The following is a 65932-nucleotide window of genomic DNA, read 5'->3' as shown; positions in this document are numbered from 1 at the left end:
GTGAAAGAATTGCGCACGAGTCAGGTTGACTCCCAGTATTGTCTAATATATGAAGTAGACGCCATAAATTGTCTGAGGCAAGCCTGCCCTTCATAAAGCCTGTCTGATCATGACAGATTAAAGAGCCTATATACGGTTCAAGCCTCAAGACCAGAGCCTTTGCATACAATTTAATGTCTGAATTAATTAACGAGACCGGTCTATAGCTTGAGCAATCAAGGGGGTCTTTTCCTTTTTTCAGTAATAAAGAGATTAAGGATATCTTTTGGTCTCTATGAAAAGAACCCATGTCCATAGCATAATTAATAGATTTTAGTATTAATGGCCCCACCAAATCCCATATATAATAGTTCTGGAGGCAAACCATCTAAACCAGGAGACTTCCCTTTTTGCATAGAGCGTACAGCACGTTCCAGCTCCTCTAAAGTTAGTGGAGCCTCCAGCTGTTCACGCTGTTCCTTACTGAGTCTAGGTAACTTGAGATTATCCAGAAACTCTTTAACCCTGTCTGTGTTGGATTGATTATCAGACATATACAAAGCAGAATAAAAGTCCTTAAAAACACCATTAGTCTCTTCAGGATCAGATGTCAAGACACCATCAGAAGTACTTATTGCGCTTATGCACGCTAAACGTTCATTATTCTTAAGTCTCAAGGCTAAAAGCCTACTGGGCCGATCTGCATTTTCATAGTATAATTGTTTGTTTTTGTGTAATAAGAATTCTGCTCTAACTGAGGTCAAATCATTGAATTTATTTTTCAAAATTATTAGTTGTCTAGCTCTCTGTCAAATATTTACTTTTCTGCTCTTTTTCAGTATTTAGTATTTCTTTCTCTAACTGAACTATTTGTCTATTGAGAGAAGAATTTAAGTGAGAAGCAAATGCTGTACAGTTGCCTCTTAAAAAACATTTAGTTACTTCCCACAATATTTGTGGATTGTCAGTCGAGTTGGAGTTCAACTGGATAAATTCAATCAGACCAGAACGCAGCTGTTTAAGGAACTCCTCATTCTGTAGTAAATAAGTATTAAATCTCCATCTATTAGCGTGAGACGATTTGGGTACAAGGCTGAAAGAATATAATATAGGGGCATGGTCTGAGATTAAAATCGGTAAAATATCAGTACCCAGCACAAACTGAAATATATCTGGAGAAACAAAGACGTAATCAATACGTGAATATGTTTTATGCCTGGCTGAGAAAAAAGTATAATCCCTAGTATTGGGGTTCCTCATCCGCCAGGCATCCCATAAATTAACCTCCTCTTTGAAATGCGATAATGCTTTAGAAGTAGATATGCATGTTTCTGAGATAGATTTATCTAGATTAGGATTAACCACAGCATTGAAATCACCACCAAGAATAACATGATAATCTGTGAATTCTGACAATTTAGCAGAGATATGATTTAAAAATTGGGGGTCAAAAGAATTGGGTGCATATACTGATACAAAGCAGAACTTAGAGTTATTAAATTCACACCGAACATAAGTAAAGCGTCCCTCCTCATCAGCACCTGTTCCATGAATATTAATATTTAACTTCCTATTAACCAGAATTAAAACTCCCTTAGACTTGGTAGATGCACATGAGTTAGCCAACACTCTATAATGCTTATTTTGAATTCTGTTAACATCAGAGGACCTAAAATGTGATTCTTGTAAAAGTGCTATGTCGACTTTCCTGCGGTGTAAGAAATCAAGACATTTAGTTCTTTTTGCAGGAATATTCAGGCCACGCAGATTCCAAGACACAACTACTAGGTCATACATTAAGGTGGTTTTAATACCAAGGCAGGCCACCCATCTCTCCCCAGTGAGAAAAGCACTTTTCTTAATAATATAAGAGACATTAAGGATACACAAAATGTTCCAAAATATAAACTTGTCCAGCATCGTCACTGTATAAAATCCCAGCACAGAAAAAAAGAACGACGGAACTGTGATCATTAACGACAATAGCAAAAAAACAACTAAGATTGCCAGCTGCTAAGGAGAAGTGTCCAAACTTGCTGACTAAAAAACAAAAAGTTTACAAGACTTTGTGGGCAATAACGCCAAGATGTAAGTCCATCCCCGAGAGCAGGTCTCCTCTAAGAATAGCAAGGTTTACAAAAAAAAAATAAAAAATTGAATGGTCTATACAAAATGCACACATATACACACACATATATATATCTATATACACATACATATACATATACATACACATACCTACATACATTCACATATACACACATACATATACATACACATACATACTGCATATAAAATAAAGGAGATTTATATATCTAATAGTAAATAAATAAAAATACTAGCCTACATATCCAGGTATGTGCACGGATACGCAAGCATATACACCTACATTCGTATCAGCGTGATATTTTGAGTAACACTTAACACTGTATATATAACTTTACACTATACATGCGATGCAGGCACACCCAGCTGCACAGAGCCATATATAATTACAGACGTCTTGAAATGTGGTGTAGCAGGGAATTAAATATTAGGAAAAAAATATATAATAATAATAATAAGAGTCATTGAAACCATAATCTAAACCATCGACTGACCAAACTGGTAAAATCCAATTCAGCATTTAACTCAGAGAAAGATCCATTTCACTTGATTTCTGACAAAAAGTGATCAGCTTCATCAGGAGAATTACAGTAGGATACTCGACCGTTTCTCACAATTTTCAATTTGGCAGGGTAGATTAGGTAACTCGGGATTGATCTCTCTCTTAATCTTCTGCGAACCGCTGCAAAGGCTTTCCGTTGGAGAGTTGTGGCAGTTGAATAATCCTGGTAAAACTGTAGCCTATCCCTACCATGTTCAATGGCAGCACCCCGCTCCTTTGCAGCCTGGAGAATAGCCTGTCTGTCATTATATCTTAGTAGCTTGAAAATCAGAGTGCGCGGTTTGCTCCTTTTTTCCCGTACCATCTGTACCATCATAGACCCAATGGGCCCTTTCGATTTCAATTGAGCGATTGGCCAGCGAGGGAAACCATTTCTGAATTTGTTCTTGCAAAAAAATGACAGCGTCTGAGCCCTCGGATCCTTCTTTCAGCCCGGTGAGTCTAATATTTGATCGGCGATTCCGATCTTCCATGGCTATCAATTTGCTTTGCAGTTCAGATAACTTGTCTTTGTACTCACGGAACTCCTGTCTGTCCGTTCTCTGAACCTGCTGCACGTTATCGACTCTCGCTTGTACGGCCTTCAGATTAGCAAACTGCTTGTCTACTTTCTCTTCCAATTGTAGTATCCGTTTATTAATATCATTCAGGTAATCTCATATGCCCCTTACTTCTTGCAGTACTTCATTTAGGCTCTCCTGCATGCATTCTTTAATGGCTTTTTTTAATTTCGGGATCTAGCCTCACAGGTGCAGCCTGGAGCTCGAGTTTATCACGTATGCCAGATGAGGTGGCGACTGAGTTAAACACACCAGCTAAGGATTTCCCTTTTTATTTCACGATAGGAGATGGTATATTAGCATTTATAACCGCAGCCGATCTCTTCACTGGGGTCTCCATGATCCCAAAATAAACAAAAAATGCCTTTTATAAAATATTGAAGTGAAAAACTGGGAAACAAACGCTATCGGGGGTGGAGGTTGGTGTTTAAGCGTCCATCTTGGCGGCTTGCTCACCGGAAGTCTCCAATGTTTACATTTTTAATAGGAAAAATAAACATTTTCCACTGACATTATAAGTATGAGTGTAGCAATTTACTAGTTCTATGTTTTAAAACGGTTGAAGTGAAGCCCACATGTGTGGACCTAATTAGGTTGTGTAGTACTAGTAATGTTTAATTGTAACAGCTATTGTGTAACTACAGTTAATGTTCTTATTCGTAACAAACTGTCTTTTATTTCAGTTACCTATCACTGTGTTGAAGGCAGGGGGGATGCCAATTTTTACGTCCTGCTGCCGACCTGACCTAACATTGTCTTCTTCTACGTGACCCGACCCGACCCGCTTTAATGGACCTGCAACCCGATCTGAACCCAAAGTGTTTGTCCTTTACCTACTGCCTGTGTGTGCAGTAGGTATATCTAACATTCTTAACGGATTGAGTTTATACAATTGAGAGGATCTATACAGCATGGATAGTTTACATGTTTTCAGGGTACTGGAGCAGCAAAAGTAAATCAGCCAAAAGCACCATTCCATATTTAATTTGTGGTTCCCAACACTCTTACATGAAATGTAGAAAAAAAAAGTAAATACCTGTTATACAGTAAGAGAAATAAGTCGCCAAAGGAAGGTAAAAATCTCCACCTCCTTGTTCTTTTTCTCCAGACGTATTTTTTTGCAGACTCCAGGCACATTTATCCATGCATTGGTATATTACAGGACATCCAAGTTTAATGACAATGAACATATTCTGTCAACATTGAAATATACTGGGGAACACGTCTTTATCATGTATATTAAACTATATTTATTGATATCCTTCTATATGTATGGCAGCGAGACTCTTGGTTAAGGCTAGTGAAAACCTTCTTGAAACTTTGCATCTCCATTACGGATGATGTAAGTCAGTCGTAAAGCAATTTTCTCGATACATGTAGAGTGCCATAATAAATATAAAACACGCAATTTACTATCAATAACTCCATACCATGCCAAAGAGCATGTTTAGATAGGATTCTTCAGTGCGATGCCAGTTACCATGGTGCTAAACGTCACAGGAGCGGTGCTTCGCACACAATGCAGATTCCTTGCTTTCATTTTCATTGTTTTGCTGCCCCCCTAAACTTGCTGTCCTCGGCAGCTACCTAGTTTGCCTTGGGCTTGCTCCAGGCCTGGATGTACAAGATACTTTCAAGGTGCAGGTGGAATATGTCAATAGGTGTGATTGTGACAGAAACCGACATGCTAAAGGAGTCTATGAGAAAGCTCTGTTATGTAACTAATCTGTGATTGTGCAATGACAGCAGGGATTTATAGAGGAAATAAAACACAAAAATGCATCAAAATGTTATTTGCATGTTGTGCAGTACTTGGAAATGGTTTGGGCAATAAATGTTGATGTATTATTATTTATTTCTTAGCAGACACCCTTATCCAGGGCGACTTACAATTGTTATAAGATACCACATTATTTTTACATACAATTACATTATTTTTTTTACACATTATTTTTACATACAATTACCCATTTATACAGTTGGGTTTTTACTGGAGCAATCTAGGTAAAGTACCTTGCTCAAGGGTATAGCAGCAGTGTCCCCCACCTGGGATTGAACCCACAACCCTCTGGTCAAGAGTCCAGAGCCCTAACCACTACTCTACACTGCTGTACCCTTTATTACTCTACACATTATTAAGATTCATTTTAAATCTCGGAGGCTTTATAGACAGTGGTAATGTGTCTCTCTTTAACTAAAGAAATACATTTTTTAAGGGCTTGGTTAGAATGGAAAGCAAGCAGGAAAAGCTCCTGTCAGATTTTCATATTTTGTTCACAATTACTTCAGTCTTCTTGCACAGCAATACTTTTAACACCCAGTAGAGGCCTCTGAACTTCATTGCCACTTTAACATACCAAGCATGAAAGGGTTATCCTTACTAGTTTGTTATCACAACTACAGACTGTTTTGAAATGTACTGTATACTGTCCCTTATAGTAAAACCTTAATGTATGCTTCTTTAATTACCCATGACATATTATACATTTACTTTAATTTGCCACAATTTATGTGTTTTTTTTTCATGCTATCATTCAAAAGGTTTTATTGTGGCTACTACTCCTAATCCAAACAATGACATGCATGTTGATAGCAGCTGTTAAAATTGAATTTCCATAACATGATTTTAAAGTAACTTTAAAAAAAAAAAAAAGACTAGGAGACTATGAAAGCATTGCAATAGCAAGCTGATTACGCAATATGAGAATAAAATAAGACTTTGAAATGGCCCCTCTAAAGCTTCTGATGAAATCACAGGTCATGAATATTCATTGACCAAGCCCTCCACATGTTTTGTTCAGTTTTCACAAACATGCACAGTGCCTTGTTCATGGCAGGTCAGGGGAAAGAAATATATAACAGCGTCAGCTTCCAATTCCTTGTTCACCCCCTTCAAAGAAAAAAGACAGAACAGCATAATAACATAATAAGAGAAAGGAAGAAACATGACAGTAATTCTAGGAAAACATCAGAAACTCACTGCGATGGGAATTCTATATACTGCACAGTGGTGTCAACTTTATTAGATAATAAAATAGGCACGCCTTGAAACAATTTCAGAAGTTGAATCAATTCTGCAATATAAGAAGGAAAATAATCTCATGGTAGGAAGCAATAATGTTAGCAGGGCTGCAATGGCGAGGGAGCAGCCTTGTGAGAATTTTTTGTAAAATGTTAGAATAAACAGGTGTGTGTATTCAGACATCTATTTTGTGATGTAAATGAGAACTGTCCTGAAAACTGGAACAGTGTCTTAGCACTATACAAAAAAAATATTTTTCCAGAAGTGCACTGGATGAACAATCAACCAATTAGAATCTGGTTCAACCTTAAAATGGTAGAATTTGTATGTGGCTCTAGCCTGAAGACTTTTGGAAGAGTGTAATAACACAAGACAAGACAAGAGCATGACAGCAGTTCAGGTGGACCATGATGATGGATGTCTCTTGTGTCATTTGAGATGAGTTGCATGTTCTATGTCTTACAGTACCTGGTGATAGCAGTCTGCGGTTGCTTGTGTTGTCTGGTTCCTTGTGCTGCTTGTGTGGGGGTGGGAATGTTAAAAACCATTAACATAGTTTTTCAATGAATTTTCTTGCTTTTTGAGGAGACTTTTTATTTTCAGTATAAACTACACCACTTCTGTGGAGGTGTTCCATACATGACTGCTGCATTTTACCACATTTTATTAGACATGTTAATGCAAGGAGTGCAAACTCAGTAATTCTAGCAACATAGTAAAACAATGTTGATCGTTTGTATCTACATAGTTTTTTAAATCTATGATGCATAATTGTAAGGTAAGAAATGAAGTGTCTCAAGGTGGGTTCACACAAGACCACATAAGTGACTTAAAGTAACGTAGTAGCCCTTTATGTAAGTTTAAACAGGTTTTAATGACCTAAGGTTCATTTCAGGTCTCAAAATGCCTCATGTTTTGTCCATAAATATCATTTAATTATCATAATTAATGAAACATTTATAATACGATCTTCATTAACAGAAAAAAAAAAAAATCATGAACATGAAACATAAATGTAAATAATTGTTTTTACAATTGAGAGAAAAGATTTAACATATTGCTTCTTTCTTTACAAAAGTTAAAAGTGATTCTATTTAATGTAATGTTATACTGTAGTTACAGTATGTATTATTGTTCCTGCAGTTTATCGTAATAAGCCTAATCAAAAGAAATATTTTTTTATTATCGATCCTCATTGAACAGAAACGAAAGCTTCACACAGATTGTTTTAAATTTGCTTGATGCATCAGAGAGCTAGCACTTAAGCAGGCTATAAATTTGGTTAAAAACTGTGTCACATCACATCAAAATTTTTTTATCTGTATAACATAATGGAATTGGAAATACTCACCCCATATTATCAGAAGAGCTTCTCGATGAGCAATCCCAAGCGAAATAATGGCAATCCAGCATTCATTGAATATCTATCTATCTATCTATCTATCTATCTATCTATCTATCTATCTATCTATCTATCTATCTATATAAATGAGGACGTAACTGGCACGTTAGGAAGCACTGAGCGAGCGTTTTGGAGAATGCACAGGTACATCCAATAGCAAGGGGTTAAATGTTTCACTAAGTTATATATGGCTGCCTTCACATTGTGGCGCTCCACAGACTCTGTGTACAGTATATATTTACATGCTCATTCACTTTGTATTACTGACTGACATGTTTTTTATTGTAATAAAACAACACTTCTCAAGCCGTTAGGTATGCATTCTGGGAGGTGTAATTCAAATGGGAGCACGTGTCTATGTGATTGTATTGTTTACAGACTCCCCCAGAACTACAGATTCCACAGTGGCCTAACGTCACTTACACACAGTTTTTCTGACCCCTTCGGGGGCAGGATTCCTTGCTGAGAGGATTTCAAAAAGTCCCAGATGACAGTGTAATGAACCCAGATGCAGTATGCTGTATTGCAATGTACATGTCTTTTCTGTATGCACTCATAGTAGCATAATTAAGCGATAGAGCCCATCGATGCAGGCTCTATAGTGTGGTAGATGACCGCGACTGAAGTTATGCATCCAGAGCCGTAGGCCAGAATCAGCAAGTCAATCAGGACATTAAGTTAAAAAGAAGCGACTTTGTTTAGTAATTAACAGTTTAATTAAGATATTGAATCAGCTCAAAACACGGTCACGTGAACAAAAATAAAAACCTAAAACTTCAAGCCCTAGTTCTTTCCATTCCAAACTCTGCAGTTTGCTTGTGAGAATGTGGTAATGATAAATGGGGTGCCTGTAAACCCTGAAATACCTTTTACCTGCCCGTATTTTGAAATGAAAAACAATTTACTGTATTGTGTGGAAAAAAAGGGGGTTGACCTGGTAGAAAAATTACTGGTTCCACGGGACTTTAGAAGGACGGTATTGGATTTAGTGCATTGAGAAAACAAAGGATAGGGTCATAGCTAGGTTTTATTGGCCAAGCCTTCATGCAGAGATTGAAAGGCACTGCACCGGGTGTCCAGTTTGCCAGGAACGAGCACCAGTGAAAAGGTTTAGAAGCCCACTAATTCCACTGCCTATTATTGAAATGCCTTTTGAGAGGATCGCGATGGACTTAGTGGGACCCCTGGACAAGTCCGCTAGAGGGCACCAACACATACTGGTGATTCTCGATTATGCCACTCGGTATCCCAAGGCTGTCCCACTCTGCAACATGGCAGCAAAACATATTGCTAAGGAGATGCAAATGTTCAGTAGGGTCGGAATTCCCAAAGAAATATTGACATACCAGGGCACCCCATTCATGTCAAGTGTTACCAAAGAGCTGTGTAAATTATTAAAAATAAAACACTTAAGAACGTTGGTGTACCATCCACAAACAGATGGACTGGTGGAACATTTTAACTGAACTCTGAAAAACATGCTAAAACAAAAAGTTGAAAAAGGATGGAAAAAATTGGGATTGTCTGATACCTTACTTAATGTTTGCTATATGCTGGGTTCCACAAGCTTCTTTGCACTGTTGTACAGGAGACATCCCAGAGGCTTGCTGGATATTGCCAAAGAGACCTGGCAACAAGAACCAACTCCCTATCAGAGCGTAATTGAGAACATTTCTCAAATGCAGGATTGGATGTTGGCGGTCATGCCCATTGTTAAACAACACATGAGGGAGGCCCAGGAAACCCAGAGAAACACATACAACAGAAATGCAAAAACTAGAGTTTTTCAACCAGGGGATCGTGTGTTGGTCCTGGTGCCCACAGTAGATAGTAAGATCCCGGCTAAGTGGCATGGGCAGTATGAGATTATGGAACAAGTAGGACCAGTAAATTACAAAGTTAGTCAGCCAGGTAGAAGGAAACTTGAGCAGATTTATCATGTAAATCATTTGAAAGCATCAAATGGACAGAGAAGTGCTGGGTGCCGTGGGAACAGCTATCATCTCTGACAGTAATTCAGCAGAGCCAGCTGTTAAAATAGGGGAAACACTGTCGGTTGAACAGCAGCGGGAGGTCCAGGAATTTATAGCGAAGAACAGAATGGTGTTTTCAGAACTACCAGGACAAACAGATGTAATCCAACATTCCATTATAACTGAGCCAGGTGAAAGAGTTAATGTAAAGCTTTATCGGGTACCTGAAGCCAGGAGAGTAGTCATTAATCACAAAACCAGATGGGCCAATGAAATGATTACAGAAAACTAAACAGTGTCTCGAAGTTTGATGCCTATCCCATGCCACGAGTTGATGAACTGGTGGATCAATTAGGTACGGCCAGGTTTTTAACCACTTTAGACTTAACCACTTCAACACCATTATTATTGTTATTATTGTTATTAGCAGCATTTTTGTTTTCATTGTTAAAAAAAAAAAAAAAAAGCGTTTTTATCTCTAGATTGAATATGGGTATGTAGTACACAGGAGCATAAAGGGTTAATGAAAAACACAGTTTAGGTCATTTATTTGAATTTTATTCATCATATGTTAACATTTTATAGCAATTACAGGTTTGGAAACATTATTATTATTATTATTTTCAAAATCTGGTACCTGGGAAGGGGTTTCATTTTTACATCTGGAGCTGAAGTGGTTAACTAAGGGATATTGGCACGTTCTCCTATCCCCGCAAGCTAGGGAGAAAACCTAAACTCCAGAGGGATTGTTTCAGTACACCGTCATGCCTTTTGGGCTACATGGGACCCCTACCACATTCCAAAGAATGATGGATAGGATCCTAAAACCACACCGTAAGTATGCGGCCGCATACCTAGATGACGTGGCAATCCACACCACAGACTGGGCCACACACTTGGTTAGGATACAGGCTATTCTGGATTGTCTGCGTGTAGCAGGGTTAACGACAAACCTGGCGAGGTGCTCAATTGGCCTAGAAGAAGCCAAATATCTCGGTTACACCATTGGTCGGGATTTAATAAAACCCCAAATAGGAAAAATAGAGGCTATTGAGAAATGGCCGAGGCCAGTAAATAAGAGACAAGTACGGGCTTTTCTTGGTTTAACGGGATATTACAGGTGGTTCCTTTCTAATTTTGCTACAGTTGCTGCCCCTCTAACTGATCTAACCAGAGCCAGAGGTTCACTCATGGTGAAATGGACCCCAGAGACAGGGGCGTTTAAACACCCATAATTAATTAAGCACAGGTGCAACCCATTCTCCTGTACTCTAGCCACTCAAAGCCCCTTGGGAAATGTAGTCTTTTAGCCCGTCACCATTATCTCACTGAACTACATTTCTTGGCCCTATGTGCCTGCCCCCCATCACTTTACCCCACAATTTATCACTAATATATATATATATATATATATATATATATATATATATATATATATATATATATATATTGTAAAAGGTTCGCACTCACTTGGGTTCGTTGCCCCTTTAAGAATCGACCCGGCACACAGAAATGGATTTTTTTTCAAGCGCGTTTGCGCTATTTTTTTAATAAACAGGAAACAAACAAAATACACAAAATCAAAATAACACCTAGCTCTTCCGGAGCACTAACTCGACTTTCAGGAAACACCCTGACTAACGCGGGACAGCTAAGCTGTTTACCCGTCTTCACAAACACACTGGTTTCACACAGCACTTACTTTTTCCCTTATTTGGCTACTCGGAGACAGCGCACCTACTGCCTCCTTCCACTCAGCAGCCCCGAGCAGACTGCTTGCTCTCCTTTTAAACTCCCGCACCTGGGCTTAATTTCTAATAACGCCCAGGTGCGGAAGACAATTAACAATAAAACAATTAAACAATTAACAAAACAATAAAGCAACACAAACAAACAAAGGAACATTCTCTCGCAGGGAGGTTTTAACCCCCTCCCTGCTGTTTCTCATAACCCGCTATTTTACATATCCCCCCCCTTGTCTTTCCAAGACACCGGCCATGAGACGGCCACCTCCTCCCCTAAAACACAACCACCCACCCTCGAGTCCATAAATGTCAATTTTCGCCCTCCTCCACGGGCGAACTCGAGGGTGGATCGGTCCACGTCCTGGGTCAGCCAGGTAGGGACCACGCACCGGCGACGAGGGACCCCACCGGTTTGTCAGGGGCGACCGGCACGACAACCGGGGCACTGGAGGCTGCAGTAGCGGGCAGAGGTCTGCAGCTGGGACCCAGTGCAGCGACGTCCGGTCAGCAAGGGGGAGCGACGTAGCGACCAGGGGGAGCGTACGCGACGTCTGGGAGCAGCACAGCGACGTCTTAATGTCCGGGAGGAACGGAGCAGGGGACCAGGTGGAGAACTGTGCCCGATCCTGCCGACTCCGGGGCTCCAGGTCAAGTGAAGGGAGGTCCAGGCTAACCGACAGGGTGTCCAGGAGCAAGGGGTAAGGGACTGGACGCAGCGACGCCGGACTGGACCGTAGGGGTGGTGGTTGGGGCTGTGGTGGAGGTACGTTTTTCACCTCCTCCCTAGGCTCCGGAAGCGGCAGCTCCTCCCCTCTGGGCTCTGGCAACGGCAGCTCCTCCCCTCTGGGCTCCGGCAGCGGCAGCTCCTCCCCTCTGGGCTCCGGCAGCGGCAGCTCCTCCCCTCTGGGCTCCGGCAGCGGCAGCTCCTCCCCTCTGGGCTCTGGCAGCGGCAGCTCCTCCCCTCTGGGCTCTGGCAGCGGCAGCTCCTCCCCTCTGGGCTCTGGCAGCGGCAGCTCCTCCCCTCTGGGCTCTGGAAGCGGCGGCTCCTCCCCTCTGGGCTCTGGCAGCGGCAGCTCCTCCCCTCTGGGCTCTGGAAGCGGCGGCTCCTCCCCTCTGGGCTCTGGCAGCGGCGGCTCCTCCCCTCTGGGCTCCGGCAGCGGCAGCTCCTCCCCCTCTGGCTCTCGGGACGGTAGCTCCACCCCCTCTGGCTCTCGGGACGGTAGCTCCACCCCCTCTGGCTCTCGGGACGGCAGCTCCCACTTTTGTAGCAGCCGCTCCAGTTCCGTTGGCTCCCGCTCTTGTATTATCAACGGGGCCCCGCCCAGCTCCTGTCTCTGCCTCTCCATCTTCTTAATCTGCTCCACCTGAGCAGCGGTGTTTTTATTGAACATCTCAATTAATTCTTTAAAATCCATTTGGGTCTCCAGGGGCGCCCACAATCGCTGCCACCAAATGTAAAAGAATCGCACTCACTTCAGTTCGTTGCCCCTTTAAAAATAGACCCGGCACACAGAAATGGATTTTTTTTCAAGCGCGTTTGCGCTATTTTTTTAATAAACAGGAAACAAACAAAATACACAAAATCAAAATAACACCTAGCTCTTCCGGAGCACTAACTCGACTTTCAGGAAACACCCTGACTAACGCGGGACAGCTAAGCTGTTTACCCGTCTTCACAAACACACTGGTTTCACACAGCACTTACTTTTTCCCTTATTTGGCTACTCGGAGACAGCGCACCTACTGCCTCCTTCCACTCAGCAGCCCCGAGCAGACTGCTTGCTCTCCTTTTAAACTCCCGCACCTGGGCTTAATTTCTAATAACGCCCAGGTGCGGAAGACAATTAACAATAAAACAATTAAACAATTAACAAAACAATAAAGCAACACAAACAAACAAAGGAACATTCTCTCGCAGGGAGGTTTTAACCCCCTCCCTGCTGTTTCTCATAACCCGCTATTTTACAATATATATATATATATATATATTTGTTACAGGGTGCTTGTCTCATGTGTATGGGTAACCGCTGATTAGGCAATACAGAGAGACATGGGAGGTGGAGTTGAAACGCCAGCAAAGACGTGCAGGATTTATTAACACAAAACAAAGCAAATAAACAGGTCATGTGATGCTACCAACGATGGTAGCGCACAGAGGACACATAGAGCAGGCTGTACAAAAGGCAAAATAAAACACAGTACAAAAACTACAAATAAAAGGTGCCACACAGGGCAAGCGCTAGCCTTAATAATGGAATGTAACCTTCGCTATACATTACTTGGGATCACTATCCCCTAAACTAACCTACTTATGAGCCGGTATCCATACGATAACTCCTGCTGCTTCATACGGCCTTTTCTGGGCATTGTCTTCACAAGAACCGCTTGCAGTCTCAGGGTTGCGTAGCTGTCGTTCCTGCAGAGCGGACCCTCTCCTCCTGAGTATACGCAGCTCCCCTCTGTAGCATGGCGTTGCAGTCGCCCTGAGCCATCTCCACCGGATGTAAACAATCAATTAATCAAACAAATAAACTCCAAAATGCACACACAATAAACCCATTTCCCCATATAAATTACACCAACATTAATTTCCACATGTGCTGGGCAATCAACCTGCTACATTTTTTTTATATATATATATATATATATATATATATATCTTGGAAAAATAACAACATCTGATTGGTTAAACAGCATCACATGACTGTGCGTATATATAGCGTATAGCATGGCTTGCATAGAAAAGCAGGTAAAGACAAGGCCAGACACCACCCCCTGAATTACCGGCCTGGATTTGAAGTGTCTGTGGGAAACCGAGTCACTATTATCCCCTGACACCACGGTTGGATTGGTGCGTAAAGTCTGGTTCGATCATCAACTTAATCTGGCACAATTTGGACAAAACATCTTTTGAGATCCAAAAGGATGAAAACGTATTAGAATATGTGTGCTTTGCATATAACGAGTTCACAAACTCACCTCAAGATCCGGCTTCAGTCTCCATCGCAGCTGCTCTTTTTCTTCTTTAATGAAAGGGAGGCTGCTCGAATCACTGATGTGACTCATCGCGACCAACAACTGGTCATAAAACAGAACGCAAATATTTATTTTATTTCTAAATGGAGTTGTATCTCCCTGTATCCTTTATGAACTTAATTAATGTGTTTTGTGATATTTGCTTTGTGGTAATATGTTTTAAAAAGTCTAAATATACAAGATTTGTCAAGCCTTCCTGCATCAATTTCCCCATCATCTTTCTTCTTTGTGGAATATATTTTGTACAATTACAAAAATAATGTTCCATGGATTCTGTTGTTTTGCACGGGTCACAATCTCCACTGTCATGTTTGCCTATTATATTAACAAATTTATTAATGGTGCAATGTTCTTATCTAATTCTACTCAAAATTATTTCCTCTCTTCTATTTTTACACCTACTGTGTACCTTCTTGTCAACCACTGGACAAATGCTAAAACAATGTCTCCCTTTTTCATCACTATTCCACTGTCCTTGCCATTTTATCAAAATCTTCCTCTTGACAATACTGTGTACCTCTGTCCTACCCAATGACATGTTCATGTTTATTGTATCCTGTCCCATTTTTTGCCATTGAATCTGCTTTCATTTCCCCTTATTCCGACATGTGCAGGAATCCAAATAAAACTCCAACACTAATTCCTTTATAAAACAACTCATTATACAGATGTCTGATTTCCCATACTAAGTCCTGTCTAGCTTTAGATACCCGATTCTATTATCGCATCTGCTCCCCTTACTTCCTTAGTGTCATTTGAAACTCCGCCCATCATCACAGCTTGTGCTCAGTCCTCTAATTTCTAGTGAGATACCACTTTCGATGCAGAAATTCACAAAAAACGAACATGTGCAATTTGTTTTTAATAAGCAAACAATAAATTAAATTAAATTAAATTAAATTAAATTTGGGACTATATTACACTGTGGATGTATACACAATAAAAGTTTCTGGTTTTGTCTTAATTTAAAATGTGTTTTATTATTTTTCATCCCCCAAATGACAGGTAGCCGTGTTATAAGCGGTATAGACCACTTCGGGCCTCGCAGTTCCGATGATATATACCACTTCTGAGAAGGCACAGGTGTCGTCCATCCATCAACAGTCCAAAACACCTTTGACCATTGTTCCATAGTCCAATGTCTGTGTTCTTGTGCATATTTTAGCCTTTTAGTCTTGTTCCCCTTTCTTAACAGAGGTATTCTTACTGCAACACATCCTTTAAGTCCTGATTTCAAGAGTGACCTTCGTACTGTTGATTTGATGGACAACAACACCTGTGCCTTCTGCCAGTTCTGTTGTCAATTCAACTTGTGTCTTCTTTCTATTCCTTAAGGATATAATCTTAAAGTATTGCTCGTCCTTGTTAGACAGCTTTTGGGGTCTTGCAGTCCTGGGTTTGTCAATTAACAATTATAGACAAGACAAACAAACACTCACGATACTCTCAATACACAGTGCACGGGTCCTTCCAGGTCTATTTCGAAACCAAAAGCAAAGGAAAAGATTTACAATTCTCTGGCCCCCTTTATGCGCTCATGCATGACCCCTTGGTAAACGATTGCAGCTGACTCTATTGCCTGCAGCTGCTACCTCGTTTACCTTCCAGGTCAATACGTTCCTGCAACGGAGTCTCGCCTTCTTCCAGGCTGATCGACTTCCCGACCCAGGAAATGAACTATCAGGCCAACCCACCCAAAGCCTTTCCCTTTCGCTACTTAGCACCCTCACACCCGTTGAGAGGGAGATTTACAACCAGAACTCATTATATTTCTGTCACAACTCCACAGAGAAGTTGTGTCATAAACCATCATTATTATTCATTGATATACAGTAGCCCTGCTCCCTCATGCTAATTAAAAGCCCTTTCAAGTAATTTATTTACAGCCCTGTGTACATGGTAGGATATTGCATGACCTTTCTTCACCTTGATTGCTAAAAAGTGTCAAAACTCAGGAGATTTTTTAGAACAAAAGATCAAGAAATACTGTAATTCAAAGAGACACAGAAAGATGAATGGGGTAAGTTTTTTTTTTTTTGTTTTTTTTTTAAATATTAATACACCAATTCATCAACATACTTGTGTTACCTGGGAGATGTGGTCAGATGTCAGATGATTCCAATAATTCACTTCAAGGATGGACACAAATAGAGCCTATGACATAACTTACTTGGGCTTCCAAAGTGCTGCATGAAAGACTATAGTCACATTTAATGCCGTGTGACTCACCTTGCGAGGTGGTTCAGAGACGGCACTGTACCGTTTTAACTGCCTGTGTCGAAATTGTAGCTGTATTAACCTAGAGATGATAGAGGAGATGTGATACCTTTTATTGGACTAACTAAACAATAATTAATCACAAGCCTTCAAGACCTCAAAGGTCTTTTCTTCAGGTGAAAGTACATCTCTTTCCTACTTTGGATTTTTATTTAATAAATCATTAAAACAAAAACAAAACAAAACAAAACAAAAAAAATGATGCCAAGGGAAATATGTAGGCTACACATACAAAAATGTTAATCGAATATGATCATGGCATAATAATAATAATAATAATAATAATAATAATAATAATAACAACAAATACTACAGTTTTAACAACAATGGATACAAAATATTGTGTGTGTTTGTTTTCATAGATGCATTTTTCTTTTTTAGAATTAAGTATTTGATTTTTATTTATTTTAAAAAAATGAACAATTAACAGGCTTATCTAATTGTTTTTTAGACATTCCAATTTTGGTGCATAGACCTCTCTATATTAAGACTTCATTCTGATTTTCAGCACTGCTGTTCCATTGATGGATAGAGTCATTAGAGGGGAGGGGGGATTTTTCTTCAATGGATTAGAAATCTTCCATTCATTAGAGAGGAGGGGGGATTTTTCTTCAATGGATTAGAAATCTCCATTCATTTTGGTTCATTGGGTGTCTGAGAAATACGTCATTTATATAATGACAACTGAACTTGCGCCTTACTTATTTCTCCGTTGGGTTTATAAAGGCTTCTGACACACTGCAGTCCGGTTTAGCAGGAATTGGGTTTTACAGAGCGTCGATGCAGAAGTGGGAAACAGAACAAACATCAATGAGCGCTCAACAACCTGAGTGATGTCTGGGATAAACGTGGATTCTGTCTCTGAGGATTGTTCACTACGGCAAGAGGTGAACACAACTGCAGAATTTGAATTTAACCCGTCTTCTGAAGACGACGATGAATTGCTGAAATATATCTGGAGGGAATATTTGCATCCCAAACAGTACGAGTGGGTTCTAATCGCCGGATATATCCTCGTGTTCATCGTTTCTCTAGTAGGGAATACACTAGGTAAGTTTTCTTTCCATACAAGTGAAGGGTTTTGGAATTAAGAGCTCAAGCTACAGCCGTTGTTTAATAAGTGTGCAAGTGAAAGCAGTCCCTAGCTAACTGCTTTCAACATGTATACAACTAATTTGTGCTGTAAAAAAGTTCAAAAAGAACTACTTATGTATTAATACTAAACGCCAGTCTAGTCTGTTGCTTTTGTATTATTTGATCTGTATAACGATTTCCCCTTGTTGGAATTTAATATATATATATATATATATATATATATATATATATATATATATATATATATATATATATATATATATATATATACACACACACACACCCTGACAACGGCAGGAATGACTTTTTTAATCGTACTAATCATCAGTCGACACTGTAAAAAGTGTAATCTAAAGACTGACAGTTTGTCTGTCTTTAGATTTGTTTGTACGGGTGAGAAAATTGTATTAACCTAATGTAAGTTTATTGCTAATCGACAGTATGGACAAATTAGTTTTAAGCGAAGGTCAAATCGCAGTACACGAATTATATATATATATAGACACATATTATTGATAAACAAAATGATAACATTAAAAAAAACATCAAGAAAACTAATACATGTGTTGAATGTTGTTACAATGCAGTTTGTTTTCCTCTAATTAAATGGTAATGAATGATTAATAAAGTGTTAATTGTCGATGGAACATGTTAATCATAGAAGCTTATGAGAGTACTGTACAGGCACCTCCTGATATTAGCGGGTGGGTCAAAGTTTTGATTTGGTCCAAGCCAAAGTTTGAATGGCATACCTCGTCTTAGCAGTCACCACTGCAGCCTTCATTTTTTGTGCATCATGAGCACATTTGTTTCTACCAGATAATAACTACATTTAGCATCCAATTGGAAGTAATCATTTCAAGTACCAAGATCAACATGCTTTCTTTGAAGTAGAAACCTCTAGGGAAATAAACTGTGTATGGGGCGTGCTAGGTACAGACAGCAGGGTTACATACTGTCACCCTATGATGTTTATTTTAAAGCAGTTTTTCAGTGTCAGTTGTACCTGCTTTGAGGATTCCTCTTTAAATATTTGTGATGAAACTCTTAAGAGGAATAAAAGTGCAATCGCCAGAACCTACTTGCTAATTGAGAACAATTTCAAGAATGGTATATCTCTCTCTCTCTCTCTCTCTCTCTCTCTCTCTCTCTCTCTCTCTCTCTCTCTCTATATATATATATATATATATATACATATATATATATATATATATATATATATATATATATATATATATATATATATACATATATATATATATATATATATATATATATATATATATATATATATATATATATATATACCACACACCCTGTTGCATGTTATTGCTTGCATAGACAGTACAGTATACACTTTTACATCGATTTCTAATATGCAAAAAAAAAAAAATCTCCACAAAATGTTCAACCATTTTTATTTTATTTGGCAGTTAATGATGGGGAAAACACCAAATAACCGACAAAACATTAAATTTTCAAAGACAACAACGTATTTTAATATAGTTGTCTAGATTATATGACAAGCAGTCATTTATTTTTCAAATGTCTTTTTTACTTCCATTTTTTGATATGACATTGAAATGCTGGACCTTGAGAACATTGTAAGACATTGAAAAATACTTGAAATTTGTTTTGATTGTTTCTTTCTAGTTTTGCCTTGTGTGTTTTACTACATCATGAACACAAATGCAACACTTACACTCTGACTGCCAATTTACATGAGGCAATAAATTGTATGCTTTATAAAATCAGAGCCTGATATCCTGATATACGATTTTCTTTTGAGACCCAGCAGTGCCATGGCTCTATCTCCCCATCAACCTTCTTACTTTTCTTACAGCATATATTGGCTAGGTGTATAGACTTTGACTGGCACAATTTACTTGACCAAATTACTGGTCTTTTATGCCTTTCAACCTGTCAATCCCAAGTAAAATAAATTTAGCCCCAAAAGGAAATTTATCCACATCCAAAATGACACAAGCAATGTCTGTTCTTGAGATCTGAAATTGTATGGTAGTCACGGGATGCTCTGGTCTGTATTATGTACTTTCCAAATCCAGCACCATTGTCCCTCACCTTCCAAGAACACGAAATTGACAAATTTGGAAAAGAAAATTTATATTAATTTATATTAGTAGCCATTCTGAATGAAACTCTGACCAAAAGTTTTGCATGACCCTATAGAATGAACTAATTTTGCTTCATAATGGTGAAATAATCTTGCTGAATAATATTACGTTGACATATTGAATTACATACCGCTTTGCAGTTCTCTGTATACTTAACAAAAAACTGACAATAATGGAAAAATATTACATTTCAAAATCTAACAATTAATGCTCTTCTATTAGTATGGCTTCCGGTAGACTTTTGTGATATCATTTTGTATTTCCAATGATGTCTCAATCCTAAAATTCTAGGTGATGCTAAACCTTTGGCCATAATGTATAGATACGGTTTATTGAAACATAGGCTAATCCAAAGGATTTTTCAATACATTACCTTTGGATGCCCTACTGTAGATAAAGAAAGACAGAGGTAATCAGTGTATCGTAGGGTATTTTTAATTACCTGGGCAAAGATCTTGTCAGGTTTGAGCCAGTTGATCCTGTGGTAAATCCCATTTGGCACATTTCATCAACTTATAATTGAATGCCTGCATTTTTCAATTCACATGCAATATCATGCATTGACCTTGCACTTTTTATTGTTATATCATAGATTCCATTATTTTGTGTAAGCTCTGTTAACCTTCAAATTCCACCTAGAGTATAACTTATTCATAAGTATGGACCACATATGTCATTATTATTTATTTTCTGCTTTTATCTGTATTATTATTTATATGTATCTGCTTTTGCTTCAGAGCAGCTGCTTGTAGGTGCTCCCAGGCAAACTGATGAGCCACATCCAGCCAGTCCTGCTGCTGGCGCACATACTCCAACCCTGGGGAGGTTTTCACTCGGCCAAACAGTAGCTCCGCCACAGTTCCCAACCCATCATGAGCAGCGCAGGGGTACAACCTGTTGACTCCTGCACTGCTGTCTAATAGGCCAGGATTATCAGTGGCAGCTGGCAGTCCCAATCCTTTTGAATGTGGCTGGTGGCAATGGCTAGCTAAGCGGAGAGCATTCTGTTGAAGCACTCTACCAAACCGTCGCTCTAGGGGTGGAGGGGGCTGGTGCGTGTTACATACCTCAGCTAGCAGCCTGCTTTCAACGTTCCTCCACTGGTCAGAGTGTAGTTCCAGAGGAATTCCAAACCTGCCAAAGAATCCCTTGATGAGCACGGTACCCACCGTGCTCGCTTCTTGGTTTGGCAGAGCGTATACTTCGGGCCACTTTGTAAAGTAGTCCATTGCCACCAGCATGAACCTGTTGCCTTCTTCGGACACAGGAAAGTGACTCAGAATGTCCATGCCCACTCATTCCATGGGGGTAGTGTTTTGGAAACCCCGAAATGCCCAGTGCCATTTGTCCCATGGATTGCGGTGAGCACAGCGGGTTGAAAGGAACGGGGGACCACCTGTTGCCATCGATCTTCGCCCATCATGGGCTCCTTCCAGCGCCGCTGTAGCACTACCTCCTTCAACACAAGGCCACCCCATTTTGCCCACAGCCCTTTTCTAACTAGCGAGCTCTCAGTAATAATCTTCCAGCGGGGGCGCTCACCTGTTGCCAACCATTGGGCTGTAAATCCGGGTCCTGTTCCTGTAGCGTTATCCACATTTGATACAGTACAGTATTATTTTAACCTGCAATGTAAAATGTTATCTTACTACACACTGATATTTGTGCATTCTGTGTTGACAGTTTTTCAGTTGGTCGTGGTATTACCTGCCTTTATCAATCTGTTTCTTTGTTGAATATTGCATAATATTTTACTTGACTCAAGGCTTGTTCAACTTTACATGTGATGCAAACAAGTACAATATTAAAGAGAAATTAAATAATTGGAACACTCTGTTAGTGCTGTAGCAGGTTGGCTGGTGCAATGAATCATGCAGTACTGAGCACAAGATCTATTTCAGACAACCAGGTGGCAATTTATTTTAGTATTCTTCAAGTTGCAAGACCACCAAGAGCTGAGTTTGCTGTGCACTGGCAGGGGGTCTGACCACTACTAACTTTACACACACACACAGCATGGGACTTTTTCCACTTTTTGACTAACTATTTATAGATATACAGTGCCTTGCATAAGTATTCACCCCCCTTGGACTTTTCCACATTTTGTAGTGTTACAGCTTGAAATTAAAATGGATTTAATTGGGATTTTTACCATTTGATTTACACAACATACTTAACACTTTGAAGGTGCAAAATATTTTTTATTGTGACACAAAAGTGAATTAAACAAAAAAAAAGACATTTGTTGGTTGCATAGGTATTCACCCCCCTGAGTCAATACTTAGTAGAAGCACCTTTGGCAGCAATTACAGCTGTGAGTCTTTTTGGGTAAGTCTCTACCAGCTTTGCACATCTGGATCCTGCAATTTTTGCCCATTCTTCTTGGCAAAATTGCTCAAGCTCTGTCAAGTTGGATGGGGACCGTTGGTGAACAGCAATTTCCAAGTCTTGCCACAGATTCTCAATCGGATTGAGGTCTGGGCTTTGACTGGGCCATTCTAAGACATTCAGGTTCTTGTTTTTAAACCACTCCAGTGTAGCTTTGGCTGTGTGTTTCGGGTCATTGTCCTGCTGGAAGGTGAACCTCCGCCCCAGTCCCAGGTCTCTTGCAGACTGAAACAGGTTTTCCTCTAGAATTTCCCTGTATTTGGCTCCATCCATCTTGCCCTCAATCTTGACCAGTTTTCCAGTCCCTGCCGATGAAAAGCATCCCCATAACATGATGCTGCCACCACCATGCTTCACCGTGGTAATGGTGTTCTCAGGGTGATGAGCAGTGTTGGCTTTGCGCCACACATAGCGTTTTGCGCTAAGGCCAAAAAGTTTAATTTTGGTCTCATCAGACCAGAGAACCTTTTTCCACATGTTTGCTGTGTCTCCCACATGCCTTTTGGCAAAATCCAAATGGGATTTGATATGGGTTTTTTTCAGCAATGGCTTTCTTCTCGCCACTCTTCCATAAAGCCCAGCTTTGTGGCGCGTCCGGGTAATAGTTGTCCCTCTCAGCTGTGGATCTCTCCAGCTCCTTCAGAGTTACCATTGGCCTCTTGGTAGCTTCTCTGACTAATGCCCTCCTTACCTGGTCACTGAGTTTTGGTGGACGGCCTTCTCTAGGCAGAGTCGCGGTTGTGCCATATTCTTTCCATTTTTTAATAATGGATTTAACGGTGATCCGGGGGATGTTCAAAGTTTGGGATATTTTTTTATAACCCAACCCTGATTGGTGCTTCTCCAGAACTTTATCCCGGACTTGTTTTGATAGCTCCTTGGTCTTCATGATGCTGTTTGTTTAGATATGCTCTCTAACAAACTCTGGGGCCTTCCAGAAACAGGTGTATTTAATCTGAGATCATGTGACACTTTAATTGCACACAGGTAGACTCCATTCAACTAATTATGTGACTTCTGAAGGCAATTGGTTGCACCAGAGCTTTTTAGGGGTGACACAGCAAAGGGGGTGAATACTTTTCAGTTTTTTATTTGTAAATAATTTTGAAAAATATGTAGATTTTTTTCCCCACTTCGACATTATGGACTATATTGTGTAGATCAGTGACAAAAAATCCTAATTAAATCCATTTTAATTCTAGGTTGTAACACTACAAAATGTGGAAAAGTCCAAGGGGGTGAATACTTATGCAAGGCACTGTAAAAATATTATTTTGTGGTGTTAGAGATGTTCAGAAACATAATTTGAATAGCGCCTTAACAACTGGGATAGCTGTGGCAATACCGTAGATTGCCCATAAAGTTCCATCCTGTAGGGCAGCAGTGTGGAGTAGTGGTTAGGGCTCTGGACTCTTGACTGGAGGGTTGTTGGTTCAATCCCAGGTGGGGGACACTGTTGCTGTACCCTTGAGCAATGTACTTTACCTAGATTGCTTCAGTAAAAACCCAACTGTATAAATGGGTAAATGTATGTAAAAAATAATGTGATATCTTATAACAATTGTAAGTCGCCCTGGATAAGGGCGTCTGCTAAAAAATAAAGGTAGTCACATTAGTTTTCCTCCGTCCTTTATTCTAACCTTGACCAATTACCTACCATGACCCCCCAATGTAGAGTTTTTGTGATTTAAATTATCTTTTTATGTGGTTTGTTTAAAATGCTTCATATTGTATGGTAAGGAGAATTGATACCCTCCTTCAAAGCAGTGTATACACAGATTAGAGTATGTACACAACATGAATGCCCTGCGATTAAATGAAATATTGGGTAAGGATTAAACAAATACCAATAAAAGGATACGTTTAACATGAAATGACTGCTACAGCTCCCAGTCAACACAGATTTCATTCCTAATTCAAACCTACATGTCTTAGATTTTGGTGGTTGGCTTTTAGGCTGACTTTTGTATTTGTAAAGACAAGTTACAGTAATTAAATGTATTATAATCCCATCAAAGTAGATACCCACCTGTGCCCTGACACTAACAAATACCTCCTTCAGTTAAGAAGCAGCAGCTATTTTATACTGCTCTGTTAGTATCTTTGAAGCAGTGACACATCAATGATAATTTTAATATTTCACATCAAAGTGTCAAATACAGCATCAGAATTAAATTAGATATGTATCAGAGAGCAGGTTGATCTTGCTATGAGGTGACTTTGACATCAGGGGCTGATTTGACCTTTAAGTGCCCTATTTTAGAGAGAAATAACTAAACTCATTTCGAAGATGTTATTGTTTTGGGCTTAATGCCTATGGGCAGGATTTTCAAAAGGTTGTAAATGATAACTCCAGTTCTAGTCAACAAATCGGTATGTAGCATTGATTTGGGCATTTTCAAGCGGTCGTTATGCCTATTTTGTTATTAAATAATCGTGCTAATGTGATTTCCAAATTTATGTTGATTTACAAAATAATGTTACATTCTTAACGAGCAGGGCTTCTTGCGACCGTTTGGTTTGCGTGGGAATTTAAAAGGAAATCCATGTTAATTGTCATAATTTATCAGGAGTTAAGCTGCACTTGGAAAAAGAGGGTTTTAATTAATGAAAGAGTATACCTCACCTTGAAACAGAAATGTAACAGACCGTGGCTGTGACACTGACAATACAGAGATAGAGTGTACAGGACCAGGGTTAATTTCTTACAGACTACCTAGATATTTGTAGTTATGAAAATATTTAAGCCTTTTCTATACTTGTGGTTACGAATTAGATGTAGTCACTTGTTTTAATCATTTGTAACCTTATGGAACGTTTGTTGTGTTGCTAAAATGATATTTTGCACCTAGTGTATTGTTACAGAAATTATCAATGCAACTGTAATCTGAACTCTGGATATGTACATTGTATGACAACTGACCTGTACTGTAGATTTTATTTGAATTATACAAATAAAAAAATATTGCAAAATGCACATTAAAAGAGTTGTATATAGTAAACTGTGGCAAAATATCCCCCCGAATGAGGGCAAATGACTAGTGGGGTTTAATTATTATATTTTTTTTGTAGTGTGCCATCTGATTTTTAACCACATGCAAGATAATCATAAATCAGCATTTTATATGTAACGTGTTCTAAATAAATGTACATTCTGAATGACAAAATGCACAATTTTAAATTAAGTTTACAAATTTTACACAAAATAGATATTCCCATTATTTTTTATTTCCATTTGGCTGCTACTCGCTGGTGGGAGAGACATCTCCCTGTATGCTAGTATAACTCGTTTCCATGGACAGCCAATTTGAGTCGACTCGAGTGGGCTGCAATTGGCATATATTCTCCCAGAACTCGAGCTGATGGACAACTCGAGTTGGTGAAAAATGTGATGTTTCTGTGCTTTTCCGAGTTACCTGAGTTATCACGGTGGTTGGGCAGGAAATACTACCAATTTCCGCCCAAAATACTTAGTTAAATGTTAAGACGTGAATTCGCTGCAGAATTAGTCAAATTGTCTACGATTTAAAAGATAAATCCATCTAGATATTCTTTCACATTTGTTTCATGCAGTACATATGCATAGCTATACATAATCATCTATATATATATATATATATATGATTATAAGAAAAAGCATCTGACAAAGAAAAGCCTTATACTTATATTAATGTTTTCAAATATGTTACTGGACTGTTCTGTTTTATGTTAAGCATTTTTGTGTTTTATTTTTTTATTTTTCATTAAATAACAGCCAAAATGTCTGTAACAAAATGGTTGATTGTTATTGTCTATCGTTGTAGATACTGCTATTATTACTGAAGACACCCACCGTGCAGGTATCGCAAGTCCATAAACAAAACAAAACGTTAAAATAAATTAGTTCTGCACCGTATCAAACGGAGCTAATTTTACCAGTGCTTGCAAGTCTATTAACCAGTCTGAAATTATTTCAAAGCGAATTAAAGCATTTTCATTTTGACTTTATATTGTTAAAGTTTTCACATGTGACAATACTGTCCTACAAATACATGATACTGTGATCATTCCACTGTGTTATGTTGTGAACCATAGCTAAGTTTTAAAACTGACAAATGCTATCTTAAAATTAAGGGCCATATAAGAATTATAAATACTGTAACCTATTAGAATACCTTATTGTTGTTCTCCATGTTGCTGCAATGACATTGTAGCTGCTATAACGAGTTACTGTTTTAGCAGACAGATTGCATTGAGTAAACATTTATTTGAATGTTTTTGGAATTAAAAATATAAATTAAAAGCTGCTTTGCATTTTCCTTTGTGAACGTGCTTAGTGAAAAACGGCAATTCAAAAACTGTCAAAATCCCCCATGGTAGCAAATCCACCGAATTTAATACCAGCCACAATGTCCCGTTATACGGTATGTTCCCGCCCCTACAACATGTTTGATTGATATTTAGTGATGTAATTTCCTCCCAGACCGAATTCAGACTTTAGAATTCAGGCCAGCCCCAGGAGTTATGTCGGAGCCAACTCAAGTAATTTAAAAACATGGAAAAGGAGGTGTGGGGGGGCAACTCGAGCATGTACCTGTGTTATGTGGTTCATGGAAACATGGTACTAGTTTCCATAACAGTGAATTATGCTTCCATTAGTGATCTCGTTAACATGCATTTTGATGAATAAGTTCCTCTTATCTAGTCGTTGAGACAGGTGATGTACGTGACCTGCGACAATTAAGCATTTCAACAAGAAATGCTTTCATTAACAACCTCATTGACTCAATTTCAAAGCATCAACGGATTGATTTTATTAACAAATTTTGTTTGAAAATCACTTGCTACTAAAGCTGTTGTTACTATACCACGAGTTTGATAGAATAACACTGGTTTTTGAAAATCCTGCCACATATGGCTTCATGTGTCATAATGTAATTGTCATATCATCATGCATGAATGATAAGATGGGAAAAAACTGGCTCCTGAAACGAGGCTTAACAATGAACTTACTCACATCGTACCTCTCTAATTCATGCCCAGTATATCTTCATGGTCACAGTAAAACTGCCTAGATCTAGAAAATAAAATACACAGGACAGGTCAATATTGTCCACTCAGCACAAATAAGCATTTTTTGGAGAACATTTATGTTTTTAGAAAATAAGTGAAGTAATTTAATGAGAACAATGTGGGAACAGATATCACACATTCTGCAAGTGAAAGAAATAAATTAGGATATACACTGTCTTAATATGCATGGGGTGAGGGGTGGTTCTTGGGAACTTGGCAAAGTCACCCTGATGGTTAATACATTTTCAGCTCTCAGAGTATATTGCATTTATTATTGCTTAAGATTCATTTGATCAACTCTCAACTTGGATGACAATTTGTAGACAATTTAGTGCAAATCTTAGCAAAGTGTCTGAATGTTGCAAGCCATAGTCCCTTGCCGAGATCACAATAATTCCATTATGTTTGATACTAATTTGATAAGCTGACAATTTTATAGATCAGCAAGGAAGTGATATAGCATGTCGTTCCGAAGGGAAACTTTTTTTTTGGCTTCTTATTGATTTGGCTTCTTGTTTATGTCCTGCAAGACAGGAACTGTTTTTAATAGAATTTAAGATACATTTACCTTTCAAAGTGAACAGAGCTTTCTCTACTTTCAGATAGCTTTCACAAATATATGGGATGGTGCCAGCTAGCATCAGCGGAAACATTTTAAAATCTCTTTAGAAAATATATGAACATTCTATGATCTTGAAGCATGATTTGTTTATACTTATGCAGTCCACAAAGGCAATTTAAATTATGGGTCAAAATGGGGTCCCATTGGACAGATGGTTTTAACACAGTGAATAAAGAAAGTGAGTAAATCTCTTCATTTTTTTTTTTATTCATGATACATTTACAGTCTAGTTCCTAAAAGATTACATACAGGTACAGTCGATTCTATAATTAATGACAATATGAAATTATATGATTAGCTTTTCTGATTTATTTGTTAGGAACAGCAAATTAAATATAAATTAGAAACTTGATTATAATTCTGTTATTATTATTTTTTTTTTAAACACACAGTCTGGAACTCACACATGGGGAGATGAAAAATCTCTTCTATCTAAGGTACTCTGAAAAGCTAACAAAATCTTGACAGCTTTTGCAGGTTGCAGGGAAAACTATCACCCTGAGGAAAGTGTCTTGGATACAGGGCAGGTGGCCTTAAGTAAATATGTCCCTACGCTGTGCCATGTGCACATTTTGGTTTCTTATTCAGCAGCCTTACATCAAGTACGTGTGGATGTATTGTACAGAACATATCGTTAGTATAGCCAAATGCTAATGTGTTAATTATGTATTTGTATGACAAAATGATGACCATATATATATATATATATATATATATATATATATATATATATATATATTAAATATGGACTAGAGAGGAAGGATATCCAGGGTGCAATGCCCCCTGTCGGTAACAATAGTCTTCCCTCGGGGCAATAATTTTCCACTGTGCTGAGTCTGCAGTACATATTTAAAAGTCAAAATAATAAGAGAGGCAAGGTTGGATAGTAAATATGACTTTATATACTGTAAAGCCATAAATATTTGTTATGCGTTTTTCACATGTTTGAAAAAACATGTTTGGCACGAATCTCTTAGTGCTGTACATATAATGAAGTAATATACTACTACCAGTGCAACAGGTCAGCAACATTGGAGCAGAATAGGTTTTATGGGTGTGATTCGCCAAATGTTTTGTTCGCAAATATTTATGGCTTTACAGTATTTTGTTTAAATGTAGCTGATACAGCACAAGTAAATAACTAAACAAAATCAATAAATAAGTTCATACCGCATAGTTATCAATTTTTTTTCTTTCTTTTGTAGTATGTTTTGTAATTTATTTTCTGTTAAGTCACAGAATCGCTGTTTTTTCAATCAGCCATTTTCTCTTGTTGTTGTGTTGAAAAGGGGCAGGACTGACAGTGACGTGAACCAATCACATGTCATAGGAAGACTATTGCCCGGTGGTGTAAGGATTTTGGGGCAATAGTTCAATCTATTTTTGCTCCTATGATGAGGTTTTAACCAATCAATTTCCAAGCACTCAAGGAATATATAAAAAACCTATGTATAGTGTAGTATTTGTCTTGTCTAAGTTTTATTAATATTGTTCTATCGCATTCGTTTTTTTTGACTGAATATTGGTTTTGTATAATTATCTTGCCAGGACCCCCGGAAATGGGATGTACAGTACTGTGCAAAAGTTTTAGGCAGCTGTGAAAAAATGCTGTAAAGTAAGAATGCTTTCAAAAATAGACATGTTAATAGATTATATTTATCAATTAACTAAATGCAAAGTGAGTGAACAGAAGAAAAATCTAAATCAAATCCATATTTGGTGTGACCACCCTTTGCCTTCAAAACAGCATCAATTCTTCTAGGTACACTTGCACAAAGTCAGGGATTTTGTAGGCATATAGTCAGGTGTATGATTAAACAATTATACCAAACAGGTGCTAATGATCATCAATTCAATATGTAGGTTGAAACACAATCATTAACTGAAACAGAAACAGCTGTGTAGGAGGAATAAAACTGGGTGAGGAACAGCCAAACTCAGCTAACAAGGTGAGGTTGCTGAAGACAGTTTACTGTCAAAAGTCATACACCATGGCAAGACTGAGCACAGCAACAAGACACAAGGTAGTTATACTGCATCAGCAAGGTCTCTCCCAGGCAGAAATTTCAAGGCAGACATGGGTTTCCAGATGTGCTGTCCAAGCTCTTTTGAAGAAGCACAAAGAAACGGGCAACGTTGAGGACCGTAGACGCAGTGGTCGGCCAAGGAAACTTACTGCAGCAGATGAAAGACACATCATGCTTACTTCCCTTCACAATCGGAAGATGTCCAGCAGTGCCATCAGCTCAGAATTGGCAGAAAACAGTGGGACCCTGGTACACCCATCTACTGTCCGGAGAAGTCTGGTCAGAAGTGGCCTTCATGGAAGACTTGTGGCCAAAAAGCCATACCTCCGACGTGGAAACAAGGCCAAGCGACTCAACTATGCACGAAAACACAGGAACTGGGGTGCAGAAAAATGGCAGCAGGTGCTCTGGACTGATGAGTCAAAATTTGAAATATTTGGCTGTAGCAGAAGGCAGTTTGTTCGCCTAAGGTTGGAGAGCGGTACACGAATGAGTGTCTGCAGGCAACAGTGAAGCATGGTGGAGGTTCCTTGCAAGTTTGGGGCTGCATTTCTGCAAATGGAGTTGGGGATTTGGTCAGAATTAATGGTCTCCTCAATGCTGAGAAGTACAGGCAGATACTTATCCATCATGCAATACCATCAGGGAGGCATCTGATTGGCCCCAAATTTATTCTGCAGCATGACAATGACCCCAAACATACAGCAAAAGTCATTAAGAACTATCTTCAGCATAAAGAAGAACAAGGAGTCCTGGAAGTGATGGTATGGCCCCCACAGAGCCCTGATCTCAACATTATCGAGTCTGTCTGGGATTACATGAAGAGAGAGAAGCAACTGAGGCTGCCTAAATCCACAGAAGAACTGTGGTTAGTTCTCCAAGATGTTTCGGCCAACCTACCTGCCGAGTTCCTTCAAAAACTGTGTGCAAGTGTACCTAGAAGAATTGATGCTGTTTTGAAGGCAAAGGGTGGTCACACCAAATATTGATTTGATGTAGATTTTTCTTCTGTTCACTCACTTTGTATTTTGTTAATTGATAAATATAAACTATTAACATGTCTATTTTTGAAAGCATTCTTATTTTACAGCATTTTTTCACACCTGCCTAAAACTTTTGCACAGTACTGTATATCTCAAGGGTTCTATTGTGGTTAAATAAATACATTTGAAATACATCCACACCAAACTAGTATATCCTCAGTCCATGTATCCATTTCAATGGATGTTTGGATTTTCAGTAGATATCATAAACTCTAGGTTTTTAGGTGCTGGAACCTAAAATGCATTTAAATGGAGCCTTTACCTCCAGCGAAGGTTACCTACCCCTGATTTAAAGGGATATCTTGCACCAAAAAAGTGAATGTAGAAATTTAGTGACACATCTTTCAACTCACGTATGGCTTCAGGTCAAGAAAAAAACAATTTATTGAGAAAAAATCAGGTGACCCTCAGGTCTGAGGCGGTTATAGACCATATTGTCACAAACCTGAATTAAATCGCGTTTTAGGGTGCTGCCATAGGTATACTTAGTAATGGTTATGGTAGCACCTTCATTTTGATTTAATCCATGACTCAGATTATCATGGAACTGTTCTCAAGGGGATTTTCCTTTCTGTAGTGTATGTCAAGTCTTGTGTCTCTTATCCAACAATAGAATACATTCTATGTATATAGCACCCACATGAATTCCCTGTTATAAAGTGACAGTATGGTGCCTTCTGATTTTCTAAAGGCTTACAGTATGTTCAAACAAGAATATCCTTGTAGTGTATATCTGAAAGTTTGATATAGCACAAAAAAATGCCGGGCCTAAAAGTGGTGTTGTATTTGCTTAATTTAATTTACGACATAGTTGCTTTTTAATTAATTATAACATTACATACTCCAGTTAAGACTAGTAATGAACCTTATCAATAAAAATGTAATGGACTGTTTTAAGGAATGAGGTAAACTGGTATTTGAAAACTGAATTTTAATATTTGTTTTCCATTTAATTAATCAAAATTGTTCAACAAAACAGACTTTAGCAACTAAATCAATCAGATACAAGTGTTACATGAGATAAAACAGGTCAGTCACAAAGTGATGTTGTTGTTTTGTTTTTTTGTTTTTTTTCTTGTGGAATTGTTTATTGATCACCTTGTCTCGACTCTTCTTTGAAGTGACTGTATGGATAGAATCTAATTAAAGCAACCAGTTACTTTCTATTCTTCTTTTGGGATTGTGTTTCAGTTTGTTTTGCTGTGTGGAAGAATCATCGCATGCGAACAGTTACAAACTACTTCATAGTAAACCTCTCCTTTGCGGATATACTTGTCACCATCACCTGTCTCCCTGCAAGTCTTGTGGTTGATATTACAGAAACATGGTTCTTTGGCCAGACTCTTTGCAAAGTACTCCCATATTTACAGGTGAGAATTAGTATTATTTTTTTTACTTGTTCTACTGAAAATAATTTTATCTCCCATTGGTAAAATCTATATGCTTGGTGAAACCAACTAATATTTTTAAAATATATATTTGTAAAGTATTTAAGAAACCCATTTTGAACTGTGTTAAAAATGTCAGCTCTATAATTGTTTCCTGTCAAAGCACATGATATTTATGTTACTTGAAATTTCTGTTATGCTTGAATATGTCAGTTATAACAATAACTATTTGAAATCAGGTAAAAACATATGCACTGACCAGCAAAAATAGCACACCAGGTAAAGATTATCTCCATTGTGACTCAAAACTGACTGCGCTGCCCATATTGGGCTAGGATTCAATTACAGGGATTATCCAAATATTATGTTTATTGAACATACAGTATAGGACCAGTTAAAGTACATAAAATACTGCTACTGGCAAATAATACAATAAAAGCATTACATACTGTATGTACAGCTGTTACTTAGGTTTTAAGATGTTAATACATTGCTAATGAAAAAAAGAGAGAACACCTAAGATGGCTTCCTCTGAAACAATGGGGTCTGACAGAAAAGGGTACATTACGTTGTCTCTCTATTGAAGGACTTATCTGTGACAGTGCTTTGATTGTATGTTTCATTAAAAAGCAACTTTACTCACCATTTTTAGCACTGTGTGAACGTGTTTCTCCGAATTAATTTATTTTCAGAAAGGGGGTTAGAGTGCAGATAAACATGGGTGGCACTTTATAGTAAGCTTTATAATATGCTGTCAACACTGAGCTTGCTGTTCGAATATAAATAAGAAGTTAATGTACTGGAGTAAATGAGTGCATATATAGTTCTAGCAAACATGAAAACCAAACTGAAATCATGTTATGAATCAATGTAACTGTTGATTTTATAATAAATATATCAAACAAAATAACAGTGAATTCTAAAGCTTGGAAATGATATTTACTCTTCGTCTTAAATTACTTTTTTTTAAATATGCATATTTTTAGCATAGTTTACCATGATTTGCCCTCTAGGCTTTACAATGCATACCAGTGATTTATTACACTTTTCTCAGCTTTTACCGTGGTAAGCTTTAATTGGGACAGATCAAGTGGACAGATGAAATAGACAAACATAGCTGGGAAAAAACATTTTAGGAAAATAAAGCAGCACTGTTACGTAGCGCCCCCTGCTGTGCAGGCACTGAACATCACAGTTTCTTAGTCAATAACAGTGCTGATAAAAATAATGGCACCCAAAGTCTTTTTGTAGGGCTGAAGCGCCAGTGGCACACTTTTATTAGCTTTCACAATAAGCCCACTGGCCTTTTAAGAACAAACAAAACAAAGCCTAACTCCCACGGTCCTACCTCATATACTGGAATATGCCCTTTTTACAAATCTGACTAAATAAACATACAGAGCTAGTCTCAGCTCCTCCAAAACAAACTTAACAAATAGTTGCCCTTTTCACAATGTATAGGTATTTTTCCAATACAGTTTTTATACAAACAAAGTGCTAGCCACCTGATTGAAGCTAGGCAGGCAGTGTGGAGTAGTGGTTAGGGCTCTGGACTCTTGACCGGAGGGTTGTGGGTTTAATCCCCGGTGGGGACACTGCTGCTGTACAAGGTAGTACTTTACCTAGATTGCTCCAGTAAAAACCCAACTGTATAATGGGTAATTGCATGTAAAAATAATGTGATATCTTGTAACAATTGTAAGTCGCCCTGGATAAGGGCGTCAGCTAAGAAATAAATAATGATAATCAACAGGTTTATATACAAGGCTGGGATTGGCTGTGCTTAACAGGCTTGTTAAAGAAGCATTCCAAGGATGCTAAATCATCTTTAATGGATGAAAAACAGATACTGAGTAACCTAGCATTAGTGAATACATTTACTATTCGTTTTTACTGTTTTCTTATTTTTATTTTCTTTCCAGACTGTATCCGTTTCTGTGTCTGTACTGACTTTAAGCTGCATTGCCCTGGACAGGTGGTATGCCATTTGCCATCCTCTGATGTTCAAAAGCACAGCTAAACGAGCAAGGAAAAGCATAGTAATTATCTGGATGGTGTCCTGTGTTATAATGATCCCCCAGGCCATAGTAATGGAATGTAGCAGCATGGTTCCAGAGTTAACAAACAAAACCAGTTTATTTACAGTCTGTGATGAACACTGGGGAGGTGAGTTACTTTCTTGAATCATTTTTTATGACTAGCAAAGGATCGATAGCTTCAATTTTCTTAAAATATACTATGTCAATCTGCTGGATTATTAAGATGGTGATCTTTAGTATGTCTAGGCTGACATGCTTGTTTCTCATTTTGTTGTAGTTAATGTGGTTTTTATTTATTTTACCATCAGAGCAAAATATATTTTGAAACATGAAAGATGAAACATAATGTAACAACTGTCAATGTTGTGTTTACTAAAAACAAGTAAAATTAAAGTTGTTGGGATATTAATGCCACTTTTTTTGAATAGCTAAAAATGTCAGTAATATCCTTTCCTGTTTCTGGTGGCTGCCAGTGATGGATGATAATCAGAATAAAAACATTTACTCAGTGCCAAAACCTATACATTTGCCTGATCCATGAAGCATCTTGTTTTACAGGAAACACATCAGCTGGTACATTTGACTTTTGGCACAAATGATGATTACAGCTGGCAAGAATGTCAAAACACTCTTCAGCATTGTATCAAACAACCACAGTTTCCTGAAATTATGCAAATCAAGTACTGAACCTAGCCTACCAACACCATAAACTGCCTTTCATTTTTTTTTATATATATATAACAGTATTAAAATAGGTAAAATGGGTCTCCCGAGTGGCGCATCCAGTAAAAGCACTCACTAGAGTGCAGGATGCGCACTATAGTCTGGACGTCGCCGGTTCGAGTCCAGGCTATTCCACAGCCGACCGTGGACGGGAGCTCCGAGGGGGCGGCGCACAATTGGGCGAGTGTCGCCCGGGAGGGAGGGGTTAGGTCGGCCAGGGTGTCCTCGGCTCACCGCGCACCAGCAACCCCTGTAGTCTGGCCGGGCGCCTGTGGGCTTGCCTGTAAGCTGCCCAGAGCTGCTTTGTCCTCCGACGCTGTATCTCTGAGACGGCTGCACGGTGAGTCTGCAGAGTGTAAAGAAGCGGGCGGCTGACGGCACACGTTTCGGAGGACAGCGTGTGTTCATCTTCGCCCCTCCCGAGTCAGCGCAGGGGTGGTAGCGGTGAGCTGAGCCTAAAAATAATTGGGCATTTCAAATTGGGGAGAAAATAGGTAAAATGAATACAGAACAGAATGCATTCTATAGATGACATTTACATTTAACAAAAACTATGTTATGTTGATTCTTGCACCCTTGCATGTATAGGCACCCTCTGCTGCAGCAAATCACAACTGAACTCACGCTATTTATTTGAACAATGTCGCACGACTCAACAAATATTTAAATTAGTATATTGTAGCTATTTTCATTAACATATTTTCTCTTAGTACATACAAAATGTATACTTTGCGAATTGTCGCAACGAAAATGCAAATTGTATATTTGCGCTGTGACTGGCCTATCTTAGTACATCTACCCCATAGTGTTGTGACTGAATGCCATTTGCATTAATGCAACTGCTTAAGCAAGGATCACTGCCAAAGCCATTGACATTCAGCAAAGGAATATACTGTGAGCTTTCAAAGTAACAAAGTTTGAAATGCTATTTGTGTTTAGATCAGTCACTGCAGCACATCCTAAATAAGCGACTCTGTGGATAATGTTAATGTCCATAGTTTATCACATTGGCCTTTTGTAAAAATGTGCAGAATATAAATTTAAAAAATGTTTCATACAGGTAACTACTGTACATTAACCTATATACAAAGGTATATCCCCAGAAATGGCAATCATTTGGTAGCAGCCTTGTCTTGACTGAGCGATATCAATTTGCTTGCTCAAAAGACGAGCCTGAATGCTTAACCAAGCACAATGATATACCAAGTATCATATGACATTTACTGTTAACTTGCTAATGTTAAAAAGCTTATCTAAATAACCTTCCCTGAATTAAAGGAAATTATACTGTACTTAAAGTGGTTGTAGCAAACAAAATAATTTATTTTATTTTATTTTAAAACATTGTATATGGTACTAAGTTGTTTTGCAAGTCATGGGAATAAGGCACAGCAACTGAGTATCACAAATCTTCTAAAAATCCATTTAAGACCTTTTTGGCTAACGGAGATGCCAAACAGGTAAGATTAATAGGCTTCATCTGTTAGCTACAATTAATTTAGTATCCATCCAGATTTACATTTTAAAAGGTGTCTTATATTAAAATGCTTGGTTGGGTTCAGTCCCTGGCCCATTTATTGTTAACTTACATTCTATGAGGCACATATTCATTGTTCTTGGCAAATAAATAAACAAAACAAACAAAAACAAAAGAAAACCTTTATATATTATAAACCTTTTACTTGGCACTAAGAGCATGCACCTGACCCATGTACCTCATATACACAGCCAGTATTACAGCTCCTATAGCTTTCAGGATGTCTCTGAGTTATGGTATTAAATGGAAATGGATAATGTTATGATTGTCTCTATTGATGTACCAGGCTGTTGATCCATTTTCTGTTTTAATTGCAGATGAAATCTACCCCAAGGTGTACCATGTCTGCTTTTTCTTTGTTACGTATTTGGCACCTTTATGCTTAATGGTGTTGGCTTATATCCAAATATTTCACAAGCTTTGGTGCCGTCAGGTAAACATCTTTTTTACATTTTTTTTTTTTTTTAAATGTTGTATTACACATGTTAATAGTGGGGTCCCCGACTGGCCCACTTGGTAGAAGCGCAGCTGTGTGGTGCCCAGGGTGAGTCATACAGCGCAGGTTTGCATCCTGGCTCTGGCGCTCCTGTGGGCTAGGGAGGCAAAACTGTCAGGGACTGTTTCTCCTCATCACGCTACAGTGAACCCTGCTGGCCAGATGTCCAGTGAGCTCAAAGACAGACACCTGCAGGACTGGCCGTTGTCCTCCAGAGGTCGGTAGCTTGCTTACATCCGCTTTCGAGTTCCTGGGTGAAAAAGGAAGCTGGCTTGGTCGTGGGATCGGAGGACACCCACTGAAACTTTGGGTCTCCTGAGCCGTGTGCTGACGTGCTGCGGTGAGGGGAAAAGTGATTGGGCATTCCAAAATGGACACACTCAATTTATATTAATAAAAATACTAATAGCAATAGGGAAATTCAAACTCATGAGTAATCAGAATGCATATATTGAATTGTAAATATATTAAGAGAATACATAGCCATGCTGGACATATCTTAAAAGAAACACATTTTTGGGGGCTCACCATGTAATAGCACTACCGTGAGATTCCTGGTTTTGCTGAGCTGGGGACTTAATAGGGATTACAGCTTTGGTATTTGTCCTTCTGTGGGCTTGGGAGGAAAATCGCCTGGGTTTTGCGTATCTTACTGTGTCACAGTGAGGTAGCCTGCTAACCTCCTGTATGTTTTGGTGACTGTGGAAGGGTGGTGGGCAATTCACTGACACACACGGGAGACAGAAGTTTTATTTGTAATGCCGCTCAGGCGCACTGATTTATTTTTACCCGCAGAGGGCGGTGTTGTCCGTGGCCTGAATATTGGCAACAGTAAACAGGACCACAGGTTTACCAATGCTGGTATACAGTCCAGTGGACATACAAGTGCTCAAAAATAAAAATGAAAACAAAATGTGAAAGAAAAAGGGAAAATAAAATACAGTAATAAAACTACAAAACAAGTGCTGCTTACGCAGAGCCCCCACTGTCCCTAAGCCGGTCAGTACGAGCCTCCGGCCTACGCTCAGTTAATTCCTATACACTGGGGTGGCCAAAGTTCCCTGTACAACTACACACATCCCCTCGGATATGTAATTATTTCTTTTACTTTTTAGTTTCTTTTAAGGCAGGCTATCTCACTCAGCCGTGCTTGTCTGTTCTTTGTTTATACTGACGTCTTCCGCCAGTGTCACTGGGTATCCTCTCTCCGGCCACCCGAATGCACAACCAAGCACAGTTCTTATGGGCCGAGCAATCCCCCAAGGCCCGCCTCTCAGTCACTCAGAGAGAGGGAAAGCCAACACACCCTCTTCCCCACCTCTCCGTGTCATCGCCCTGACTGACAGGCGGATCTTACGAGGCTGCTGCCCTCTTCCTGCAGAACCACGGACACACCAGATAGTCAGCACAGATCTCACTTGTTACAGTGACATTGAAATTGGGCATTCAAGATTAAAATGATTAGACACTAGCAATGTTTTTTTTTTTTAAATGGGAGTAAGTGAAACTGGACCATATTATAATTTGGTATTGTATATCTTAAAATGAAATATTTTAATGATATTTTCTTTGTAAATGCAGAGATTTTCATGTCTGCCCTTTATGTTATTTCTTAAAGATTCCAGGAACATCTTCAGTTGTTCAAAGAAAATGGAAGCCTTTACAGTGTTCAGGCCAATCTTCTGGGCCAGAGACTATAAAAATTAAAACAAACATGGTGGCAGCAGAAATTAAACAGATTAAGGCCAGAAGAAAGACGGCTCGGATGTTAGTGGTTGTTCTGTTTGTATTTGTGCTGTGCTATCTACCAATCAGCATCCTTAATATCCTGAAAAGGTAAGATTACTTTCTATATGATTGATATTTTGGTAATGTACACACAATCTGAATACTGTCACAAAAAACAGATTCCATTCTAAAATGTGTCTGTATGCTTCTGTCCAAATAAAATACATTCTCAACCAATGAAGTTTAATTTATTTAGACAACAGCTGAATTCAGCTGTTTCTACTGCATTGCAGTTTTTATATAAACAGGATACTCCATGAACTCCATGTGTTTATTTCCCTCATGGGAATGGCTGTTAATAACTTATTTGGCCTTTCTTATTCATGGAATAACCACAACTTTCAGGGAATGTATACTTCAACTGTTACTGTACTTTTTATTCTAAATTAATTTTCTGTTAGTAAGAGGTAATTTATTTAAAATGTCTGCATATTTTCCTTTGAAACAACACAAAATTCCATGTGGGATTTTAAAAAAAATCTTTATTAACAGTGGCATGCTTAATTTATTAACAGTCACTTTGATAATTATAAAATCTAAGGTTTGTGACGCATTTGGTTTCTTTGATAATATATTTCTATAAATGCTTAGCATCTAGCGATTACTAATTAATGAAGCATTTCAATGTTTTTGCACTGAATGATTCATCTTGTTGCTGTCAATTTTTTTTTTTTTTTTAATATAGTAAATCTCCTGATTTGCAGATCAGAAATTAGACAGACCTATAGTTCTTCATACACTAGCTCAGTAATAAGATTAGCTACGATCAATCATGAAGTGCATACAAAGAGGGGAAAAGAAAAATATTAAAGGATTGATTTACAAAGATCCCTGGCTCCGCGGGGCACTAGATTGATCAAGTACTAAGTGAGAAGAAGGGGGTGGGGGGGGGGGGGGGGGGTGGGGGGGGCATAGGTGGAGTTGTCCAGCAAAATTAAGTATATTTGATTATGATCACACTAAAAAATGGGTCCTACTGCAATCTTTAAACTAAGATGTTTTTACTGTGCATGGTTTGAGTTCAGAGCCTCCCATTCAGGTATAACCTACCTACAGAAACAGTTCAGAACAAGTTTGTAAATCGAACCTGAAAAATAAGATTAATGGAATTTTTGGCTTTCTACCTTTTTATTTTATAGAGTATTTGGAACCTTTGACTATACGAATGACAGAGAAACTGTGTATGCCTGGTTTACATTTTCACACTGGTTGGTATATGCAAATAGTGCTGCAAACCCCATCATATATAATTTCCTTAGTGGTAAGTTTTTTCCTTGTTATGTTTGAGTGTTTTACAGTTGTTATACCATGTGAAGTAAAACAGTTGCATGCAAGGTTATCTTCATGCTCTGATGAAATCTAGGGAATAGACACAAGTATTAGGACTGATGAATAAATGCAGTGAGGATGAGGATTTCTCACTGAAATCTTTTGCATATGTTTGAAGATGAAATGGCCATCAATTTAGAGATACCAATTTAGTCAGCAAGTAGAGTGGGATAAAACAGATGCCCTACCCCAATCATTCTGTATTTGTACAGGTCCCGATACTTCCAGGTATGGTTTTCTATGTACAATATGTAATGTTGACACTTAATGTAATATTAACTTAGAAATCTTTAGACATTAGGAATATTAACTTTCAAGACAAATCCACCCATGTTCTCACTTCCTGTTGTAACCCCCAGAAACTGTAATGATGAATACCCTTACCTGAAAGTTCACATGTCTGTACAGTACATACGTATTGTAGCAGGTCAGTGGTGCAGTAACACTCCCACAATTGACTAGAATGGGTTGTGCTGCACTGCCACCTGACAGTTCCGTCGCAATAGAAATAATACAAATAATTGATCAGTCCAAAGCCTAGAAATACAGTAACTGCATAAGAAAACTGATCTCCATAGAGTACAATGTCAGTTTAGAATATTGTATTATTACAAGTCAGTTGTTTTAAATCACAAAACGTCCATTTGTGCCTTTAGTTGATGTTTAACAAAGGCACCTCACATGTCTTATTTCCAGTTAATGTGCTTCAATTTTTATTTTAGGAAAGTTCAGAGAAGAATTTAAAGCAGCATTCTCTTGCTGCTGTTTTGGAATGAATCAACAAAGAGAAGAGCAGCAGAGAAGAGGACAAGCAAGCACCGACAGTCGTAAATCACTCACTACACAAATCAACAATTTTGATAATGTTTCCAGGATATCAGAACACGTAATTTTAACAAGTATAGCAACATATCATACAAACAATGATGGGGAGAGCATAAACTGGTAGCATAACAAGATGTTTAAGAGTCTAGCAGAGATGATCTGGGTCTAGCAGAGATGATCTGGGTCTAGCAGAGATGATTTGGGTCTAGCAGAGATGATTTGGGTCTGCCATTAGCTGAGATTTTTTTGAAATATTGCTGCCGTTGATGAATGTAAAGAATATGCAAGTTTGTTTTTATATTGTTGTATTGAAAATCAACCCCCGTTTTAATTTGTTTTAATTTATTTTCTGTATTCTCTGTGAATTATACATCTTGATAGACCAATAACATACTTCAACAGCATTCAGACAAACCAGTTATATTCAGAGTTTTAATGCTTGTTTTGCTGGAATGTTTTTTGTGTTTGTCAAAAAAAAAGAAAAAAAATTCAAAAAAGTTTTGCGTCTAATAAAAAAGAATTAAACCGTCTGAGATGTACTGTATATTAGCTTTAGAATGCTTCTGAAGAGGCTGAAGGATTTACAGCAACACATATTTCTTATCGTTGCTGCCTTCTGAGTTGTACACATTCCACCAATATCTGTTTTAACATATTCGCTATTGTTTTAATAGTTTATTTACATGTCCTTGGTCTTGAATCAGTTTTGAACAGTTGTTTTAGTTATTCAAGGGGAAAAATGTCAGCAGTCATCATAGGGACTATTGTACAGAGAGGACCTCACAATATAAATATTGTCATCAAAATGTGGATTCAGGTTTTCACACATTTAACTACAGTATATAGACAGTGAAATCTGCTGTGTGGCTCAGTGAGTAGGATTTTTAGTTAGTTTGTTGGTTATTTGTATCCCATTTTGGTCCACTGCTGATGGAAATGAAAATATTCCACCCACACTTGAAATAAATGAACAACAGTTATCAGTCATTCACAGTGCAATAGTGACAAGACCGACAAAGTGTGTGCCTGCTTCATTTTTTAAATATTGCACCTTTGCCGGCTTTAGGGCTGTAAATCTTTTAACTGACAAATTGTGCTTTGATTTGCCCCCTTTAGTGCATATTCATAAATACATATTCATGGCAAGAACCCGATGTGAAGCGAAAATAAATGTTCAAAACTGATTATGACTAAGGCTGTGAAAATAAAAAAATATTAAAATTCCGGATAATGTACATAACTGTTAATTATGTGTTGTGTTGTAAACCAGACACCTCTCTTCAGTTACACTTTAAATTATAAGGTTAATCATTATTCTTGACTGTTTGTAATTAGTGGTTTATACTCTTTATTGTAAAAACTTGAATAGATCTAAATAAAATACCATGTACTTTATTTTAGTCAGACTTCTTTGCACTGTAAGCATTTTATTATTTATCTTGTTTTTCTGTTGTTGTTTTGTTTTGTGGTTGTTTAGTATGCAATAAATCCATTTTTACTAGCGCACACTTTTCTTCCTATAGTTGTACATATGTTGCTGTTGGGATGTGAGTTCATCAGGATGTAAACAATCAGAATGGAAGGGAATGCAGTTTTAAAGATTTAAGTATTGGTCAAAACTAATACCTAAATGGGGGTGCATGAACTCAGCGGGATGCCACAGTGTCGGCGCTATATTACTGATCTCGGAGGATTGATTAACACGCTTGTAAAATTAGCAAAAAACACAAAACTGGAGGCAGTCGTGTGTATGCAGCAGGGACACTTTTTAAAAAGCAGATTGCTTGGCTATGTAGTCCATTTTATTATGATGAGGTTGTATAATGCATCAGCGAGACTGCATTTAGAATACTGGATTTAGTTCTGGTGCCCGCAAGACAAAACTGACATTGTGGTTTTGGAGAGAGAAAACAGACTAGTGCAGGCTTATAAAACTGCATCTCACCAGCCTAGAGCAAAGAAGGATAAGGGAAGACTTGATTGAAGTTTTTAAATCCTAAAAAAATCAAAGTTTACTAGACAATATTTAAAATGTCCTAAAGCAGGACCAGGGGACAGTTGAAAAGTGAGTGGAGATAGATGTTGGTCCAGGTTAAACAGAGGAAGATTGAGGTAATCAGAGCAGGTTAAGGACAAGCCTTTCTGAGGGTATATCAGATGAAGGCAGCTGGACTATTGCACTAATTCCTTCTTTCCTTGTGTCTGTCATTTGGCCCATTTGGAAGAAAATTGAATTAGTCCTGTTCATATACATCAGCAGTGAGATCAGAACTGTTGAATTAGAACAAATGACCAAATCAGGACTTAAATACGTACATTAACATGTATTAACTGTTTTAAGTTTATAACTTTAATGAATGTGTGTACAAATCTTTGTTCACTTGAAAATTAGACTGTGAACGATGAAATGTATATATTACAACAAGTAAACAAGTGATTTACAACCAAATGCTACTGTTTGACAGGACAAAAAGTTACAGCTACTTAAATCATTTACATACAAAATAAATGTATTACATTCATCATAAACGTCAGAACATAAAATAACTGCTTTAGAAGGACCAGGACCATTTATCTCGGGCCAGCGAGGCTTAAAAATTGCAGGCTTAGTTTACCTAACAAAAATGAGACAGTTAAACAAGAAACATTTCACTAAATTTACATCTTAACGCCAAGATTATCATTTCTTTATTATACAATAAAATCGGCTGCGCGAATATCTAAAAATAAGAACGATATTTGTAAAGAATATTTGTAATGTGTACAAACCACAACCCCGGACAAAAAAGCAACACTAGTAACTTAATTCTGACTGAAAAAGACTGAAGACAATCCTTACTGTATTGAGGCATTACAACTCACTATGCCGGATACAGCAATAGCTTGGAGTTTTGCTGAAGGTGACGTTTTTGTCAAGCTCCCCCTCCCTTGTCCTCGTGCCTGTTGGGTGCTGTCCTCTTGCAAAGGTGCGGATTAACAGTGGTCGGCAGGTTTAATTTCACAGGAGGTCATCATCTACATCAGCGATGAAATCTAGTCTGTTCTTTGGTGAGTTTGTTTATTTATTTATGTATTTATTTTATTTTATGTATGCATGCATTTATACTTTGATTTGAAAAATAATTTGCATGAAATTATTTTATTGTCTTCTATCCTTACGTTTGTGTACGCTGTCTGCTATAGATGCATATTCAAACAATGATTTCAATGCTCAGTTTTTGTGATCTATAAAAGTATTAAAACATTTTTATTTCGTATATCTTTCTGCATTGATTTGTATTTCCTATAAAGCCAAAGTATATATATATATATATATATATATATATATATATATATATATATATATATATATATATATATATAGCCATATACAGCAAACCATCATGTTTTTTCCTCTCTCAAACAATTAAAATAAACACCAAAATGTTTAAACTGTGTTGCATTTGATTACTTAAAATTTTTAAGTAATACAGTTTTACTTCAATTATTTTTTATAATAATTAAAACATAAATATAAAGTGTAGTTTATATGTTTTCTGTTTTAAAGTTGTCGTTTGCAATAGCTCTTTTTCACATCACTAAGTTTATTGATTTTGTTGAACTGTATTTAGTCAGTGCCCTGTAAAGTAATCAGTCAAAGTTGTTCAAACGCATCCACCGATCAAAGGTAAAAGAAAGGGGAGTATTTGTAAACTACAGATTGGTACATTGGACAGCGATGAGATGCGCCCTTTAATGGGGAAATAGAACTGCAGTAGTATATTTAAACAAACAGATAGATGTTTGCTTAAGGTATGAGGTAAATAGCACACAGAATAGACATATTACCAAGGTATCATTGTGTACAGACTTAGCTTTTTAACTTCAATCTTTTTTTACGTGAAGAATGCTAAACTGGTTTCAGTTTGACACAGTTTGTAATAGGCTGGACATTGTACCTAAAATTGAACAAATCACAACGTTTGTATGTACAGTTATGGCGAAAAGTTTTGAATCACCTAGAATTTTAGAACTGAGACATAAAAAAACAAAACAAAACAAAAAAAAAACAACTATATGAGCATAATTTTGATCGCTTATTTAGCATCATATCATCAAATAAATTACGAAATGATATAGTAAAAGTCTAGTGGAAGCCATAATAGTAGTACAGTATTTCATGTTAGATATAAAAATGTCACATTTGTTGTCAGTTTTTCATTTAATATATGGAAAACCAGAAAGCAGTCTGTAATTCAATATGTTAACACAACATTATCCAACAGGTTTCATTCGACTGTATGAAGCAAAATTAGTTAATTATATAGGGTGATGCAAAACGTTTGGCCATAGCTGTACATTTAAGTATAGGTGTCACTTTCATGTTCTTTTTTTAAAAGACCTACATAATGTTTAAACTTACCTAATGTTTGTAAAATTGAAGACTACCATCTGATATGTAATCACTTAATTAGATAAGCATTGTGATTGCGATTATTTATCGCTAATGCTGTTACCGAGAAAGGAAAAAAAAAATCTGTTCCGATTACTTAATTCAGAACCAATATATATAATTATACTTTTCAGCTATTTTGCTAAGCTGCCGTCTCGCTGAAATGTCAAGCCAGGCCACTGAGTGTGAAATGGGTAAGGAAAACTGTAATGCAGATTCAAGTGGCTGCACAGGAGCATCGGATTTACTTAAGGATTTCTGCAATATGACAGGTAAAATGCCTTTTAAGAATAAGAGAATAAGTTGTAATATGTTGCTGACATATTTGCTGTTTGATTTAATGATCCTAATAGATTCAATCATTCAAAAAAAGCAATACATGAAATTAATTCAATTATGAGACATTCCAGTAAAGAACACAGCTGCAGGATGACTTGGTTACTAAAGTGGGAAAATCAATTACATTGTGGTGGATCTGTAACAATGTGACAAAATTATTGATTTACATGGAACATTAATGATACAATCTGTAGATATGACAAAATGAAAAATGTGTGAAAGAAAATTCATACTAGTATTACAAACTTATGATAACATTACCACCTTTGTGCTGGTTGCATTTTGCACATGTATTTTCCTTACTTTAACCCATTACAGTTCTATTCAGAAATGGTATTATAACAGGACAAGGTACAACAGGATGCTGTGTGGTCCAGTGGTTAAAGAAACGGGCTTGTAACCAGGAGGTATCCGGTTCAAATCCCACCTCAGCCACTGATTCATTGTGTGATCCTGAGCAAGTCACTTAACCTCCTTGTACTCCGTCTTTCGGGTGAGACGTAGTTGTGACTGCAGCTGATGCATAGTTCACACACCCTAGTCTTCTGTAAGTCGCCTTGGATAAAGGCGTCTGCTAAATAAAGAAACTAATAATAACACAAGTGAGGCGTGCTGTTATACCATCACAACACACTCCCTGTTCTGTGTTATAGCTTACAGAATCAGTAGCTTCACATTTTTTATATATTCTTTACATCCCTTTACTTATTTTCAGGTATTTGCAACTCCGGTGGTTATGAGTTATTATAATGTGGCTCTGTATCAGTGTTACTTGGCTATCAGCTTGCTTTGAGCTTCCCTGGACAATCCTGCCTGACATTGAACAGACTTCTTGAAAGTTAAGTCCCATTGTCGCATGACTTTAATGGAATTAAGAAATATGTTCAATGTCAGGCAGTCTACAGGCAAGCTCAAAGCAAGCTCAGAACCAGGTAAAGTTGAATCAATAGAAAAAAATGAGCATAATTCAACACTGGAGCAACATAACTCAGAAACATTTGCATTCATTATTAAAATGTAAAAGAAATGTAAATAGTAACATGTGAAGCAACGTACCCTTTTCATAAAGAACACTCATAGTTCTTAGGATCACCGCAGGAATGCACTTTAGCTGTCTTCAAAGATACTGTACCAGAAAGTTCATTATTGCTGTTTAATCATAGGAAACTCTTGTGCCAATGTAAGCTGCTCTACATTCATTATATCTTGTCCTTTACGCCTTACGAGTTAAGAAACACAGAAGGTAGGACAGTGTTAAACATTGGCCTTCAGATACATCCATATTTACATCTTATTCTTTGCGAATGAACTGGGACATTCACAAACAAACTTGACACCAAAAGTAAGTATTAAAGCAGGCACTGCTGTTCACTCTGTGAAAACTTTCAGCGCTTATGTAACACAGAGGAAGGCCGAGGTGCTACACAGAGCATGTGGCACGTGTGTATGTCAACATGGAAAGAGCTGAAAAACACCTTCCTGGGAAACTGCACCTGTTCAAATATAGGGAGAAAAGGGTGGAGAGTTTGGAATAATCCTTGTTTAACAACACCTGTCTGCAAAATGCTCAGAAAAAAATGCTTCTTCAAATACAGAAAGCAACGATGAAAGCACAGTACAGGAGTAACTGATTCATGTCTAAAGTTACTAATAATGCATTTCTAAAGTTGTTGCTATTTTATCAATGTGTCGTTTATAGTGTTGATGTTATTCTATGTTCTATGTATTATTATTATTATTATTATTATTATTATTATTATTATTATTATTATTATTATTATTATTATAGCAGAACCAGAAGACGATGTCAAACTTCTATGGGAATCAAGTGCTCTTGCCAAATTTGGTAACCCATTTTTTTTAAATCATTCTTTATGTAAACATAGCTAACAAAACATGTAGGAGTCTATTTCAATGATCTCAACTGTGGCTAAATATTGAAAATATTGAAAAGATATATATATATATATGTGTGTGTACTTTTCATGTTCACAACTTCCTCCTGTACCTCATGATGCTACCCAACACCCTTTTAATTAATCTGCAACCAGCACGGATTAAATACTTAAAATAAAGGACTATAAAATATAATCAGAATACATTATTATTTGTTTTGGACGGGTACTGCCCAGAACCAATTAGTGAAATATTGTTACAATAAAAAACCAGTGAAATAAGGAAAATAGAAAAATCTTTTTTTTTTTTTTTTATTTCATTGCAGCAGTATTAAGGTCCACCATGGTTTAGATCATTAAAATATTGTATGCATGGAACTGAAACTTTGTGAGTTTATGAATAGCTATAATTAATTTAAATACCTCTTAACACTTTCAGGTATGATAACAATTGTTGATGCACTAAATAAAGAACTGTTGAATGCAGCTTTATCTTTATTAATGAGTAAGTGGATAGTCTTTGCAATCATTCTGAGAAGTTTTAGGTTATGGTACTCCAATATGGATTTCTACTGATTTTTAACCCTTGGTTAGCGCTCCTTTAATAAAACACTGTCATTTCTGATTGGTTTGCAAGTGCATTTTACACCCACAATTATGTCATAAAGAAAATACAATAAAACAATCAATACCAACACAAATAAAAAGTCACTAAGTTTTTCAAATTCATTGCTGTTAAACATATTACACATATTATATTGTTTGTCTCCTAGAGCATGGAGGTTCCAGATCATGTTTGGAAATGACGATGTTCTGTATCCAGGATGAAATATGTAACCGGCTGCTGGTGCCTCAAATAAAAGCATGCTCTGAAAATCACAATAAGTGCAATGCTACTCAGTGTCAGAGAGCAGTACAGAAGTTTTATGACAATCTACCACCAAAGGTTGCAGGAATGCTGGTCTTTTGTGATTGCGGTCCTTCAGATGAGCCTTGTCAACAAGTACAGGGCATTCTTCATGCTCGGTTATGCTCAGGAGACAGAGATCTACCCCCAACATGTCTTGAAGTGATAGACAAATGCATGGAAGATACATTCTGCAGGTTTGCACAAAGAAAAGAAAAAAACACTGCAGTATTCATGAAGCACTTTCCAGCATCACTGTTCCCCAAAAATCTAACATTGGGAATGCATTGTCTAACAGAGGCAGATCTTAATGTTACTGTTGAAAAATCCAAATTGTACCAATCTTGATATTGTACTTACCTTTTAAGAATAAAATATAGTAAATAGACTCACACACTGTTAGAGATCCCCTTCTCTTTAAACTAAGGCAGTATTTAGGCCCACCTCTGTTTAGATCAAGTGAATAGACCCTTCTACTTGCATTCAAGAGTGGTCTTGAGAACACAGGTGCAGTACTGCTGTTATCTGGCCTTGACGCATCAAGTCTTAAACAATTCCAGCCAGAGAGATAGATCTAAATGTGGTATAATGTTGTATGAGTTGTGTGTGGACTTAATAACATTAGTTCAGATCAATAGAATATAGACCTTATATTCTATCAATTATACATAGTTTGCTTACAACTTGATTGTTATGCACCATATTACAATTTCTATTCAGACAGAGGGTAGGTTTCCAGTGTTTGAAATACCTCTACACCCATAAAATAGGTGTGACAATATAATTATTTAATATAGGAATGACTAATAACAAATATGCTGTATTTTTGTTTACTTGTAATCCTCAGGGAGAGATATGAACTACTCCAGTCAAAGTGCTGGGGAGATGAAAAAGGATTATGTCAAGATTATGATAATGATAAAGACTGTTTATTAACTCCGGCTGAAGAGAGCACGACATGTATGAGATATCATGAATGTAGAGCGGCTTACATTGGCACAAGGGGAACCTTCCTTCAAGTTCCTTGCATATGCAATGGTTTGCAAAATACAGAACAATCGACGTGCAAACAGTTCCAAAACATGCTTCGCCGCAGGTCCTGCTCCAGTAAGTTGTAGAACGCTTTATTATTATTATTTCCACTGTACATTGTCAAACATGCACTAAGCATCAGGGGTGCTGAACCTTGGTTCCAATGCTCAAGGCTTAGTTATATGTATCTCTTTTGACTGATATGGTTGACCCAGAGGTGACAGTTGAGGTTGATGAGGTTGTATAATACACTGGTGGGATTGCACTTACAGTATAGTTCAGTTCTGATCCAATACAAAAAGAACAAGTGGCCTTGGAGAGTCCAGCTTAAGGCAACCAAGGCTTCAAGGAATGAACTATAAAGATGCTGTGGGAATTTAATGAATTTAGCCTAAAACAAAGAAGAATTAGGGGAATATATTAAAAGTTGACCTAGCCAGTACTTTAAGTGCAGCATACAAACCAGGACGAGAGGACCCAGCTGAGAAGACACTTCATCACACTAAGGCTATAGAATGTGTTACTTAGCATTGTTGTTGATGCTGAATCATAGGGATCCTTTAGACCCTACTTGACAAAGATTTGAGATCAAATAGCTACTGGGGACTGGACATGCATCGATGGTCTGAATGGATCTCCTTTCATTCATATTTTGTATTATTATTATGTTCTTATATTGCTTGAAACAAATATATCTTAAATGTCAGTTTAATGCAATGATTCTGGGGTTTTCCAATACATCTCAATACATCTCATTACACGTATAAGTGTGGCTTAAAGATTACCTGGAATACAAATTCCACTTTCCGCAGATGCAACGGATAATGTGTGGAATGGCTGGATTTTTAGTGATTGCTGGAAAAGTTGAAATTAAATCTGTAAAACCAAACTAACAAGAGAACACCACATGTTTTATTTACAAAGGGGGAAAAATGAACTCATACATCATTGTCTTTCCTTTATAATATGATGTGTTTTCGATTTACCTGCTTTTGAGGAGGGTTTACAACCTTGGTTATCACTGTATAATACTTTACCGAAATGTCACCACAAGCAGATTAAAAACAGTAATAAACACTTAATTCCTATTTATTTTCTATAGAAGTTAAATAAACACCAATTTGTGTAACATTCTACACATATTCATGTTGGTGACGAATGAGGCGATAATTCATGATGAATTATTGATGTTAGGAATGACAGGAGGCTGTGCTTCAACGCTGGGTTGCACCAGCTGTGCGTAAGTTCTTACTTAGCTTAGTTAAAGCGTAAGTGTTTACTAACTTTGATTTTACACATTACTAACTTTTCACGGGTTGCACCAGCTGTGATAGTTATAACGTAAGACTAGTTGTTGCTTAAAATGTACGCATAATTTTAGGGCGGTGTAAGCTGTTCGAAGAATCAAAATACAACATGACACGGCAACTTTTGCCGTGTGAGATTTTCTTTGAAGATGATTTTGTTCATAGTTTTCGTCATTATTTCAATTTCTAAAGGATTCCTATAAAATTTCCTGTACGATTTTTTCACCAGGGTTATATCTATATATATATATATATATATATATATATATATATATATATATATATATATATACATATTTTTTTAAATTTAGTCGTTGCCAATTAGTTTTTATTATTTTCTCCCCAATTTGAAATGCCCTATTATTTTATTATGCTTAGCTCACCGCTACCACCCCTGCGCTGACTCGGGAGGGGCGAAGATGAACACACGCTGTCCTCCGAATTGTGTGCCGTCAGCCGCCCGCTTCTTTACACACTGCGAACTCACCGCGCAGCCACCTCAGAACTACAGCGTCGGAGGACAACGCAGCTCTGGGCAGCTTACAGGCAAGCCCGCAGGCGCCCGGCCAGACTACAGGGGTCGCTGGTACACGGTGAGCCGAGGACACCCTGGCCAACCTAACCCTCCCTCCCCCCGGGCGACGCTCGGCCAATTGAGCGCCGCTACCTGGGAGCTCCCGTCCACGGTCGGCTGTGAAATAGCCTGGACTCAAACTCACCAGGGTTATATTTTAATGTAATTAAATATGCATTTATTATCCGTAATGGCTCACACAGAACATTAATTAACATTAATTAAGTTTAAAAATTATTAATAATTTATAAACTTTCCTAAAACTTGGTTTCACATTTCACTATTTTATACCATATATATATATATATATATATATATATATATATATATATATATATATATATATATATATAAATATAATCACATATCTGCGATTTCCAGTACAAAATATTCTTAAATCAGCTGTCTTGTCAGCTCATCTGTCAGAAGTGACAGGGAGACAACACTAGGAGCTGCAGGAATTTCTTTTTTATTTTTTTAATCGTAACAACTGGACTTTTATAAATAACACGGGGAAGTGTGAAGGTTTACAATATGAAGTACAAACAAAAAAGTTTGCCCTTGCAGTTTTAATCTCTAAAACTAAACATTCTTAACATTCCCATGAAGTTATATGTTTATTTTCGGTCGTTTAAAGGTCCTGTCCATATGTGTTTCATCAGTGGGTTTTGATCTGTATCACTGACCAAGCCCTCTGAAATATCCTCACCTCTAATAGGCTACCAAGCAGCGATGACGTCACCAACATAGTATGAACCGCTCTTACTGATAAACTAACAAAGTATTGTCTTAAGTACGTGTGGTGCAACTGAAATAAGAGAGCGCTTAGTTATAAACTAACTAGTAACAACTAAGGACTTCGTGGAGACTTTATGTTCTAAGTTAGGAATGAACTTACGCATACCTGTTGAAACCCAAGGTGAATTCAGAAGATCCTTTGTAAGTTCATATGTTATTACATTTGTTTAAGGGTCCTTATTATCAACCGGAACAGAGAAATAAAAAGCATGCTTTTGACTGAAGTATGTCTTTAGTCTTAGACATGTTTCACTTATGCTAATCACCATCATATTAATGATGTTATTGGGGCGAGCATGTTTTCTAATAGTACTTACATTTTTACTACATGTGTTATATAACAGCTGTGTAGTTAACATATTAACAGCAATAAATGTGTTTTTTAATTTTTTTATTTTAGCACATGTTTCCACATCTACAAGTGAAAATATTCCATTGCCCAGTGATACTCTCGAGACGGCATTCACAACAACAGGATTGTATTCATTATTTAATGGTAAGCATTACAAGTCTAATGGACTTGTCAAGTTATCAATCGCCCAGGAAAAAACTTGATAATGCACAATTTCAGATTCATCTCATTTTGCTTAATATTACCATCAAGATATTTTTTGGGAAGATTCAAATGATTTTTTGTTTTTTAAATGTGTTCGTTTTTTCCAATACCCCTCACGTTGTAACATATGGCATCTGATTTAGACAAAAAATAGTCCCCTGCATATTTAGCTATGTAGACATGCAGTGAGTAGAATCATCAGAAGAAAAGTATCTATCTATCTATCTTATCAAGTGGCTTTACTTTTGTCTTGTTAGCACATTAAAAAAGCTGTCAATTTTGAACATCCTGTACAGTACTTAAATACAATTTTTTCTCTTATTTTCTGCATCATGTTACACCACGCAGATAAACAAATTGTAGTGTGTAATTAATTGATGATTTTTTTCAGATGTAAGTTTTTTTTTACATTGTGCACTTTCCACATTTCTCTCTTCAGTTGTCAAAATCCTAAAAGTGGCCCTTATTTAGATAAGCAGATTAGGCTGATTTATTTTGTACAGCTGTTTTTCACAATAAATATATTTCAAATGTCCATTTTCAGGTACTTTGATCTGCATTATTGCCTACATCATAGTTATAATAATGGTGGCTGGTGTTATCATGTTGATTTTGCACAAAACAAGGTAGGCTTTTATTATAATATTAATTGACATGCTATTTATTTACTGAAATGTTTTTTAACCAGGGGATTCTGTGTATATATAATAAAGGTTGAGGGGTAATAAATACATTCTTTTTTACAAACTGAGCATTTTGAGAGGACAAATCAGTAAAAAAAAAAAAAAAAAGCAGACATGGCAAATTACCCATGTCACACATTTACTATGTAGTGGGTAATTTGTCTGCAATTTTCCTAGAGTAGAACGTGTACAATGCAATATGCCATTTAGGTAACCTGCTCTGCATCTTCTGGACGCTAGGGGGCGATATCTGACTAGAACCTGTTAAAGGCTACTACTGAAATACAGTGTCACACGCTGAAGCTCGAGAATACCAAAATCGCAAAGCTTACATTGAGTCAAAGGCATTTTTATACTGTACTGTACGATTGCAGGAGCAGCTCGAATATGCCGAGGCCTACAGTATACCAAGACGTTAAGCAATGCTTTCTCTGAAGAGATGGATAAATGCAGCATGCCCAAATGAAGATAATTATGGTGATATTATATAAATGAACCACAGAGGCTGAGTCAGTAGGGTGCTCTGGTGCTAGAGCATGCATGGGACAAAACAGGGGATGAGGAGCATCCGGCAGGAATTTGAACACGTTGAACAACAATGTTAAAATGTGTACGCACACCAACAGTACGCAGAGCAAATAAATACTTCTCATCTAGCGTTTCATTTTGTGTGTGTATTTATGCAACCTACAGTAGCTGTGGCATTTTTACGTTATCACACTGCGACAGTGTCACCACAAGTAAATAGGTGGTTTTGACTACCATTGCAGGCCATGTTTTAAAATTCTGTCTTATTAATTATAATGTGTTTGTTGTTGTTTTTTTTACTTTTTTACTTGTGTCATTTTATACCATTGGCCTTCAGCTGCCCAAGAATGACCTTCAGCTGCCCAAGAATGTCCATGCATCAAAGACAGAGTTCTGTGTTTTGTTTGTGCTTTAGAATTGGTATTTCAAAACAAATCACAGTCCTCGGTTTAAAAGACATACTGATAATTGTAGGAAAATCCATTGGGAGAGTCATACTTATTTGATGTAACTCAGTTATTATTCAGTGGGTTGATAACGATACGATTGGCAGGGATTTTGGATTATTTTACTTGCATTTTACTTTCCTACTACTGCAAACTATATACCGTATAATCGGAAATGATTGATCCTTACTGTCCTTTTCTTCTATTTAGAGTCTGTAGAACATCTGACAGAAGCAAGTATATTCCACCTGTTGACACAAACGATTGTCCTGCAGTATACTGAAGTAATTGTTGATTTGACATATGTTGACTAGTAATTTTGTGTTATGCATTGGGTGTCAATATTTTATTATTCATTAATAACTGTATTTTAAATATTGAAGCATTATTTAAATATCTGTCTCAGGAATGTGAAATACAGTGCCAGCAGGGCTGCTTTTAAATAAACACTGAATGATTACTATGCTTTTGTTTAAACATTTCTAACTACATGCGGTTAATGTACTTGTATTTTGTAATGTATCTGCAATTGTCAATAAAAAATAATATGTGCTGTATAATAAAAATAAAAACATTAAAATCAGTGGCAGGAACTTTTTATCTTGTTCTGTTCATCCCCTTAAACATCCTGATCTATAACACACATTGGCCCATATTCATAAAACTTACCATCTCCTTTATCGTGCCAGTAATAGTGTTTAACATTACAGTATTTCATTGGGTGATGCACAAACGCCATTTACCGTCAGAAAACTTCACTCATCGTGATGTTAGAATAACGTGCCCTTAGACTTTCTCTCATTAACATATTATTCGTCTGATTCATAAATCTGTATTGTGCCATTAATTGACCCTTACCGGCACATGTCTCAGACCAGGCAGAGAATGAGATGCGTCTTAAAAACTGTATCATTTCCTAGCATAATTTCTTCCTTTAGTAACATGTATTTAAGCCAGTAGCAATAATAATAAAAACTGTTGTTTAATTATCCAATAATTATGTAATTTAAGTATTTTGTTATTTGCAAGACATACATTAAATTGCATTGTTAACTCGTCTAAACAGGATAGGCTGCTTACTGGTTGGAAAACATAAATCATGTTTGTAGCCTACTTGCTCTAAGAAAATGCCAGGCTTGCTGTGCTTGTGTGGGCTGTACATCAAGAGGAGGGAGATATCCTGGAACATGATCAGAGTGAGAAGACCCTGCAGATCTGAGCTGTGACTTACTCTGTAATACTCTAATGATGTGATTCGTAGCAGGTATCGATTTAACAGGAGCACAATTATTCACCTTTTTGGAGAACTAACATGCACCAAAGAGTCTGCTAAAAACAAAGCTGTCCCGTAATGCATACTATTATTAACTCAGTGCATGATTAGGATTCTGAGGTTGGTGAGTGTTGCAGGTAAAATAATACTCACTATTTTTCATTCCTACAGTAGGATATTTTCATCCACATACCACTTTGTAGATTTCCATAAACTTAAACAACTGACAAAAATTGATGTGTGTTGTTTTAGGATCCCCCCCCCCCCCCCCCCCCAGTACCTATCCCTTTAAGAACAGAATCGGGGATCAATTAAAGGGGGGCTATAAAAGGGCAAATCCAGAGCAAAGCAAGGGAGAGCGAGGAAGAAGTTGTGTGTTTTTCAGCTCTGTCTTGTGCGTGCCGCCAAAGTCCAGGGGAGGAGAGCGGCCCTCAGGAGACCTGCAGTGAGGACCCTCAAAGCCGGGCTATATGCACCATAAGTTAAGAACTAGTGTCTTGCTGGAAAAGCAGATTTGTGTTCAACTGGGGCTATAGCCAAATTGAGATGTAATCAGTATTTAAACAGCAGAGCTGGCCTCTGTGAAGCACTTGCATTAAGGACAGCAGGTTTTCCTCTCCAGCATTGGCGGCACCACGAGGAGGAGCTGGAGCAGCCTGGTCGGGCTGCATCAGGAACCAGAGCATTTATAGTTGTAATACAGGAGTAGAGAAGCCTGCCAAGGGAAAGGCTGTGAAGGAGAAAAAAGGACTTTCTTGTGGAACTTGCTGCTGTGAAGAAGGGTAAAAGGAGGGCACTCACTTACAGGCGGAAATGAAGCTAAAACACACCATTACAGACTAAGTAGTGTGGCTGCTGAGACAATTGTGGGGTGGCAAGGGGGGAAGCGTCATTGGGGCATTATTATTTGTATTTTAGTATTTTGTATAGGGTTTTAGGAATACCAGCGCGCTGGGAAGGAAGCACAATTGTATTATTTTATTGGTGGTTTTATGGTATGTATTGGGGGAAACATTTTTGGTTGCACTCATGTTGGGTGTTGTTTCTGTGTGGATGTCATCAATGACTCACTTGTGGTATTGCTTTTAAAACTGATACATTAATAAAGATTTGGAACTTGACGCTGTGCGTGGTGTGTGGCATACTGGATCTCCAGGGATCCGACTGGCAGTAGAGTATCCGCTGACCAGACAAACAGAATTGTATCTTACATGTGTATTGTGGTGAACCTCGGTTCCCGCAGGCAGGGGCATCTCACAGGCGGAGGTTGGACGCTTTAAAGCATAGCGCCGATACTGCTGTACAAAAGAGCCGGAGAAGATGTGTTTATTTTTAGATTGGGTCACTTACCAGCCCTGATCCAGAAGCAAGGGGGTCGATGCTCCCTGCGCCCAAGAAGCGAGGGGTCGACGAGGACACTGCTGTTGTACCCTTGAGCAAGGTACTTTACCTAGATTTCTCCAGTAAAAACCCAACTGTATAAATGGATAATTGTATGTAAAAAAAAAAAATAATGTGATAGCTGTATAATATGAAATTATGTATAATGTGATATCTTGTAACAATTGTAAGTCGCCCTGGATAAGGGCGTCTGCTAAGAAATAAATAATACATATAGCCTGTTGTGTCTGTTGTTTGCTTTGAGTTTCCTCTGTATTTTCGAGAAGTCCCCCGATCATATTAAGTTATGGATTTGCGCAGGGTCTGTGCCCCCGGATTCTACTGCACAGTTCTAAGTGCCGCATCTGTTTAGTAGCTGCCACTCCTAGAATTGTAAAGTTACCAATTCCTTAACTTCTTCAACTACCTCGTTCTTGACCGTCCATTGTATTTGTAAAAAATGAAAGCGTGTAACACTGATGACAAAAATACCCAACACGTCCGGTATAGTCACGTGGGATGTGACTTTTAATCCACGCCCACTATAGCGCTGTAGTACCGGCATAGCCTTTCACACAGTTGAGACGCTTTAGAGACAACGTAAAATATGGATACGGTATAGGCAATTCACACAGACCAACATGCTGCAACAGTGCTGGTTCTGAGCCATCATAACTCGTCTGTGTGAAAGAGGTAAAAGAAACAAATTACAATGTGAGTTAATTATGTTCAAATGACACCTCATGGTGCAGTGAGATGCATGGTAGCTTTAATGTTTGACTTGTTTAAAGTGGTGGTGTGTTTCTAAGGGTTATTCAACAGCACTTTGTTGCTTTCAAATCATGATGTTATTGAAAGCCTGATGAAAGTCTGATAAGTGTGCCAAAATGAGTGCTCTGTACCTGTAAAGTCAACAAAGATCGAGGGCCAATGCAATATTTACTGATCCCTTGGATGTGCTTTAGCTGTCAGGACACCTTGCACAAATGTAAAATGATATTTTCTGTCATGCAATCATTATTCATAGTGCAAACACATTTACACATTAATCCCACAGCATTGCATTCTTTATGTTTATAATTATTAAACGTTAAATAATTAAATGAATACATAGATAAAGCCCTATAGAACTATCAATGAAAATCAACAGAATGTGTCTCTCCTAAAAAAAAAAAAAATCTTCTAATATTTATTTATTTCTGGTTTAAAAACTAAAAATAAGTACCCCTTAAAATACATCCTCAATATTGAACTGATAATTAAAAATAAATAAATAAATAAATAAATAAATAAATCGGACATACTGTACATCAGACAACAAAGTAAAACACATATCAATAAAACAACGTCATTCATGTATTTAAATACATTTAAATCCAAAAAAATAAATACAGATAATTGATAGGGCATGCTAAATTAACCTCCCGAGATTTAAGATTACACAGAGCTCAGTGATGTTAAATGTGGTATCTTGTAACATTTTTATTTCCATTGCTAAAAGTAGCACATGAAAAATATATGGTAACAGAACACTGCATATAAAACGAAACCAGGGGCAACAAGAGTTGCTGTTGCATACAGAATTGACTGGTAAATTGCTAGAATAACTATCTTATTGAGTGCTGCATCTTTCCTTCAATTGTTTAGAAGGCCCCACTGCTAATCCACACTCACAGTGATGGCTTTTTGATATGCTGTGACATTGTGACAGGGTGCCCCGCCCCTGTGCAAATTTTATGTTTATATGTATGTATGTAGTGGTGCACGGAGTGTGGGTTATGTGGCACAGGTGATTTCAAATGCATATTTGTATTTAGACACACGGATTGCACAATCACGTCATGTGCAGATTAAAGTGGGTATTTGTATGGGGGTACGGGGAGTGCACAATTAGTTCACATGCAGACTGCCTGCTCAAATTGAATGATCTAACAAGCAACCGAGCCAGGCACAGCTGCATAAAAGAGGCACACATCTTTCACTGAGGGTTGGTGTGTTCAGAGGCGGAATGAGAGTCGGGAGGTAAAGCAAAGGAAAGCTTAGAAATAACAATTGCTACGCGTGCTGGTTTAGACTAGCACGATACTTGTTTGGTTCTGTGTTCAGTTTTGTCCGTTTGTTTTGAGTGTTTTGACTTGTGTAAACTTTTTGTTTTGTTTATTTATTATTAAACCGCACACCTGCACATTCTCTCACAAAACTGTTGTCTGTCTACTTCCTGATCTGACGTCACCACAAGCCAGCCAGTTCACAGACATATTGCTGTGATTAGGATTTTGTTATTGTGAGGTTGTTATGGTATGTATTCATTCACTGCAAATCAGCTGCCAGAGTATTTATAAATTAAGTTTTGTATATTGCTAGTTTACAATATAACCATACTGGCAATATATACTGGGACTATGAGCATACAAGTCTCATAAAAAATATGGAATAAGGCAAATAATGCAAGAGAAGTAAGCCAAGCTGTCAAACGTTTTAGCTAATGCATTCATCGGTGTTATGGATCATTGCTGATCATAACACTGATGAAGGCATTACCCTTTTGTCAGCTTGACTTCACTTATAGTTTTACCTCAAACTATGATTGTATGTTTAAAGTTAAGGAGGACATACATGGAAACTTGAAATACATATGAGAGGGCACTGTCAAGGGTTGAGCTAATTATGATGCATCGAATGGTACTCTTGTTGGAAACCCTTTTGACGTAAATGAACAGCCTTATCTGATTCCAAGAAAGAGTTCTTTGATCTGAAAGAAGTAATTTCAACTGAAGAAGGTCAGACATTGCCCTTGTTTCTGACAGATTGTGCCGTTTAACCTGCACGTTGGCTCACTTGGGAAACGATATTGGATATGCATGCACACCATGTGGATATGTTGAGAACCATCTGCTTTGAAACTGTTCAGGAAATGAAAATATATTTTCATGAAGATAATGATCTGACATTACAAGAAAGCAACTGGTTTCAAAACAAAAGTGACCTGTGTCCTGCTCAAGCCCCTGATCAGAATCTAATTAGAACCATACTTAGTAGGAAATGAATAACCAGAGACTATACACACCATAAACACATTCATTTCACATTTGTGGATGGATTTTTCATCCTATTTAATGAAAGAGGTGCAGCACAGAAGTCAGGTAATCAACTGGACCATCACATATGGGAGAAGCTGTGAATTTGAATTTGCTGTTAAATGTGTGAAACATATTTAATAAATGTTTTGTTATAAATAATGAACAAGAACAGCACATTTTAAGAATAATAATACAGTAGTAATGGTAGTAGTATTTACTCAAGATAAATTAAAACTAAAAAGAAAATAATTTATGTATCTTTGATCACATTAAATGTCCCCTTTTGGCAAATTATAAAGAATACATTTAGAAAAGCAGCTAAAAAATGGCACAACTTGCATATTTAGTTATACTGTCTTAAGAATAATTTCTATTATTTTCTATGGCTTGTAGCAGGCCTGAGCAACTTTGGAGTTTGTCTTCCGATATAAGGCTTCACATATAAAGTTTCCAGCTTCCATCACTTTACAAAGGTCCACTCTCTGTGGTGAAACAAAGAAACATCATTGCACATTTATCCTGGATAAAATTGAAATAATACCACATTATACCAACAGGTGGCACAATTGTAAAGAAAAACGGTCAGTAATGAAATAGGGCTTTTCCTTCACAGTGGAATGTTACTGCTTTTCAGTAATGTCAACAAAAACAGTAAAAATAGGATTGTATTTGTTTAATGTATTTTGGTACATTTCTATGAGATATAGTTTTACAGAGAATGTTCTGAATCATTAAATTAGGGGTGTCAAACTAAATTTTACCAAGAGCCAAAAACTTAATTCTAGCATTTCTGTTATTAGACTGTCGTCCATTACTCTTACTGCTATCTCTTTCCTCAGAGATGTAATATGGAAAATACAAGCTATCATTGGGGTCTAGCTGGCATCCCCTCATAAAAAAGAAACTTCAAATCCCATCAGCCTGGAGCCTACGTAACAACTCAGGGGTAGATAGATGTATTAAAGTGTTGCGCTGGTTGCAATAGTCGTAAACCAGTTGCAAATGAGTCGGAAGTCTAGGGTGAAATGCACTAAACAAGTGCAATGCTGTTAGCGACATTTTAGGGAATGCTTTGCGGCAGCAGGTTTTCTTTGCAGTTCAGCCTTAGATTAATATGTAATTATGGGTGTCCCAGCATAAATTGGCAAAATGGGGTGGAGATAGAGCAAATCAGGGTTCTCAAATATTATAATGAGATGTACTAAAGCTGCCGGCAATTGCGACACTTACAATTGCATCAATGTGTTAAGAACTTTTGAAAGCACGTTTTAAACAGTCATAATTAGCTAACCTTTAAAAGGCAGTATGAAAAACACTATACCTTAACCATGGCCATTGTGATTACAGGAAGAAGGAGACATTGTCTTCAGCAAGAACGAGTGATTTGTAGGGTGAGAAGAGAAAGGGTATTACGTACCCACATTACCCTCTTCGATTTAAACGAAGACCAAATTAAGCACAGGTACAGGCTCTGCAGCCACATCATTCTTGAGGTGCTGTCTGATTTAAAAGATGACCTGGAGCCTGTCACCCAGAGAAGCCATGCTATCCTTGCAGTGGTCAAACTATTGTCCACCCTGCATTATCTTTCCACTGGGTGCTTTCAGGGGACTGTGGCAGCTGTTGCTGGCATTTCCCCGTCTGCTTTTTCTCGTGTGTTGCCAATAGTGCTCAATGCAAATACCTATTTTTCTCTAAAAGCAGGGTGTACTTACAAGCCTTGATACCACATTTCTGTGACATTTCTGGTTTCCCCAACATGTTGGAAGCAATAGACTGCACACATGTGCCACTAACCCCTCCAGCTCATTCTAAACATCTGTATAGGAATAGGAAACACACCTATTCTATTAATGTGCAGGTGGTTTGTGATTTACTAATCACAAATGTAGTAGCCAAGTATCCCAGGTAAGTTCATGACGCTTTCATTTTTAAGAACAGCCACATTTATAACAAACTTCTAGAAAAGGAAAATGGAGATAGCTGACTGTTAGGTAAGTATTACCGGTTTAAAGATTCAAATAATGTTTTTGGAATGGTGACTAAAACAAGACTAAACTTATTTTTTTTACACTGGCATTTCAGCATAATTCTGTAATTATGTACTTGCTTTACTTTAAATTGTACAATGCCTTGAGTTTATGTATTTGTATGTGTTACTGTGTTGCATAAAAGGAGCTATAAAAATGATTATTATTAATATTATTGATTATTACAATTTTTTTTTTTAATTTAGTAGTCGCCAATTAATTTTACCCCAAATCTTTTTTGAAAGATTGGGCAAATTTCCAGCTGTCGCGTAGTGTCTGTGATCGCATCTGGTGTGCACAGTGTTTTCGCAGCGAATTTGTCGTGTCGCCCCAGTAAAAACCGCGTTGCATCTGGTGTGTGAAGGCCTTGAGACTGCAAAGCAGTGGCCTAACTTAATTAACAGTCAGCCTCCTCCAGAGCTGCTGGCAAAGTTTGACAGGAGCATGTATAATGGCTAACAAACAATTTCCAGGTGACTGGAAGTTAACTGGAAGTTTAAAGATGTATGCATTTCAGTTTATACATAAAGGACATTTTCTCCTCCTCACACAGACCTGTAATCAGAATTTAGGTACCTTAAGATAAAAATGTAGCAAGAAACTAGAAAATACCATGTTTATTGGGTTACTTTTATAGCTAATTTAGGCAACATAATATTGGTCTACTTTTGGGCTGGTATTTGGCTGACTTTGAGCTACTAACGTATTTTAATTTCTGGCAACCCTGTTTGTGTCATGTGGGAAGTATAACTGTACAAACTGGTCGCAAACATGTTTTCACAGCGCACTGTTACCCTATTGCCAATTAAATCAGCAAGTCAAAATGTACGTGGGCAATAGTAGACTTAGCAGGTAATGACAAATGCATTTTACGGTTTTCAAATATTCCGGGCTGCGCAAAGAGGCCAAACCTTGCTGGGGACTCCGAAGGGGGAGTCACATTGGCTTTGACACTATGGGGGTGGGGGATGGGAAACCGTCAGGGACTCTTTCTCCTCATTGCGCAACAGCAAACCCTACTGGCCAGAATATTCTCTGGTGCTAAACTTTCAAAACAGTTTAGCATGAATTTTCAAAACGATTTGCACCTCTGGTTGAAATCCCTGTCTTTTAAAAAGTGCTTTTAAATGTGGCACAATGATAAGACAAAGAACTGTCATATCAGTTTCACCACCAGGTGTCTCTGTTTCATTATCTGAATTTGAAGCCAGCGTTAAGGTACAGTATGCACAGAGATGCAACTACTGTATAACTAGGGCTTCTGTTTTTCGGGTTTTATTAATTGTATTTTCCGGTGCTTATTTTTAGCTATTTTTGAGTTTTATCTAAATCGTTTTTTTCGGAGCTTTCATTTTTGATATACTGTATGAAATTTGTGTTTTTGGTTACTTTCCAAAATGCTTGAACATTTTTTTTTTCTGTCAAACGTATAGTAGTAACTCGACAGTACTTGCACACTTAAATTGTACCTTCTTTCCTTTGCGGTCTTCCACAACGAAATCCCTATGGTCACGGGCACATTCTTCTGGGGTTTTTGTGTGTAAGTATTTTTCTACATTTCGACACAATTCTGTTTTAAATCCTCCATATCTTAACTGTAATACAGCTTTCAATCCCGCTAACAAGCCTCCATCCTGATTGTAATCTCGTTTTAAATCTCGCAAGCAGATTCTCCAATAGAAATGTGGGAATGTGCTGTCACTCAGTAGTTGGGGCGGGTTTAAAGTATTCAGAACGAATCAATGATAGATGCAAGTCAGGAAGGCGGGCCATTTCCCAGCAGCACTGGGAAATGTATTTATTATTATTTTTGTAGTAGGCTTTATTTTTTAATGGAAAAAGGGTAAAGTCAACGTGAATTGATTAAAAAATGAGTAACCATTTCCACAGTTTTTCCGGTGTTTATTGGCTATCAACCGATTTCATTTTTTTGTATCAGGGGTGTTTTATCAGGTTGCATTGGTTAAAATAGACAATCAGAAGCCCTGTGTATAACAGAAAATAATTTCCCAGTAAACTAAATTTAGTTAAATGTCAAAGACGGTTCAAAGCATGGTACAATAAAAGTCAGAAATCAGTATGATGTGAAAAAACCTTACAATATACCCCAGCACAAAAAGTAATCATAAAAAGTCAACCCAGCTAGTTGTAAAAACGTGTTGTTAGTGGATCTCTAAACATTGGGGGATACTTTATATTATCTAAATAATAATGTTTTACACTTTTAATATCCTACCATGTGTGTTCTGTATGATTCTCTATTGTCGTTTCTACTTAGATCATTATTTGATCTAAGTAGAAACGGTTTGCAGTGCGCAGGTGTAGATGTGATGCAATGCTTAAACAGATGACAGACAACAAAGTTCACGGTCCAAACAATCCTTTATTTGTTTTTATAATCCAGGTCGTCTGGCGACCATAAATAATAATCCCTGGTAATACACAGCAATGTGAATTGCACTGTGAAACCTCGGGGTTCAGTCCCGAAATAATAAACACAGTATAAACACACACAGAACACAAACACGATCACAAGTCCAGAGTGAGTGCTAACATGCAAGTGGTGAAATACAATTTATTTGTGAACAGTAGTGCAGTGCTGTCCAGGTTGGTGCTGGCCTTAAGCAACAGCTCCCGGTACGTGTTAGCCGTCTAACAAGAACAAACGAGTACAATTAAATCGACAAAACAAACAAACACTAAACACTCAAGGTTGGTTTACAGTCCTTCAGCGGTTCTCTCGCAGCCATTGAAAAGGAGCAGTTCGCTCTGCTACATCCCCTTTTGTACCTTCACCCACTCCACATCGCCTCCCGTCTGGGGTGATGACTTGGTGTACTGTGGCTCCGTCCCCTTTCTAGATGGCCGACGTCCACCTTTCCCTGGAATGAACTGCCAGACCATCCAGTCCGGGGCACACTGTTCCCGTTACACAGCGCCCTCACAGGTCGGGAGGGAGATTTATAACCAAGATTCATTCTTTCTCAGTCACAGTATTACAACAAAAATGTTTCAGTAAAGATTCATCTGGGCTGACTGTGGGAAAGTGATGTGAGAAAGCATACAAGTTCACTTTCCACTGATGCACTTAAGTGAACCATTGTGCACTGGAACCTGAGCACAGCTAGATGGCTTCCCCTCTTACCCACAGTCAACCTTGTTGAGTCTTTTCTGAAGTAATTTTTTGTTGAAATAGTAAGTCAACATGGCATATAACGGAACTAGAATTAAACAGGTAAGAAATATAACACAGGCATTTGGAAAATATTCATAATTTAAGTTATACATTTCAACTATCTGATTAGCTTGCACACTGTAATTTCATCCAAATATTGCCATGTATTGTCTCTAAATAATACTACTTTTGCACTTATTATTATATAGAAACAAAATAATGAGCTAACAGACTAGCTCTGTCAATCTAGCTTTGTATTGTTTATGCACTGTTTTGAGTTGTTGCAGATCATCATTTTGTAAAATTACTTTGACCTTTTATGATTTGTAATCATTCTCAATTGTTATT

General features: G+C 37.6%; 2 protein-coding genes across 2 annotated transcripts; both read left to right on the top strand.

The window, feature by feature from the left end:
• Positions 1–17324: 17324 nt before the first annotated feature.
• Positions 17325–42642, top strand: hcrtr2 (hypocretin (orexin) receptor 2). The gene is made up of 7 exons (XM_034018557.3): positions 17325–17712; positions 32216–32394; positions 34335–34578; positions 37029–37144; positions 38826–39043; positions 40135–40256; positions 41047–42642. Exons 1-7 carry the CDS (start codon positions 17496–17498, stop codon positions 41271–41273), a joined length of 1323 nt encoding a protein of 440 aa, XP_033874448.2. The 5' UTR covers positions 17325–17495; the 3' UTR covers positions 41274–42642.
• Positions 42643–44087: 1445 nt separating this feature from the next.
• On the top strand, positions 44088–55194 carry gfral (GDNF family receptor alpha like). The gene is made up of 8 exons (XM_034017525.2): positions 44088–44197; positions 45716–45853; positions 47710–47766; positions 48589–48919; positions 49570–49829; positions 52834–52929; positions 53534–53615; positions 54857–55194. Exons 1-8 carry the CDS (start codon positions 44176–44178, stop codon positions 54927–54929), a joined length of 1059 nt encoding a protein of 352 aa, XP_033873416.2. The 5' UTR covers positions 44088–44175; the 3' UTR covers positions 54930–55194.
• The last annotated feature ends 10738 nt before the right edge of the window (positions 55195–65932 follow it).

The sequence above is a fragment of the Acipenser ruthenus genome, chromosome 6, assembly GCF_902713425.1.
Source record: "Acipenser ruthenus chromosome 6, fAciRut3.2 maternal haplotype, whole genome shotgun sequence".
NCBI lineage: Eukaryota > Metazoa > Chordata > Actinopteri > Acipenseriformes > Acipenseridae > Acipenser > Acipenser ruthenus.
This window is presented reverse-complemented; position numbering and strand designations above follow the sequence as displayed.

Excerpts from the sequence above, each read along its gene's own strand:
- hcrtr2 (XM_034018557.3), top strand. The coding sequence starts at position 17,496 with ATGTCTGGGATAAACGTGGATTCTGTCTCTGAGGATTGTTCACTACGG. Across the intron at positions 37,145-38,825 it reads ACAAGCTTTGGTGCCGTCAG|ATTCCAGGAACATCTTCAGT; the intron begins GTAAACATCTTT and ends TATTTCTTAAAG. Across the intron at positions 39,044-40,134 it reads ATCCTTAATATCCTGAAAAG|AGTATTTGGAACCTTTGACT; the intron begins GTAAGATTACTT and ends TTTATTTTATAG.
- gfral (XM_034017525.2), top strand. The coding sequence starts at position 44,176 with ATGAAATCTAGTCTGTTCTTTG. Across the intron at positions 45,854-47,709 it reads GGATTTCTGCAATATGACAG|CAGAACCAGAAGACGATGTC; the intron begins GTAAAATGCCTT and ends TTATTATTATAG. Across the intron at positions 49,830-52,833 it reads TCGCCGCAGGTCCTGCTCCA|CACATGTTTCCACATCTACA; the intron begins GTAAGTTGTAGA and ends TTTTTATTTTAG.